The sequence below is a fragment of the Arachis stenosperma genome, chromosome 9 (genome assembly GCF_014773155.1).
Source record: "Arachis stenosperma cultivar V10309 chromosome 9, arast.V10309.gnm1.PFL2, whole genome shotgun sequence".
Taxonomy (NCBI): Eukaryota; Viridiplantae; Streptophyta; class Magnoliopsida; order Fabales; family Fabaceae; genus Arachis; species Arachis stenosperma.
In genome coordinates this window covers 131,117,300-131,189,341 of record NC_080385.1, presented here as the reverse complement: position 1 = coordinate 131,189,341, position 72,042 = coordinate 131,117,300, and the positions used below count along the sequence as shown (strand labels likewise).

At 38.9% G+C, this 72,042-nt stretch overlaps 2 non-coding genes across 2 annotated transcripts; both read left to right on the top strand.

Moving 5' to 3' along the window:
• The first annotated feature begins 20,229 nt into the window (after nt 1–20,229).
• Nucleotides 20,230–20,333, top strand: LOC130952864 (small nucleolar RNA R71). Its single transcript, XR_009075040.1, has one exon. It is a non-coding gene; the product is annotated as a small nucleolar RNA R71 (small nucleolar RNA).
• An 8,546-nt stretch (nt 20,334–28,879) lies between these two features.
• LOC130952824 (small nucleolar RNA R71) lies at nt 28,880–28,983 on the top strand. Its single transcript, XR_009074999.1, has one exon. It is a non-coding gene; the product is annotated as a small nucleolar RNA R71 (small nucleolar RNA).
• Nucleotides 28,984–72,042: the final 43,059 nt, after the last annotated feature.

Here is a 72,042-nt window from a genome sequence, read left to right as displayed (position 1 = left end):
TGAGTTTGAGCCACTTGGGTGAAATGGGTTAAAATGATGGATAGTGATTTTGATAAATTGTGGTAAGTGTCAATGTGTGAGTTGAGGAGGCTTGATGTTGAAATTGATATATTTGATTGATTTCAAAAAAGGGATGAAAATGGCATGTTTTGATTGATTTTGAAAAGAGTGAATATGGCTTGTTTTGAAAATGGCATGTTGTGGTTTTGTATGAAAAATATGGTTTTGGGCATACTTTGATGGGACATAACTTGGACTACAAATCTCTGTTTTGTGCCAATCTATTTAGAAATGAATTGGATCCGGGATGTCCCTGCCGTTCGAAGAACGGGTGAAAAACGATTTAAAGAGAGGAAGTTATGTCCGTCAGAAGATTGGGGTTGAAACTGTGAATTCTGCAGCTTTTAACTTAGAAAATTTTTTAGCAGAATGACCCCCCCGCGCGTAGGCGCACTTGGCGCGTACGCGCCGTTCTTCTCGAAAGCGCCATCCACACGCGTACGCGTGATGTGCGCAGGCGCGCCGATGTTGCTGCACCCAATGCCCAACCATTTTCCAGAGAGTTATGCCAGAACTGTGCCAGTTTTGTGCCTGGGCACGAGGCACCACGCGTACGCGTGGCTGACGCGTGCGCGTCGCTTGGCTATTTTTCAATCCACGCGTTAGCGTGCATGACGCTTACGCGATGAGTTTTCGAGCCATCCACGCGTGCGCGTGGAGTGCGCGTACGCATAGACCTGTTTTCATCACAAAGTTGATTTTTTGAGTTTTAAAGGCCAAATTTTATACTTCTAAGACTCCGATCTCACCACTTATGTCTTAAATCATTATGATGTCTAGCTATGAAGAAGGGCTAGTGAATGTGGCAACTTGCGAGTGAAGCAAGGGAAAAATGGATGATCAATGAGGATCAAGCATGAATATGTGAGATGCGGAGGATGGTGGTGGAAGTGCTTGTTATGCCATGGGCCGAAAGGCTGTGATTGATAATGAAACGGCTGGTTATGGATTTAACCATGAGCCGGGTGGCTGGTTATGGATTTAACTGTGAGCCGGATGGCTGGATTATTGCCGTGTTATGGCGGGGCCATGATTATGGCTATGTATAACGCATATATATGCTGTTGAATGAATTGTGAATGTTGCACTTCCATTATCGGAGATGAGAGTTTCCCTGGGAGAAAGCAGTGGCTAGCCACCACGTGCTCTAGGTTGAGACTTGAAGCTCTTTTGACCCTATGTCGTCAGGGTGGCCGGGCACTGTGAAATTCCCAGACGAGCTCACCCCCAAAAATATTCACCAGTGATGGTGATATAAATATTCACCAGTGATGGTGATGGATAAATATTCACCCAGTGAGGGTGATGGATATGGATCATGATTATGATCAAGTTATAATGAGCATGACTCAAGTTAGGGAGACACGACAGTGGGACAGTCCAATGGTTAACTGCCAGGACTTGTCGGGTTGGCTCTATAACCGACAGATGATCATCAGCCCTAGGGATAGGCATTCATCATATGCATACTATATGAATTATTTGAGATTGCCTATTTGACTGCATATTACTTGCTAATTGTCTAAATGCCTTAACTGTTCCTATTTGTATATTCCTTGTTTGATAACTGTGTTTGCTACATTATACTCCTGCTGGTGGTTGGGAGGTGAGAAGGAATTGGAAAGAGAAGTATTAGTTAGACTGAAGAATCTTTAGTCAGTCGCCACATATGGTTTAGCTTGTTTATAAGCTTTGATATTATCTGGAGGAAATTCTAGGATTGCCTTTGGCTTTCCTCTATTATTATGTATTATATATGTGGAAGTTGTTACCATGCTTGGGACCTCTGGTTCTCACCCATGCGGATTTTGTGGTTTTCAGATGCAGGGCGTGAGGTTTCCCGCTGAGGCATGCTGGAGACTTCTAGATTTGCGAAGATCCTTTGTTCTCGGGACTATGTTTTGGTTTATATGTTTTGCTTAGATACTTTTATCTCCATTAAATATGCAAACTGTGATGACTCCTCTTATGAGATTTTGGAGAATAGGTTTTATGTATTTGTGTCCCTTTGGGTTTCCTTTGGGGTTTTCCTTATTTTATCATATGTATATATTGCTATGCTCGGACCGGTTATCTTCGCAGCCGGATTTTGAGTCTTGATATTCCTGTTTTGACACTCCTCTGTTTATATATAATCTCGCGTTGGTTGTCTTTGTTCGTTACGTTATCGATCGGAGTGTAGCGCTTTTGAGTTGCGATTTTTTTTTATTACCCATTTTTTTACAAAGGCTCCTATATAATCATTCATTCATACTACTATACGTACTAAATTTTTATTTTAGAGGTCGTAATACCTTGCCATCTCTGAATTATGACTTAAGCATAAGACTCTGTATGGTAGGGTGTTACAGCCAACTCCTTGCTTGTTTCTGGCGTTGAACGCCAGGACTGAGCATGGTTTGGGCGTTCAACGCCAGCTTTCCACCCATTTTCCAGCATTTGAGCACCAGAATTATTCCTCTCTGGGCTCTACTATCCTCAGATGGATTTTGGGTAGTTTGCTCATTCCTTGGCTTCCTGCTACCTTGAAGTGAGGTATTTAATGTTTTTCCACTTCTTAATTGAACTGCTTGGCATTCTTCTTGTTATTGTTTTGATAACTGCTGTTCTGTTTGCTTCAATTGCACTTCCATATTCATATTAGCCATTCTTGTTTCTTGTAATATCTCTTTGAATTCGGCTAACTGTTTTGTTAGAAAATCCAATTGCTGATTGAATTCTGTAACTTGTTCTGCAGGACTCATTTCAGCAGTTACTGTTTTAGCCTCTTCTTTCATGGAAGGTTCACTGCATAGATACAGATGCTGATTTCTGGCAACTGTATCAATGAGCTCTTGAGCTTCTTCTATTGTCTTTCTCATGTGTATATCTACCAGCTGAGTGGTCTAGAGAAATCTGAGCTCTTTTTGTAAGCCCATAGTAGAAGATGTCTAACTGCACCCACTCTGAAAACATTTCAGAGGGGCATTTTCTTAGCATCTCTCTGTATCTCTCCCAGGCATCATAGAGAGATTCATTATCTTCTTGGTTGAAGCCTTGGATGCTCAGCCTTAGCTGTGTCATCCGTTTCGGGGGAAAATAGTGATTCAGGAATTTTTCTAACAGCTGTTTCCATGTCTTTATGCTGTCCTTAGGTTGGTTATTTAACCACCTCTTAGCTTGGTCTTTTACAGCAAATGGGAACAGTAATAGCCTGTAGACATCCTGATCTACCTCCTTATCATGTACTGTGTCAGGAATTTGTAAAAACTGTGCCAGAAACTCTGTAGGTTCTTCTTGTGGAAAACCGAAATACTGGCAACTTTGCTGCACCATGATAATGAGCTGAGGATTCAACTCAAAACTACTAACTCCAATGGAGGGTATACATATACTACTCCCATATGAAGCAGTAGTGGGGTTAGCATATGACCCCAGAGTCCTTCTGGACTGTTCATTTCCACTTATGTCCATGTTGGAGTAAAGGGGATAATGTGGATTTAAATTTTTATTTTATAAATAAATAAAAAAATGATTTTTGAAATAAAATAAAATAAAATAAAAACCAAAATAAAAATAAGATAAAATAAGAAAATTAAAATTAAAAAATTAATAAGAATTTGAAAATATTTTATGAAGATTTTCAAAAAAGTGAGGAGAGAAAATGGTTAGGATATTTTCGAAAAAGATATAATATTTTTTTTAAAAGGATAAGATTTGAAAAATTTTGAAATTGAAATCTGAATTTTTATAAAAAATTTCGAAAATATAGCTTGAAAATAGTTAGAAAAGATAAATTTTTTTTTGAATTTTAAATTTTATGATGAAAGAGAAAAACACACAAAAGACACAAGACTTAAAATTTTTAGATCTAATGCTCCTTGTTTTCAAAAATTTTGGAGGGAAAACACCAAGGAACACCAAACTTAAAAATTTTAAGATCAAAACACAAGAAAGACTCAAGAACACTTGAAGATTCACAAGAACAACAAGAACAAAAGAAAGAACACCAAACTTAAAATTTTTAGAAAACTTCAATAAAATTTTCGAAAATTATAAAAAGATTAACAAGAAAACACCAAACTTAAAGTTTAGCACAAGATTCAATCAAAGAAAAATTATTTTTGAAAAAGATTTTAAAAAGGAGATACCCAATTACCAAGAACATAGATCAACGCTCTAGCCAATTGGGCAGTAAAGGTAACACTTGTTTAGAAGAGGTATATTCCTTTTAGAAGACTAATGCTTTGGAATAGCACAAGAAAAACAAGAAAAGACACAGAGCAAGAAAAAACTAAAGATCAAACAAGAAAATAAACAAGAACAACTTGAAGATCAAAGAACACAACTTCGAAAATTTAAAAGAAAAATAGAATATGCAATTGACACCAAACTTAGAACAAGACACTAAACTCACGAAAAAAAATTAAAAATTGATGAAGAAAAATAGTATTTTTGAAAAATTTTTGAAAAGGAAATAAAGGACTCAAAATTTAATGACTCTATAGCAACAAAAATAAATTATTCCTAATCTAAGCAACAAAATAAACCTTTAGTTGTTCAAACTCGAACATTCCCCGGCAACGGCGCCAAAAAAACTTGGTGCACGAAATTGCAATCACACTTTTGCAATCCGCAAAACTAACCAGCAAGTGCACTGGGTCGTCCAAGTAATACCTTACGTGAGTAAGGGTCGAATCCCACAGAAATTGTTGGTTTGAAGCAAGCCATGTTTATTTTATTATTCTTAGTCAGGAGATCAATTATAATTATCAGTTTGAATTACTAAAAAAAATAAAAGAGCGTGAAATAATTACTTGTTGTGCAATAATGGAGAATATGTTGGAGTTTGGAGATGCTTTGTCTTTTGAATTCCTGTAACATAATATTCCTCTCATGCAAAAGTGAAAAGTTCCTTCCATGGCAAGCTCTATGTAGGGTGTCACCAGTGTCAATGGCTACTTCCCATCCTCTCAGTGAAAATGGTCCAAATGCTCTGTCACAGCACGGCTAATCAGCTGTTGGTTCTCGATCATGTCGGAATAGAATCCATTGATTCTTTTGCGTTTGTCATCATGCCCAACACTCGCGAGTTTGAAGCTCATCAGTCATCCAATTCCAGAATCCTACTTGAAATACCACAGACAAGGTTTAGACTTTCCGGATTCTCATGAATGCCGCCATCAATTCTAGCTTATACCACGAAGATTCTAATTAAGGAATCTAAGAGATACTCATTCAATCTGATGTAGAACGGAGGTGATTGTCAGACACACGTTCATGGATTGAGGAAGGTGATGAGTGTCACGGATCACCACCTTCTCCCTAGTTAAGCGCGAATGAACATCTTAGATAGGAACACGCATGTTTGAATCGAGAAACAGAAATAATTGCATTAATTCATCGAGACGCTGCAGAGCTCCTCACCCCCAACAATGGAGTTTAGAAACTCATGCCGTCAAAGAGTATAAAATTCAGATCTAAAAATGTCATGAGATACAAAATAAGTCTCTAAAAGTTGTTTAAATACTAAACTAGTAACCTAGGTTTACAGAAAATGAGTAAACTAAGATGGATAGTGCAGAAATCCACTTCTGGGGCCCACTTGGTGTGTGCTGGGGCTGAGACTTAAGCTTCTCACGTGCCTGGGTCATTTTTGGAGTTGAACGCCAAGTTGTAACATGTTTTTGGCATTCAACTCTGGTTCGTGACGTGTTTCTGGCGCTAAACGCCAGACTGCAACGTGGAACTGGCGTTGAACGCCAGTTTACATCATCTATCTTCGCTCAAAGTATGGAACATTATGTATTGCTGGAAAGCCCTAGATGTCTACTTTCCATCCCAATTGAGAGCGCGCCAAATGGACTCTTGTAGCTCCAAAAAATCCATTCCGAGTGCAGGGAGGTCAGAATCCAACAGCATCAGCAGTCCTTTTTCAGCCTAAATCAGATTTTTGCTCAGCTCCCTCAATTTCAGCCAAAAAATACCTGAAATCACAGAAAAACACACAAACTCATAGTAAAGTCTAGAAATATGAATTTTTCCTAAAAACTAATTAAAATCTATTAAAAACTAACTAAAACATACTAAAATCTACATAAAATTACCCCCAAAAGGCATATAAAATATCCGCTCATTAGCCACGGGAATTGCGTCGAAAGAGAATTTCTCAACGAAGTTGTGTTGCAAGTATAGCTCTACCAACAACAATCCTCGAGGATCAAATTTAGAAAGGAATTGGTTGTCACAAGTTCAACCCCAATAAAGTAATCGAAGTTCAAATCTCGGGTCGTCTCACAAGGAATGGGCAAACATGTGCTTCAACATTGGTTAGAAATCCGGGGTTGTAAGTCATGAGAAAGAAAGTAAACTAGGAATCTTAGCAAACAAGTAATCTAAAGTGCAAGGAACTAATTCAAATAACTAAGCAAGATGTGAGCAATTTCAAACTAAGAAGACAACATTCAATTTAATTCTACTCTCCACTAAACAATAACTATAACTAAGGTAAGGCAACAAAGATTTTTGGTTTTCCAAATAAGAATGATAAAATAACTCTTGGCTAGACATGGGAATTGGGGTCACTATCCTTGTCTAATAACCATATCTTGATAATTATGAGGAGTCAAACTCATTAAATCTACTTCTATACTTGAAGTTAAATGGTTTGGTCAACATCTACCCATAAGGTCTAACCTCACTACTAATTAACCTAGTAGTAGGCTAGTGTCAATGGCTATCAAATTGACCACTAAGGGTTCCTAAATCATCAAATCCATTAGACCCAATGACTCAAGTTTACCCAATTCCCTTGGCCTAAGCGAAGAGTAAAAAGAACTACTCCATAATCAAGGTAAACAATTCATCAAACACAAGGTAAGCAATAACAAAGGACATGTTCAAATTGCAATTGGATTGAAATTAACAAATACCCACTAACAAATATCAACTTACAATCACTCAAACAACACAATTAATCATAGGAATCATCAATGTAACATCAACAAGTCAAGATTCACAACATTCATGCAATGGGTATAAAGTGACAATTGACAAGAATCCATAAACTAACACAAGATCTGAGCAAAATTATACTAAGAGATTCAAATTAAACAATCAAAACTAATAATTAACAAGATCCAATTTAGAGTTTAACAAGGGAAGATCAAATTAAAGCTAGATCTAGAGAAGAACAAGGATTTCTCTCTCTAAAAGAACAAAGAACCAAAAAACTAGAAAATGTGTCTTAGTGTCAAAATGATTGATCCCCCCTTCTCCCTAGCATCCTTGGGTCTTTTTCCATGCAAAAACAACTTGAAATTGGGCCTAATGAGCCTCAGAAATTGCCAGGCACGATTTCCTTTAATTAGGTCACGTGCAGCTTCCCGCGTATGCGCGCCATGCGTGCGTGCGCGCCGATTGCTTTTATGATCCACGCGTGCGCACCAAGGGCGCATGCGCGTCGGTTGGAATTCTTTGGCCTGCGCGGATGCGTCCATCCTTGCACGCCGCTTCCAGCTATCCTCATCTACGCGGCGCGTGATGTGCGCGTGCGCGTCGGTGCTGCAGTTCCCAAAATCCAAATCTTCGTGTTCCTTCCTCTTGTGCATGCTTTCTTTCTCTCTTCTAGGCCATTCTTACCCTATTAATTCTGAAATCACTCAACAAATACGTCACGGCATCGAATGACAATAAAGAGGATCAAAATATAGCAATTCTAAGGCAAAATAAGCACGTTTTCTATCATGGAGCAATATTAGAAAGTGAACATAAAACCATGCAATTCTTCTGAATAAGTGCAAGAAATATTAACAAAAACCCCCTAAATTAACCACAAGATAAACCACAAAATTGGGGTTTATCAAAAAGCAAGTTGCTCGATACCTAGGAGCTCTCATGAAGCTGAATGCCAAACTATTTGGTCCAAAGCCTTTGGTGGAAGAACCTCCATTGCTTTCCAAAGAACTCAATGCTTTGGTTCAGCAGGAGCTACCTCAGAAGCTTCCAAATCCTGGACGCTTCCTGATTCCTTGTACCATAGGTACCATGACCTTTGAGCAGGTTCTGTGTGACCTAGGGTCAAGCATAAACCTCATGCCACGCTCTGTAATGGAGAAGCTAAGAATCTTTGAGGTACAAGATGAAAACATCTCACTAGAGATGGCAGACAAGACAATGAAGAAGCCATATGGCTTAGTAGAGGATGTCTTGGTAAAGGTTGAAGACTACTACATCCCTGCAAACTTCATAGTCTTGGATATTGGAGAGGATGAGGATGACTATGTCATTCTTAGAAGACCTTTCCTAGCCACTGCCAATGCTATCATTAATGTGGCTAAGGGAAAACTGACTCTACAATTAGGGGAGGATTACATCTTGTTCAAGATGCCTCATCCCAATTCTCCTTCTGCAAATAGAGAGATAACTGTGCAACACCTAGTGTTCCAACCCTCTCTTTCTGTGCAGAGCTTTACAGAGCCCCCAAACACCAATTCTAAGTTTGGTGTTGGGCAGCCATTAACAAGCTCTAAGCACAAAGGGACTAGGAAGAAAGTACCTAAAGGCTGGAGGGACAACAAAGTCCCAACTGAAGGCCTCTCACCTGGCATGAGAGTTGTCTTCACTAAGAAACCAGTCATAGCACATACATTGAGTCGTATCCTTTCTCCAGAGCATGAAGAGCTCATTCATGAGAAGCCAGGAAGAAAGTTCACTATAAGAGGCAAAATTCTGAGCACATTCTCACCTCCGCAAGGAGCTAACTGTTAAGCTAGTGACATTAAAGAAGCGCTTGTTGGGAGGCAATCTAACCTTAATTAATTATTTATTATTTCTATTTCTTAATTTTTTTAAAGTTATTTTCTTAGTTTCATGATCATGTGCATTAGTCAGACTAGAGACAGAAATATTCTGTAGTGAAAATAGAACACTCTGGATGGAGTGTTGTTAAAGTTGATCGCCAGCCAGGGAGCAGACCCTAGGCGTTCAACGCCCCAAATGGGCAGCATTGCTGGCGTTGAACGCCAGCCAGATAATGATTAGATTTTTGACGGTTTAGAATTTCACTAATGAAATCTCGTTGTAAAGTATAGTCTCTAAACCAACAATAATCCTTTCATACAAAAATTTGTTTGTCACAAGTACAAACCCCTAAAATCTATAAACCGAAGTATTTAAACCTCGGGTCATCTCTCAAAGGGCTTGCAGGGTAGTGTTCTTGTTATTGGTTATGAACTTGTTTATTTTGGGGTTTTAGATGAGAAACATGAATAGTAAATGGTAATGAAATTTTATTAACAAAATGGTCTTCACAAGGTTTGATGATCAAGGACCTATATCATTATCACTAATAACAATTATGATAGTTGCAAGGATCAATCTCACTAAGTCATCCTCTAACTAGTAGAAAAGGAAAGTCAAGTGAGTTATATCAATCCAAATCCATAAATCCTAACTTTCCACTAATTGAATTAATGAAGGCTAGAGTCAATGGCTATCAACTATCAATCACTTGGATATTAGTAACTGATGAGCGGATATTTTATACGCTTTTTGGGGGTAATTTCATGTAGATTTTAGTATGTTTTAATTAGTTTTTAGTTAAATTTTATTAGTTTTTAGGCAAAAATCATATTTTTGGACTTTACTATGAGTTTGTGTGTTTTTCTGTGATTTCAGGTATTTTCTGGCTGAAATTGAGGGAGCTGAGCAAAAATCTGAGTTAGGCTGAAAAAGGACTGCTGATGCTGTTGGATCCTGACCTCCCTGCACACGAAATGGATTTTCTGGAGCTACAGGAGTCCAATTGGCGCGCTCTTAACGGCGTTGGAAAGTAGACATCCAGGGATTTCCAGCAATATATAATAGTCCATACTTTTTGCGAAGAAAGACGACGTAACATGGCGTTGAACGCCAAGTACATGCTGCTGTCTGGAGTTAAACGCCAGAAACATGTCATGATCCGGAGTTGAACGCCCAAAACACGTCATAACTTGGAGTTCAACTCCAAGAAAAGCCTCAGCTCGTGGATAGCTTTAGTCTCAGCCCCAACACACACCAAGTGGGCCCCAGAAGTGGATTTATGCACCAATTATCTTAGTTTACTCATTTTCTGTAAACCTAGGTTACTAGTTTTCTATTTAAACAACTTTTAGAGACTTATTTTGTACCTCATGACATTTTCAGATCTGAATTTTATACACTTTGACGGCATGAGTCTCTAAACTCCATTGTTGGGGGTGAGGAGCTCTGCAGCGTCTCGATGAATTAATACAATTCCTTTATTTTCCATTCAAACACGCTTGTTCTTATCTAAGATGTTCATTCGCGCTTAATTATGAAGAAGGTGATGATCCGTGACACTCATCACCTTCCTCAATCCATGAACGTGTGTCTGACAACCACCTCCGTTCTACATCAGATTGAATGTGTATCTCTTAGATTCCCTAATCAGAATCTTCGTGGTATAAGCCGGATTGATGGCGGCATTCATGAGAATCTGGAAAGTCTAAACCTTGTCTGTGGTATTCCGAGTAGGATTCTGGGATTGAATGACTGTGACGAGCTTCAAACTCCTGAAGGTTGGGCGTTAGTGACAGACGCAAAAGAATCAATAGATTCTATTCCAACCTGATTGAGAACCGACAGATGATTAGCCGTGCTGTGACAGAGCATAGGAACGTTTTCACTGAGAGGATGGGAGGTAGCCATTGACAACGGTGACATCCTACATAGAGCTTGCCATGGAAGGGACCCTGCGTGTGGGAAGAGGACTTCAAGGAAAAGTAGAAATTCAAAGGACAAAGCATCTCCAAAACTCCAACATATTTCTCATTACTGCACACCAAGTAATGATTTGATTCTCTTTTATTTTTCTAATAATTTTAAACACTTTGACTTCTTACAATTAAATCCAAATAATCTTATTGGCCTCCTGACTAAGATTAATAAAATAAATATAGCTTGCTTCAAACCAATAATCTCCGTGGGATCGACCCTTACTCACGTAAGGTATTACTTGGACGACCCAGTGCACTTGCTGGTTAGTTGTGCGGATCACAAATTCGTGCACCAAGTTTTTGGCGCCGTTGCCGGGGATTATTCGAGTTTGAACAACTAAAGGTTTATTTTATTTCTTAGATTAGGAATAATTTATTTTTATTGTTATAGAGTCATCAAATCCTGGTAGGATAGTTTCTTTTCAAACATTTCTTTTCAAAAATATTATTTTTCTTAATTAATTGTTAATTTTTCGTGAGTCTAGTGTCTTGTTCTAAGTTTGGTGTCAATTGCATCTTTTATATTTTTCTCTAGAATTTTCGTATTAGTGTTCTTTGTTCTTCCTTGATCTTCAAGTTGTTCTTGTTTATTTTCCTTGTTTGATCTTTACTTTTTCTTGTTTTGTGTCTTTTCTTGTTTTTCTTATGCTTTTTCAAACCATTAACTTTCAAAAATTATACTTTTATCCATAAAAATAATACATCTTTAAAACACGTTACATTTTTAGCTCAGTTGGTTATAGCGTGGGTTTATGTTCTTAGCAATTGGGCACCTTCTTTTGAAAATCTTTTTCAAAAACAATTTTTCTTGATTTAATCTTGTGCCAAACTTTAAGTTTGGTGTTTTCTTGTTAATCTTTTCATAATTTTCGAAAATTTTATTAAAGTTTTCTAAAAAATTTAAGTTTGGTGTTCTTTCTTTTGTTCTTGGTGTTCTTGTGAATCTTCAAGGTGTTCTTGAGTTTTTCTTGTGTCTTGATCTTAAAATTTTTAAGTTTGGTGTTCCTTGGTGTTTTCCCTCCAAAATTTTCGAAAATAAGGAGCATTAGATCTAAAAATTTTAAGTCTTGTGTCTTTTGTGTGTTTTTCTCTTTCATCATAAAATTCAAAATTCAAAAAAAAATATATCATTTCTAACTAATTTTGAACTATTTTTTCGAAATTTTTTTATAAAAATTCAGATTTCAATTTTAAAATTTTTCAAATTCTTATTACTTTTTTTTATTTTAATTTTCTTATTTATCTTATTTTATTTTGGTTTTTATTTTATTTCGAATTTTTTTAATTATAAACTAAAAATTTAAATCCACATTACCCCTTTACTCCAACATGGACATAAGCGGAAATGAACAGTCCAGGAGGACTCTGGGGTCATATGCTAGCCCCACTACTGCTTCATATGGGAGTAGTATCTGTATACCCTCTATTGGAGTTAGCAGCTTTGAGTTGAATCCTCAGCTCATTATCATGGTGCAGCAAAGCTGCCAGTATTCTGGTCTTCCACATGAAGAACCTACAGAGTTTCTGGCACAATTTTTACAAATTGCTGACACAGTACATGATAAGGAAGTAGATCAGGATGTCTACAGATTATTACTGTTTCCATTTGCTGTAAAAGATCAAGCTAAGAGGTGGTTAAATAACCAACCTAAGAACAGCATAAAAACATGGAAACAGCTGTTAAAAAAATTCCTGAATCACTATTTCCCTCCAAAACGGATGACACAGCTAAGGCTAAGCATCCAAGGCTTCAAACAAGGAGATAATGAATCCCTTTATGATGCCTGGGAGAGATACAGAGAGATGCTAAGAAAATGCCCCTCTGAAATGTTTTCAGAATGGGTGCAATTAGACATCTTCTACTATGGGCTTACAGAAAAAGCTCAGATTTCTCTAGACCACTCAGCTGGTGGATCTATACATATGAGAAAAACAATTGAAGAAGCTCAAGAGCTTATTGATACAGTTGCCAGAAATCAGCATCTGTACCTAAGCAGTGAATCTTCCATGAAAGAAGAAGCTAAAACAGTAACTGCTGAACTCAGTCCGATGGATCAGGCTAATGAATTCAATCAGCAATTAGACTTTCTAACTCAGCAGCTAGCCGAATTCAAGGAAATATTACAGGAAACAAGAATGGCTAACAGGAATATGGAAGTACAATTAAAGCAGACAGAAAAGCAACTGTCAAAATAAATAGCAGAAGAATGCCAAGCAGTTCAATTAAGAAGTGGGAAAACATTAAATACCTCACTTCAAAGCAGCAGGAAACCAAGAAATGAACAAATGGCTACTCAAAATCCCTCTGAGGACAGTCAGAGCCCAGAAAGGAATAAAGCTGGCGCTGAACGCCCAGACCATGCTCATTCCTGGCGTTCAACGCCAGAAACAAGCATGAATCCGGCGTTGAACGCCCAAAGGGAGCATGGTTCTGGCGTTCAAACGCCAGTAACAAATAAGGAGGTGGCGTCTAACGCCACTCCAGCTTCCACCCCTGGCATTCAAATGCCAGTGGGGATCAGTCACATACAAGTGCTGATGACAACCCTTCTAAAAGGCTTCCCAACCCACTTCCGTAGGTAATAAACCTGCAGCAACTAAGGTTGAGGAATACAAAGCCAAAATGCCTTATCCTCAAAAACTCCGCCAAGCGGAACAGGATAGGCAATTTGCCCGCTTTGCAGACTATCTCAGGACTCTTGAAATAAAGATTCCGTTTGCAGAAGCACTTGAGCAAATACCATCCTATGCTAAGTTCATGAAAGAGATCTTAAGTCATAAGAAGGATTGGAGGGAAACTGAAAAAGTTTACCTCACTGAAGAATGCAGTGCAGTCATTCTGAAAAGCTTACCTGAGAAGCTTAAAGATCCTGGGAGCTTTATGATACCTTGCACATTAGAGGGTACTTGTACCAAGAAAGCTTTATGTGATCTTGGGGCAAGTATCAACCTAATACCTGCATCTACTATCAGAAAGCTTGGTTTAACTGAAGAAATCAAACCAACCAGGATATGTCTTCAACTTGCTGATGGCTCCATTAAGTACCCATCAGGCGTGATTGAAGACATGATTGTCAAGGTTGGGCCATTCGCCTTTCCTACTGACTTTGTGGTGCTGGAAATGGAGGAGTGGTGCGCGAAATTGTGAACAATACTTTTTCACAACTCAAATAATCCCCGGTAATGGCTCCAAGAACTTGGTGCGCCTAATACCATGGCATTACACAACTTCGCACAACTAACCAGCAAGTGTACTGGGTCGTCCAAGTAATAAAACCTTACGTGAGTAAGGGTCGATCCCACGGAGATTGTTAGTATTGAAGCAAGCTATGGTCATCTTGTAAATCTTAGTCAGGCAGACTCAAATGTATATGATGATGATGAACGAAAATAACAGAAAAGGTAAAGATAGAGATACTTATGTATATCATTGGTGTATGAGCTTCAGACAAGTGTATGAAGATGCCTTCCCTTCCGTCTCTCTGCTTTCCTACAGTCTTCATCCAATCCTTCTTACTCCTTTCCATGGCAAACTTGTGTAGGGTCTCACTGTTGTCAGCAGCTACCTCCCATCCGCGCAGTGAAAGCTAATGCAGAGCACTCTGTCACAGTGCCGCCAATCACCGGTTTGGTTCCCTCCCCTACCGGAATAGAATCACTCTTTTGCGTCTGTCACTAACGCCCAGTAGGTTACAGGTTTGAAGCACATCACAGTCATTCAATCATTGAATCCTACTCAGAACACCACAGACAAGGTTAGACCTTCCGGATTCTCTTGAATGCCGCCATCAGTTCTTGCCTATACCACGAAGACTCTGATCTCATGGAATGGCTGGCTCGTTTGTCAGACGAGCACTCGGTTGTCAGGCGATCAACCATGCGTCATGCAATCAGAAATCCAAGAGATATTCACTAAAGCCTTGAATGCTTGTAGAACAAGAATGGTTGTCAGTCATCTTGTTCATAGGTTGAAGAACAAGTGATATCTTAGATAAAGAACAAGCGGAGTTGAATGGAAGAACAATAGTAATTGCATTAATACTCGAGGTACAGCAGAGCTCCACACCCTTAATCTATGGTGTGTAGAAACTCCACCGTTGAAAATACATAAGAACAAAGGTTAGGCATGGCCGAATGGCCAGCCTCCCAAAGGTCTAAGATAGCATAAAACAAAGATAGCTACTCAGATGTCGTCTCCAGACTCTCTGACTCTATAGTAAAAGGTCCTACTTATAGAAAACTATTACATAGATGAGTAAATGACATAAAAATCCACTTCCGGGCCCACTTGGTGTGTGCTTGGGCTGAGCAATCAAGGAAATTCGTGTAGAGACGTTTTCTGGAGTTAAACGCCAGCTCCCATGCCAGTTTGGGCGTTTAACTCCAACTTTTAATCCTGTTCCGGCGTTTAACGCTGGAATTTCTGAGGCCGGATTGCTTCGCGGGTTTGGGCCATCAAATCTTGGATAAAGTATGGACTATTATATATTGCTGGAAAGCCCTGGATGTCTACTTTCCAACGCCGTTGAGAGCGCGCCAATTGGGCTTCTGTAGCTCCAGAAAATCCACTTCGAGTGCAGGGAGGTCAGAATCCAACAGCATCTGCAGTCCTTTTGGTCTCTGAATCAGATTTTTGCTCAAGTCCCTCAATTTCAGCCAGAAAATACCTGAAATTACAGAAAAACACACAAACTCATAGTAAAGTCCAGAAAAGTGAATTTTAAATAAAAACTAATAAAAATATACTAAAATCTAACTAAAAGATATCAAAAACATACTAAAAACAATGCCAAAAAGTATACAAATTACCGCTCATCACAACACCAAACTTAAATTGTTGCTTGTCCTCAAGCAACTGAAAATCAAATAAGATAAAAAGAAGAGAATATGCAATAAATTCCAAAAACATCTGTGAAGATCAGTATTAATTAGATGAGCGGGGCTTTTAACTTTTTGCTTCTGAACAGTTTTGGCATCTCAATCTCTCCTTTGAAATCCAGAATGGTTGGCTTCTTTAGGAACTCAGAGTCCAGATAGTGTTAATGATTCTCCTAGTGAAGTATGATGATTCTTGAACATAGCTATTTATTGAGTCTTGGCTGTGGCCCAAAGCACTCTGTCTTCCAGTATTACCACCGGATACATACATGCCACAGACACATAATTGGGTGAACCTTTTCAGATTGTGACTCAGCTTTGCTAAAGTCCCCAATTAGAGGTGTCCAGGGTTCTTAAGCACACTCTTATTTACCTTGGATCACAACTCTTATTCTTTCTTTTTCTTTCTTTTTCTTTCTTTTTTCGATTTTTTTTTTTTCGATTTTTTTTTTTTTTTGAATAGCTTTTTCTTGCTTCAAGAATCATTTTATTGATTTTTCAGATCCTCAATAACATGTCTCCTTTTTCATCATTCTTTCAAGAGCCAACATTCATGAACCACAAATTCAAGATACATATGCACTGTTTAAGCATACATTCAAAGAACAAAATATTGCCACCACATCATCATAATTAAACTATTATAAAATTCAAAATTCATGCAATTCTTCCTTTTTCAATTAAGCACATTTTTATTCAAGAAAGGTGATGGATTCATAGGACATTCATAACTTTAAGGCATAGACACTAAGACACTAATGATCATAAGACACAAGCATGGATAGCATAAAGCATAGAATTCGAAAAACAGAGAGATAAAGAACAAGGAAATCAAGGAATGGGTCCACCTTAGTGATGGCGGCTCTTCCTTGCTTTTGAAGGTCCTATGGAGTGCTTGAGCTCCTCAATGTCTCTTCCTTGTCTTTGTTGTTCCTCCCTCATAATTCTTTGATCTTCTCTAATCTCATGAAGGATAATGGAGTGTTCTTGATGCTCCACCCTTAGTTGTCCCATGTTGGAACTCAATTCTCCTAGGGAGGTGTTCAGTTGCTCCCAATAGTGGTGTGGAGGAAAGTGCATCCCTTGAGGTGTCTCAGGGATCTCATGATGAGAGGGCTCCCTTGTGTACTCCATCCTTTGTTTAGTGATGGACTTGTCCTCATCAATGGGGGTGTCTCCCTCTATGTCAACTCCAACTGAATAACAGAGGTGACAAATGAGATGAGGAAAGGCTAATCTTGCCAAAGTGGAGGTCTTGTCCGCCACTTTATAGAGTTCTTGAGCTATAACCTCATGAACTTCTATTTCTTCTCTCATCATGATACTATGGATCATGATGGCCCGGTCTATGGTCACTTCGGACCGGTTGCTAGTGGGAATGATTGAGCGTTGTATGAACTCTAACCATCCTCTAGCTACGGGCTTGAGGTCATGCCTTCTTAATTGAACCGGCTTTCCTCTTGAGTCTTGCCTCCATTGTGCGCCCTCTTCACATATGACTGTGAGGACTTGGTCCAACCTTTGATCAAAGTTGACCCTTCTAGTGTAAGGATGCTCATCTCCTTGCATCATGGGCAAGTTGAACGCCATCCTCACACTCTCCGGACTGAAATCCAAGTATTTCCCCCGAACCATAGTAAGATAATTCTTTGGATTCGGGTTCACACTTTGGTCATGGTTCTTGGTGATCCATGCATTGGCATAGAACTCTTGAACCATCAAGATTCCGACTTGTTGAATGGGGTTGGTAAGTACTTCCCAACCTCTTCTTCGGATCTCATGGCGGATCTCCGGATATTCACCCTTTTTGAGTGAAAAAGGGACTTCGGGGATCACCTTTTTCAAGGCCACAACTTCATAGAAGTGGTCTTGATGCACCTTTGAGAGGAATCTATCCATCTCCCATGACTCGGAGGTGGAAGCCTTTGCCTTCCCTTTCCTCTTTTTAGAGGTTTCTCCGGCCTTTGGTGCCATAATGGTTATGGAAAAACGAAAAAGCAACGCTTTTACCACACCAAACTTAAAATGTTTGCTCGTCCTCGAGCAAAGAAGAAAGAAGGGAGTAGAAGAAGAAGAAATGAGGAAGAGGGAGATGGAGGTGTATTCGGCCAAAGGGGAAAAAGTGGTGTTTAGGTTGTGTGGAAATGAAGGGTGTAAAGAGGGGTTTATAGGAGAGAGGGGGATGAAAGTTCGGTCATTTGAGGGTGGGTTTGGGAGGGAAAGTGGTTTGAATTTGAAGTGTGAGGTTGGTGGGGTTTTATGAAGGATGGATGTGAGTGGTGAAGAGAAAGATGGGATTTGATAGGTGTTGAGGTGATTGGTGAATGGGGGAAGAAGAGAGAGTGATGGTAGGGTCCTGTGGGGTCCACAGATCCTGTAGTAGGGTCCTGTGGGGTCCACAGATCCTGTAGTGTCAAGGAAAAGGCATCCCTGCACCAATTGGCACCAAAATCCACGTTTTGGGCCAATTCTGGCGTTAAACGCCGGGCTGGTGCCCATTCCTGGCGTTTAACGCCAGGTTTTATACCTTTACTGGCGTTTAACGCCAGTTTGGTGCCCCTTTCTGGCGTTAAACGCCCAGAAAGGTGCCAGACTGGGCGTTAAACGCCCATCTGCTAGGCTGACTGGCGTTTGAACGCCAGCAGCATCTTCCTCCAGGGTGTGCTGTTTTTCTTCCTGTTTTTCATTCTGTTTTTGCTTTTTCATTATTTTATGACTTCTTATGATCATCAACCTACAAAAAAGATAAAAACAAAAGAAAATAATTAATTATAAAACATTGGGTTGCCTCCCAACAAGCGCTTCTTTACTGTCACTAGCTTGACAGAGGTCTCTCATGGAGCCTCAGAAATGCTCAGAACCTTGTTGAAACCTCCCAACACCAAACTTAGAGTTTGAATGTGGGGTTTCAACACCAAACTTAGAGTTTGATTGTGGCCTCCCAACACCAAACTTAGAGTTTGACTGTGGGGGCTCTGTTTGGCTCTGTTTTGAGAGAAGCTCTTCATGCTTCTTCTCTATGATGATAGAGGGATATCCTTGGGCCTTAAATACCATGGATTCTTCATTCACTTGAATGATCAACTCTCCTCCATCAACATCAATCACAGCCTTTGCTGTGGCTAGGAATGGTCTGCCAAGGATGATGGATTCATCCATGCACTTCCCAGTCTCTAGGATTATGAAATCAGTAGGGATGTAATGGTCTTCAACCTTAACCAGAACATCCTCTACAAGTCCATAGGCTTGTTTTCTTGAGTTGTCTGCCATCTCTAGTGAGATTTTTGCAGCTTGCACCTCAAAGATCCCTAATTTCTCCATTACAGAGAGGGGCATGAGGTTTACACTTGACCCTAAGTCACACAAGGCCTTCTTGAAGGTCATGGTGCCTATGGTACAAGGTATAGAAAACTTCCCAGGATCCTGCCTCTTTTGAGGCAGTTTCTGCCTAGACAAGTTATCCAGTTCTTTGGTGAGCAAGGGAGGTTCATCTTCCCAAGTCTCATTTCCAAATAACTTGTCATTTAGCTCCATGATTGCTCCAAGGTATTTAGCAACTTGCTCTTCAGTGACATACTCATCCTCTTCAGAGGAAGAATACTCATCAGAGCTCATGAAAGGCAGTAGTAAGTCCAAGGGAATCTCTATGGTCTCAGTTTGAGCCTCAGATTCCCAAGGTTCCTCATTGGGGAACTCACTGGAGGCCAGTGCACGCCCATTGAGGTCTTCCTTAGTGGCGTTCACTGCCTCTTCTTCCTCCCAGAATTCGGCCATATTGATGGCTTTGCACTCTCCTTTTGGATTTTCTTCAGTGTTACTTGGGAGAGTGCTTGGAGGAAGTTCAGTAATTTTCTTGCTCCGCTGACCCACTTGTCCTTCCAAGTTTCTAATGGAGGATCTTGTTTCATTCATGAAACTTTGAGTGGTCTTTATTAGATCAGAGACCATGGTTGCTAAGTCAGAATTATTCTGCTTAGAACTCTCTGTCTGTTGCTGAGAAGATGATGGAAAAGGCTTGCTATTGCTAAGCCTGTTTCTTCCACCATTATTATTGAAACCTTGTTGAGGTCTCTCTTGATTCTTCCATGAGAGGTTTGGGTGATTTCTCCATGAAGAATTATAGGTATTACCATAGGGTTCTCCTAGGTAATTCACCTCTTCCATGGAAGGGTTCTCAGGATCATAGGCTTCTTCCTCAGATGAAGCATCCTTAGTACTGTTTGGTGCATTTTGCATTCCAGACAGACTTTGAGAAATCAAATTGACTTGTTGAGTCAATATTTTGTTCTGAGCCAATATGGCATTCAGAGCATCAATCTCAAGAACTCCTTTCTTCTGACCAGTCCCATTGTTCACAGGATTCCTTTCAGAAGTGTACATGAATTGGTTATTTGCAACCATTTCAATCAGTTCTTGAGCTTCTGCAGGCGTCTTCTTCAAATGAAGAGATCCTCCTGCAGAGCTATCCAAAGACATCTTGGATAGTTCAGAGAGACCATCATAGAAAATACCTATGATGCTCCATTCAGAAAGCATGTCAGATGGACATCTTCTGATTAATTGTTTGTATCTTTCCCAAGCTTCATAGAGGGATTCTCCATCCTTCTGTCTGAAGGTTTGGACTTCCACTCTAAGCTTACTCCATCTTTGTGGAGGAAAGAACTTTGCCAAGAAGGCATTGACTAGCTTTTCCCAAGAGTCCAGGCTTTCTTTAGGTTGAGAGTCCAACCATATTCTAGCTCTGTCTCTCACAGCAAAAGGGAATAGCATCAGTCTGTAGACCTCAGGGTTAACCCCATTAGTCTTGACTGTGTCACAGATTTGCAAGAACTCAGCTAAAAACTGATGAGGATCTTCCATTGGAAGTCCATGAAACTTGCAATTCTGTTGCATTAGAGAAACTAATTGAGGCTTAAGCTCAAAGTTGTTTGCTCCAATGGCAGGGATTGAGATGCTTCTCCCATAGAAATCAGGAGTAGGTGCAGTAAAGTCACCAAGCACCTTCCTTGCATTGTTGGCATTGTTGTTGTTTTCGGCTGCCATGTCTTCTCCCTTGAAGAATTCGGTCAAGCCCTCTAAAGAGAGTTGTGCTTTGGCTTCTCTTAGCTTTCTCTTCAAGGTCCTTTCAGGTTCAGGATCAGCTTCAACAAGAATGCCTTTGTCTCTGCTTCTGCTCATAAGAAATAGAAAAGGAAGAAGAGAATGTGGAATCCTCTATGTCACAGTATAGAGATTCCTTGAAATGTCAGAGGAAAAGAGAAATAGTAAGAAGAAGGAGAAGGAGAATTCGAATTTTAATAGATAAAATTCGAATTGTGCATTTAGAAGGAGTAGTACTCCATAAATAGAAGGATGTGGGAAGGAGGGAAGAGAATTTTCGAAAATTCAATTAAAAAAATTTGAAAACATTTTGAAAAATGTTAATTGATTTTCGAAAATCAAAGTGGAAAAGAGATAAAGTGATTTTTGAAAAAGATTTTGAAATTAGAAATTAAAAAGATTTGATTGAGAATTATTTTGAAAAAGATGTGGTTAAAAAGATTTAATTAAAAAGTTATGGGTTTAAAAAGATGTGATTGAGAAGATATGATTTGAAAACATTTTTAAAAGATATGATTTGAAAACAATTTGAAAAGATATGATTTTGAAAATTAATGACTTGCCTAACAAGAAAAGATATGATTGAAACATTTAAACCTCTCTCAACAGAAAAGGCAACAATCTTGTGATGTTCAATCAAATCATTAATTGTTGGTAAGTATCTTTTTAAAAGGAAAGAAATTGAATTTGAAAACATTTGATTGAAAAGATTTGATTTGAAAAAGATTTGATTTGAAAAACTAAGAAAAATTGATTTTGAAAACAAAATCTTCCCCCTGGCACCATCCTGGCGTTAAACGCCCAGAATGGTATACATTCTGGCGTTTAACGCCCAAAATGCACCCCTTTTGGGCGTTAAACGCCCAACCAGGTGCCCTGGCTGGCGTTTAAACGCCAGTCTGCCTTCTTCACTGGGCATTTTGAATGCTCAGCTTTTTCTGTATAATTCCTCTGCAGTTGGTTCTGAATCTTCAATTCCTTGTATCATTGACTTGAAAAGACTCAAATTAAAAATATTTTTTGGATTTTTCTATTAATCAAAATGCAACAAGAATCAAATAACAATGCATGCAAGACACCAAACTTAGCAGTTTGTGCACTACTGACACTAACAATATGAGAATGCATATGAGACACACAAAATACTTCAAGTCAATAGAATTCAAAGATCAAAACAAGAAATATATGCATGAATTCGAAAATTATAACAAAAACATGCATTTGACACTAAACTTAAGATGAGACTCTAGACTCAAACAAGAAACATAAAATCTTTTTGGTCTTTTTATGGTTTTATAAAATTTTTTTTTGTGTTTTTCGAAAATTAAGTGGAAAAAAGGCATCAAAATTCTTAATGAGAATTCCAGGAATCAGTGCAATGCTAGTCTAAGACTCCGGTCCAGGAATTAGACATGGCTTCACAGCCAGCCAAGCTTCCAAGGAAAGCTTCGGTCCAAAACACTAGACATGACCAAAGGTCAGCCAAATCTTAGCAAATCACTGCTCCAAGAGCAAGATTGATACGAAATCAACAAGCTCTTGTGGTGATAAATTGAAACCTCGGTCCAATCAGATTAGACATGGCTTCTCAGCCAGCCAGATTTCAACAAATCATCATGAAACTCTAGAATTCACCTTCAAGAATTTCGAAAAAAAATACCTAATCTAAGTAACAAGATGAACCGTCAGTTGTCCAGCCTAAACAATCCCGGGCAATAACACCAAGAACTTGATGTTGTTGCCGGATCTTGGCATCTGATGTTACCACAAGCTTGCTCAAACATGAACAATCCCCGGCAACGGCGCCAAAAACTTGGTGCGCGAAATTGTGAACAATACTTTTTCACAACTCAAATAATCCCCGGTAATGGCTCCAAGAACTTGGTGCGCCTAATACCATGGCATTACACAACTTCGCACAACTAACCAGCAAGTGTACTGGGTCGTCCAAGTAATAAAACCTTACGTGAGTAAGGGTCGATCCCACGGAGATTGTTAGTATTGAAGCAAGCTATGGTCATCTTGTAAATCTTAGTCAGGCAGACTCAAATGTATATGATGATGATGAACGAAAATAACAGAAAAGGTAAAGATAGAGATACTTATGTATATCATTGGTGTATGAGCTTCAGACAAGTGTATGAAGATGCCTTCCCTTCCGTCTCTCTGCTTTCCTACAGTCTTCATCCAATCCTTCTTACTCCTTTCCATGGCAAACTTGTGTAGGGTCTCACTGTTGTCAGCAGCTACCTCCCATCCGCGCAGTGAAAGCTAATGCAGAGCACTCTGTCACAGTGCCGCCAATCACCGGTTTGGTTCCCTCCCCTACCGGAATAGAATCACTCTTTTGCGTCTGTCACTAACGCCCAGTAGGTTACAGGTTTGAAGCACATCACAGTCATTCAATCATTGAATCCTACTCAGAACACCACAGACAAGGTTAGACCTTCCGGATTCTCTTGAATGCCGCCATCAGTTCTTGCCTATACCACGAAGACTCTGATCTCATGGAATGGCTGGCTCGTTTGTCAGACGAGCACTCGGTTGTCAGGCGATCAACCATGCGTCATGCAATCAGAAATCCAAGAGATATTCACTAAAGCCTTGAATGCTTGTAGAACAAGAATGGTTGTCAGTCATCTTGTTCATAGGTTGAAGAACAAGTGATATCTTAGATAAAGAACAAGCGGAGTTGAATGGAAGAACAATAGTAATTGCATTAATACTCGAGGTACAGCAGAGCTCCACACCCTTAATCTATGGTGTGTAGAAACTCCACCGTTGAAAATACATAAGAACAAAGGTTAGGCATGGCCGAATGGCCAGCCTCCCAAAGGTCTAAGATAGCATAAAACAAAGATAGCTACTCAGATGTCGTCTCCAGACTCTCTGACTCTATAGTAAAAGGTCCTACTTATAGAAAACTATTACATAGATGAGTAAATGACATAAAAATCCACTTCCGGGCCCACTTGGTGTGTGCTTGGGCTGAGCAATCAAGGAAATTCGTGTAGAGACGTTTTCTGGAGTTAAACGCCAGCTCCCATGCCAGTTTGGGCGTTTAACTCCAACTTTTAATCCTGTTCCGGCGTTTAACGCTGGAATTTCTGAGGCCGGATTGCTTCGCGGGTTTGGGCCATCAAATCTTGGATAAAGTATGGACTATTATATATTGCTGGAAAGCCCTGGATGTCTACTTTCCAACGCCGTTGAGAGCGCGCCAATTGGGCTTCTGTAGCTCCAGAAAATCCACTTCGAGTGCAGGGAGGTCAGAATCCAACAGCATCTGCAGTCCTTTTTGGTCTCTGAATCAGATTTTTGCTCAAGTCCCTCAATTTCAGCCAGAAAATACCTGAAATTACAGAAAAACACACAAACTCATAGTAAAGTCCAGAAAAGTGAATTTTAAATAAAACTAATAAAAATATACTAAAATCTAACTAAAAGATATCAAAAACATACTAAAAACAATGCCAAAAAGTATACAAATTATCCTCATCACAACACCAAACTTAAATTGTTGCTTGTCCTCAAGCAACTGAAAATCAAATAAGATAAAAAGAAGAGAATATGCAATAAATTCCAAAAACATCTGTGAAGATCAGTATTAATTAGATGAGCGGGGCTTTTAACTTTTTGCTTCTGAACAGTTTTTGGCATCTCAATCTCTCCTTTGAAATCCAGAATGGTTGGCTTCTTTAGGAACTCAGAGTCCAGATAGTGTTAATGATTCTCCTAGTGAAGTATGATGATTCTTGAACATAGCTATTTATTGAGTCTTGGCTGTGGCCCAAAGCACTCTGTCTTCCAGTATTACCACCGGATACATACATGCCACAGACACATAATTGGGTGAACCTTTTCAGATTGTGACTCAGCTTTGCTAAAGTCCCCAATTAGAGGTGTCCAGGGTTCTTAAGCACACTCTATTTACCTTGGATCACAACTCTTATTCTTTCTTTTTCTTTCTTTTTCTTTCTTTTTTCGATTTTTTTTTTTTTTTCGATTTTTTTTTTTTTTTTGAATAGCTTTTTCTTGCTTCAAGAATCATTTTATTGATTTTTCAGATCCTCAATAACATGTCTCCTTTTTCATCATTCTTTCAAGAGCCAACATTCATGAACCACAAATTCAGATACATATGCACTGTTTAAGCATACATTCAAAGAACAAAAATTGCCACCACATCATCATAATTAAACTATTATAAAATTCAAAATTCATGCAATTCTTCCTTTTTCAATTAAGCACATTTTTATTCAAGAAAGGTGATGGATTCATAGGACATTCATAACTTTAAGGCATAGACACTAAGACACTAATGATCATAAGACACAAGCATGGATAGCATAAAGCATAGAATTCGAAAAACAGAGAGATAAAGAACAAGGAAATCAAGGAATGGGTCCACCTTAGTGATGGCGGCTCTTCCTTGCTTTTGAAGGTCCTATGGAGTGCTTGAGCTCCTCAATGTCTCTTCCTTGTCTTTGTTGTTCCTCCCTCATGATTCTTTGATCTTCTCTAATCTCATGAAGGATAATGGAGTGTTCTTGATGCTCCACCCTTAGTTGTCCCATGTTGGAACTCAATTCTCCTAGGGAGGTGTTCAGTTGCTCCCAATAGTGGTGTGGAGGAAAGTGCATCCCTTGAGGTGTCTCAGGGATCTCATGATGAGAGGGCTCCCTTGTGTACTCCATCCTTTGTTTAGTGATGGACTTGTCCTCATCAATGGGGGTGTCTCCCTCTATGTCAACTCCAACTGAATAACAGAGGTGACAAATGAGATGAGGAAAGGCTATCTTGCCAAAGTGGAGGTCTTGTCCGCCACTTTAGAGAGTTCTTGAGCTATAACCTCATGAACTTCTATTTCTTCTCTCATCATGATACTATGGATCATGATGGCCCGGTCTATGGTCACTTCGGACCGGTTGCTAGTGGGAATGATTGAGCGTTGTATGAACTCTAACCATCCTCTAGCTACGGGCTTGAGGTCATGCCTTCTTAATTGAACCGCTTTCCTCTTGAGTCTTGCCTCCATTGTGCGCCCTCTTCACATATGACTGTGAGGACTTGGTCCAACCTTTGATCAAAGTTGACCCTTCTAGTGTAAGGATGCTCATCTCCTTGCATCATGGGCAAGTTGAACGCCATCCTCACACTCTCCGGACTGAAATCCAAGTATTTCCCCCGAACCATAGTAAGATAATTCTTTGGATTCGGGTTCACACTTTGGTCATGGTTCTTGGTGATCCATGCATTGGCATAGAACTCTTGAACCATCAAGATTCCGACTTGTTGAATGGGGTTGGTAAGTACTTCCCAACCTCTTCTTCGGATCTCATGGCGGATCTCCGGATATTCACCCTTTTTGAGTGAAAAAGGGACTTCGGGATCACCTTTTTCAAGGCCACAACTTCATAGAAGTGGTCTTGATGCACCTTTGAGAGGAATCTATCCATCTCCCATGACTCGGAGGTGGAAGCCTTTGCCTTCCCTTTCCTCTTTTTAGAGGTTTCTCCGGCCTTTGGTGCCATAATGGTTATGGAAAAACGAAAAAGCAACGCTTTTACCACACCAAACTTAAAATGTTTGCTCGTCCTCGAGCAAAAGAAGAAAGAAGGGAGTAGAAGAAGAAGAAATGAGGAAGAGGGAGATGGAGGTGTATTCGGCCAAAGGGGGAAAAAGTGGTGTTTAGGTTGTGTGGAAATGAAGGGTGTAAAGAGGGGTTTATAGGAGAGAGGGGGATGAAAGTTCGGTCATTTGAGGGTGGGTTTGGGAGGGAAAGTGGTTTGAATTTGAAGTGTGAGGTTGGTGGGGTTTTATGAAGGATGGATGTGAGTGGTGAAGAGAAAGATGGGATTTGATAGGTGTTGAGGTGATTGGTGAATGGGGGAAGAAGAGAGAGAGTGATGGTAGGGTCCTGTGGGGTCCACAGATCCTGTAGTAGGGTCCTGTGGGGTCCACAGATCCTGTAGTGTCAAGGAAAAGGCATCCCTGCACCAATTGGCACCAAAATCCACGTTTTGGGCCAATTCTGGCGTTAAACGCCGGGCTGGTGCCCATTCCTGGCATTTAACGCCAGGTTTTATACCTTTACTGGCGTTTAACGCCAGTTTGGTGCCCCTTTCTGGCGTTAAACGCCCAGAAAGGTGCCAGACTGGGCGTTAAACGCCCATCTGCTAGGCTGACTGGCGTTTGAACGCCAGCAGCATCTTCCTCCAGGGTGTGCTGTTTTTCTTCCTGTTTTTCATTCTGTTTTTGCTTTTTTTATTATTTTTATGACTTCTTATGATCATCAACCTACAAAAAGATAAATAACAAAAGAAAATAATTAATTATAAACATTGGTTGCCTCCCAACAAGCGCTTCTTTACTGTCACTAGCTTGACAGAGGTCTCTCATGGAGCCTCAGAAATGCTCAGAACCTTGTTGAAACCTCCCAACACCAACTTAGAGTTTGAATGTGGGGTTTCAACACCAAACTTAGAGTTTGATTGTGGCCTCCCAACACCAAACTTAGAGTTTGACTGTGGGGGCTCTGTTTGGCTCTGTTTTGAGAGAAGCTCTTCATGCTTCTTCTCTATGATGATAGAGGATATCCTTGGGCCTTAAATACCATGGATTCTTCATTCACTTGAATGATCAACTCTCCTCCATCAACATCAATCACAGCCTTTGCTGTGGCTAGGAATGGTCTGCCAAGGATGATGGATTCATCCATGCACTTCCCAGTCTCTAGGATTATGAAATCAGTAGGGATGTAATGGTCTTCAACCTTAACCAGAACATCCTCTACAAGTCCATAGGCTGTTTTCTTGAGTTGTCTGCCATCTCTAGTGAGATTTTTGCAGCTTGCACCTCAAAGATCCTAATTTCTCCATTACAGAGGGGCATGAGGTTTACACTTGACCCTAAGTCACACAAGGCCTTCTTGAAGGTCATGGTGCCTATGGTACAGGTATAGAAACTTCCCAGGATCCTGCCTCTTTTGAGGCAGTTTCTGCCTAGACAAGTTATCCAGTTCTTTGGTGAGCAAGGGAGGTTCATCTTCCCAAGTCTCATTTCCAAATAACTTGTCATTTAGCTCCATGATTGCTCCAAGGTATTTAGCAACTTGCTCTTCAGTGACATACTCATCCTCTTCAGAGGAAGAATACTCATCAGAGCTCATGAAAGGCAGTAGTAAGTCCAAGGGAATCTCTATGGTCTCAGTTTGAGCCTCAGATTCCCAAGGTTCCTCATTGGGGAACTCACTGGAGGCCAGTGCACGCCCATTGAGGTCTTCCTTAGTGGCGTTCACTGCCTCTTCTTCCTCCCAGAATTCGGCCATATTGATGGCTTTGCACTCTCCTTTTGGATTTTCTTCAGTGTACTTGGGAGAGTGCTTGGAGGAAGTCAGTAATTTTCTTGCTCCGCTGACCCACTTGTCCTTCCAAGTTTCTAATGGAGGATCTTGTTTCATTCATGAAACTTTGAGTGGTCTTTATTAGATCAGAGACCATGGTTGCTAAGTCAGAATTATTCTGCTTAGAACTCTCTGTCTGTTGCTGAGAAGATGATGGAAAAGGCTTGCTATTGCTAAGCCTGTTTCTTCCACCATTATTATTGAAACCTGTTGAGGTCTCTCTTGATTCTTCCATGAGAGGTTTGGGTGATTTCTCCATGAAGAATTATAGGTATTACCATAGGGTTCTCCTAGGTAATTCACCTCTTCCATGGAAGGGTTCTCAGGATCATAGGCTTCTTCCTCAGATGAAGCATCCTTAGTACTGTTTGGTGCATTTTGCATTCCAGACAGACTTTGAGAATCAAATTGACTTGTTGAGTCAATATTTTGTTCTGAGCCAATATGGCATTCAGAGCATCAATCTCAAGAACTCCTTTCTTCTGACCAGTCCCATTGTTCACAGGATTCCTTTCAGAAGTGTACATGAATTGGTTATTTGCAACCATTTCAATCAGTTCTTGAGCTTCTGCAGGCGTCTTCTTCAAATGAAGAGATCCTCCTGCAGAGCTATCCAAAGACATCTTGGATAGTTCAGAGAGACCATCATAGAAATACCTATGATGCTCCATTCAGAAGCATGTCAGATGGACATCTTCTGATTAATTGTTTGTATCTTTCCCAAGCTTCATAGAGGGATTCTCCATCCTTCTGTCTGAAGGTTTGGACTTCCACTCTAAGCTTACTCCATCTTTGTGGAGGAAAGAACTTTGCCAAGAAGGCATTGACTAGCTTTTCCCAAGAGTCCAGGCTTTCTTTAGGTTGAGAGTCCAACCATATTCTAGCTCTGTCTCTCACAGCAAAAGGGAATAGCATCAGTCTGTAGACCTCAGGGTTAACCCCATTAGTCTTGACTGTGTCACAGATTTGCAAGAACTCAGCTAAAAACTGATGAGGATCTTCCATTGGAAGTCCATGAAACTTGCAATTCTGTTGCATTAGAGAAACTAATTGAGGCTTAAGCTCAAAGTTGTTTGCTCCAATGGCAGGGATTGAGATGCTTCTCCCATAGAAATCAGGAGTAGGTGCAGTAAAGTCACCAAGCACCTTCCTTGCATTGTTGGCATTGTTGTTGTTTTCGGCTGCCATGTCTTCTCCCTTGAAGAATTCGGTCAAGCCCTCTAAAGAGAGTTGTGCTTTGGCTTCTCTTAGCTTTCTCTTCAAGGTCCTTTCAGGTTCAGGATCAGCTTCAACAAGAATGCCTTTGTCTCTGCTTCTGCTCATAAGAAATAGAAAAGGAAGAAGAGAATGTGGAATCCTCTATGTCACAGTATAGAGATTCCTTGAAATGTCAGAGGAAAAGAGAAATAGTAAGAAGAAGGAGAAGGAGAATTCGAATTTTAATAGATAAAATTCGAATTGTGCATTTAGAAGGAGTAGTACTCCATAAATAGAAGGATGTGGGAAGGAGGGAAGAGAATTTTCGAAAATTCAATTAAAAAAATTTGAAAACATTTTGAAAAATGTTAATTGATTTTCGAAAATCAAAGTGGAAAAGAGATAAAGTGATTTTTGAAAAAGATTTTGAAATTAGAAATTAAAAAGATTTGATTGAGAATTATTTTGAAAAAGATGTGGTTAAAAAGATTTAATTAAAAAGTTATGGGTTTAAAAAGATGTGATTGAGAAGACCACCTGTCCCGAATAGAACCAGTAGAAGGGGCGTCCCTCCCTCTTACTGAAATCTCTGAAAACTTTCCAGATGAGCAACTTTTTGCCATCCAGGAAGTGCCATGGTTTGTAGACATTGCAAACTACAAGGCAGTGAGATTCATACTCAAAGAATACAGTAGGCATCAATCAAAGAAATTGATCACGGATGCAAAGTATTATCTTTGGGATGAACCATATCTCTTCAAGAGATGTGCAGACGGAGTAATCCGTAGATGTGTGCCTAAGGAAGAAGCGCAGAAGATCCTATGGCACTGCCATGGATCACAGTATGGAGGACATTTTGGAGGTGAGCGAACAGCCACAAGAGTCCTCCAAAGTGGCTTCTACTGGCCTACTCTCTATAAAGATTCCCGAGCATTTGTACTTAATTGTGACAGTTGCCAAAGATCTGGCAATCTGCCTCACAGTTATGCCATGCCTCAACAAGGGATCTTGGAGATTGAGTTGTTTGATGTATGGGGTATCGACTTCATGGGACCCTTCCCACCGTCATACTCAAACACTTATATTCTGGTGGCAGTGGATTATGTATCCAAATGGGTGGAGGCTATTGCAACACCCACCAATGACACTAAAACAGTGTTAAAATTCCTCCAGAAACATATCTTCAGCAGATTTGGTACCCCTAGAGTATTAATCAGTGATGGGGGCAGTCATTTCTGCAATAAACAGCTTTACTCTGCTTTGGTTTGTTATGGAGTTAGCCACAGGGTAGCTACTCCATATCTCCCACAGACTAATGGGCAAGCTGAAGTCTCAAATAGAGAACTCAAAAGAATCCTGGAACGGACTGTAATTAACCGTATAAGGGATTGGGCAAGGAGCTTGGATGATGCTCTGTGGGCATACAGAACAGCATTCAAGACCCCTATAGGGACCTCTCCATACCAACTTGTGTATGAAAAGGCATGTCACTTGCCAGCGGAACTGGAACATAAGGCCTACTGGGCAACCAGATTCCTAAACCTTGATGCCAAATTAGCTGGAGAAAAACGATTGCTTCAGTTAAATGAGCTAGAGGAATTTAGACTCAATGCTTTCGAGAATGCAAAAATTTACAAAGAGAAAGCAAAAAGATGGCATGATAAGAAATTGTCATCCAGAGTCTTTGAGCCGGGGCAGAAAGTTCTGCTATTTAATTCCAGGCTCAAATTATTTCCCGGGAAATTAAAATCCCGGTGGAGAGGTCCATACGTGATTACAAGCGTATCACCATATGGATACGTAGAGCTTTAGGATAATGAATCCAACAAAAATTTCATTGTTAATGGACAGAGAATTAAACATTATCTTGAAAGTAACTTCGAGCAAGAATGCTCGAAAATGAGACTTGATTAGAGCTCACTGTCCAGCTAAGGACAATAAAGAAGCGCTTGCTGGGAGGCAACCCAGCCAATCACAAAATTTAATTTTATTCGTTTAGATTAATTAATTGATTTTTACAGGTATATGTCAAAGTATCTTCAAGGTAAAATAGCAATTGATTGGATTCACAGAGTTACAAGGGAATTTGGAAGCTCACTGGCGTGAAAAAGCCAGTAAGAAACATTTTGGGCGTTGAACGCCCAAAAGAAGCACCCACTGGGCGATCAACGCCAGTAAGGGTAGCCATCTGGGTGTTAAACGCCAGAAAGGAGCATCTTCTGGGCGTTAAACGCCAGAAAGAAGCACCTTCTGGGCGTTTAACGCCAGATTGACAGCATCCTGGCCGTTCAGAAAAACGCCCAGTGACAAAGGACTTCCTGGCGTTCAACGCCAGAAAGATGCATCAGCTGGGCGTTGAACGCCCAGGAGAAGCAACATTTGGGCGTTAAACGCCCAAAACATGCAGCGTTTGGGCGTTTAACGCCAGGATGGTGGGGAGGAGGTAAAATTCGTTTCTCTTTACAAATTTTCTAATTTTTTATGTTTCAATTCATGATTTCTTGCATAAACATGTTTCAAATTATCATCCCTCAAATCAAATTAGTTTTCTAAAAATCCTAATTTCTAAAATCCCTTTTTCAAAAATATCAAATGTATCTTAATTCATAAACACAAATTTTTTTTTTAATCCAAATCTTTTTCAAATCTCTTTCAACTCATCATATCTTTTGGATTTCGAAATTGCCTCTCCCTCTATTCCTCTCCTTTCCTTTCTTTTGCTTGAGGATAAGCAAACCTCTAAGTTTGGTGTGATTGTCCATGATCACTGAGCTAAAACTCATCAAGATCATGGCACCTAAGGGAACAGGAAGAGCAAGGATGTGAACTGAAGGAACTAAAGTGTCAGAAGCTATTCCTTGAAAGACCAAGCACCCCACAGACTAGAGGAACATCCACTTCCCAAAATACAGGTTGTTAAGTTCTAATTCTAGCTTTAACTCTGTGATAGTATTATTATAGGATTTTACCTTAGAAGTTATATAAGAGTAGTAGTAATTAGCATATCTATTTTTGATTTTATTTTCAATTAAGTTATAATTTATTTTTCACATCATCATCAAACATGAATAAAATAGTAGATTTTTTAGAATAAAGAGGCAATTTAATTTTTTCGAGTTCTTAATAAGAAAAATTCTAATTATTTATATGTGGTGGCAATACTTTTTGTCTTCTGAATGAATGCTTGAACAGTGCATGTTTTTGATATTGAATTTTATGAATGTTAAAATTGTTGGCTCCTGAAAGAATGATGAACAAGAGAAATGTTATTGATGATCTGAAAAATCATGAAATTGATTCTTGAAGCAAGAAAAAGCAGTGAAAAAAAAATTTGCGAAAAAAAAAATGCCAAAAAGAGAGAAAGAAAAAGCAAGCAGAAAAAGTCAATAGCCCTTAAAACCAAAAGGCAAGGGTAAAAAGGATCCAAGGCTTTGAGCATTAATGGATAGGAGGGCCCAAGGAAATAAATCCAGGCCTAAGCGGCTAAATCAAGCTGTCCCTAACCATGTGCTTGTGGCATGCAGGTCCAAGTGAAAAGCTTGAGACTGAGTGGTTAAAGTCGTGATCCAAAGCAAAAGAGTGTGCTTAAGAACTCTGGACACCTCTAGTTGGGGACTTTAGCAAAAGCTGAGTCACAATCTGAAAAGGTTCACCCAGTTATGTGTCTGTGGCATTTATGTATCCGGTGGTAATACTGGAAAACAAAGTGCTTAGGGCCATGGCCAAGACTCATAAAGTAGCTGTGTTCAAGAATCAACATACTAAACTAGGAGAATCAATAATACTATCTAAATTCTGAGTTCCTATGGATGCCAACCATTCTGAATTTCAAAGGATAAAGTGAGATGCCAAAACTGTTCAGAAGCAAAAAGCTACTAGTCCCGCTCATCTAATTAGAATCTGAGCTTCACTTGAAACTCTGAGATATTATTGTTTCTTAATTTCTTTTCATCCTATTTTATTTATCTAGTTGCTTGAGGACAAGCAACAATTTAAGTTTGGTGTTGTGATGAGCGGATATTTTATACGCTTTTTGGGGGTAATTTCATGTAGATTTTAGTATGTTTTAATTAGTTTTTAGTTAAATTTTATTAGTTTTTAGGCAAAAATCATATTTCTGGACTTTACTATGAGTTTGTGTATTTTTCTGTGATTTCAGGTATTTTCTGGCTGAAATTGAGGGAGCTGAGCAAAAATCTGAGTTAGGCTGAAAAAGGACTGCTGATGCTGTTGGATCCTGACCTCCCTACACTCGAAATGTATTTTCTGGAGCTACAGGAGTCCAATTGGCGCGCTCTCAACGGCGTTGGAAAGTAGACATCCAGGGCTTTCCAGCAATATATAATAGTCCATACTTTGCATGAAGACAGACGACGTAACTTGGCGTTGAACGCCAAGTACATGCTGCTGTCTGGAGTTAAACGCCAGAAACATGTCATGATCCGGAGTTGAACGCCCAAAATACGTCATAACTTGGAGTTCAACTCCAAGAAAAGCCTCAGCTCGTGGATAGCTTTAGTCTCAGCCCCAGCACACACCAAGTGGGCCCCAGAAGTGGATTTATGCACCAATTATCTTAGTTTACTCATTTTCTGTAAACCTAGGTTACTAGTTTTCTATTTAAACAACTTTTAGAGACTTATTTTGTACCTCATGACATTTTCAGATCTGAATTTTATACACTTTGACGACATGAGTCTCTAAACTCCATTGTTGGGGGTGAGGAGCTCTGCAGCGTCTCGATGAATTAATACAATTCCTTTATTTTCCATTCAAACACGCTTGTTCTTATCTAAGATGTTCATTCGCGCTTAATTATGAAGAAGGTGATGATTCGTGACACTCATCACCTTCCTCAATCCATGAACGTGTGTCTGACAACCACCTCCGTTGTACATCAGATTGAATGAGTATCTCTTAGATTCCCTAATCAGAATCTTCGTGGTATAAGCCGGATTGATGGCAGCATTCATGAGAATCCGGAAAGTCTAAACCTTGTCTGTGGTATTCCAAGTAGGATTCTGGGATTGAATGACTGTGATGAGCTTCAAACTCCCGAAGGTTGGGCGTTAGTGACAGACGCAAAAGAATCAATAGATTCTATTCCAACCTGATTGAGAACCGACAGATGATTAGCCGTGCTGTGACAGAGCATAGGAACGTTTTCACTGAGAGGATGGGAGGTAGCCATTGACAACGGTGACACCCTACATAGAGCTTGCCATGGAAGGGACCCTGCGTGTGGGAAGAGGACTTCAAGGAAAAGTAGAAATTCAAAGGACAAAGCATCTCCAAAACTCCAACATATTTCTCATTACTGCACACCAAGTAACGATTTGATTCTCTTTTATTTTTCTAATAATTTTAAACACTTTGACTTCTTACAATTAAATCCAAATAATCTTATTGGCCTCCTGACTAAGATTAATAAAATAAATATAGCTTGCTTCAAACCAATAATCTCCGTGGGATCGACCCTTACTCACGTAAGGTATTACTTGGACGACCCAGTGCACTTGCTGGTTAGTTGTGCGGATCACAAATTTGTGCACCAGTAACTCAAGAGTTCCTAAGTTATCTTCCCAAGCCAAGAACATAAAATTCTATTCTAACATCCTCCCAAGCATTTCATCAAACACTTGGAAGGTACAAAAGAAAAATATAGTAAATCACAACAAAGAATTAACAACAACAATCAAGGAAATCACAATTATCATGAATTACCTCAAATTTCATTATTGAAAGAAAACAAAAGAACAAAAAAATATATCCACAACAAAGTGAAGAATTACAAGAATTGAAATACAAAACTAGAGAGAAGGAGAGTAAAGAAGTAAGAATTGATAGAGGAAAAGTAAATCGAAGAATGAATTAAACCTAGATCTAAGAGGAGAGATTAACCTAAACCTAATCCTAATTCTACAGAGAAGTGAGAGCTTCTCTCTCTAGAAACTACTTCTAAACTAATCCTAATGTGTATGAATTAACTATTGATTCCCTTCTCTCCTCCCCCTTCAATCCTTCGTCCTTTAAATAGCTTTGGCGCCAAAATTGGTTGTAACTGGGCCCCACAACTTCCCAGAAATCGCTGGGCACGTTTTCTGTTTAAAACTCACGTGCGGCCATTGGTGTGGACGCGCACGGTACATGTACGCATCCCTGGCCAATATCGCAATGTGCACGCGAGCACCTTGTGCGCGTGCGCGTCCTTGGCTAAGATTACTTCTTTGGCTTTTTATGCTTCTCTCCACTTGCATGCTTCCTTCCTTGCTCCTTTGATCCATGCCTAGCCTATTTTAACATGAGATTACTAGCAAACGTATCAAGGCATCTTATGGAATCAAGGATGAATTAAAATTATCAAATTAAAGGCTTGAAAAGCATGTTTTTTACATTCAAGAACAAATACGGGAGAGATTACAAAACTATGCTAATTCATTGGCTAAATGTGAGAAAAGGTTATCAAAATACTCTAAATTCAACACAAGATAAACCCTAAAAATGGGGTTTATCAACCTCCCCACACTTAAACCTTAGCATGTCCTCATGCTAAAATAAGAATGAACTAAGGGGTATGGCATTTATTGAATGCAACTAAACTATATGAACCTATCTAAATGTAACTACCTAAAGTGAATGCACTTGCTTGGTCAAAATAAATCAATTCTCAAGAAAACATATGGAAGCACAAGAGCTAGAGCAATGGGAACCAAGTCCAAACCACAATTGCATTGGATTATCAAAAGAATTATAAACTTTCATGAATATAAATGATAATGGTGAAAACATGTAATTGAGCTTTTGAACCCTCACCGAATGTGTATCCGCTCTATTCACTCAAGTGTTTAAGGGTTAATTCACTCAATTCTCTACTAATCATGTTCTTCTAAAATTTGATCTTCTTCTAACAATCAACACTTAATCCATGCATGCATACATTCATCATGAGGTCTTTCATAGGTTATAATGGGGCTAGGGTCAAGGTAGGATCATATATGGATAAGTGGACTAGAATTTGGACCTTTGATGAGCTTGAACTTTCCCACCTAACCTATATAATGACCTATATAATTGAATTCTAACCTAACTACCCATCTTTCACTTTTCCATATACTCATGCATTTTCTTTTCATTTCACAACACTTATGCATTGATCTTTTATTGAGCTTTGCTTTGGGGCATTTTGTCCCCTTTTTATTTCTTTTCTTTTTTTCTTTCTTTTTCTACATATATATTTTTTTCTTTTTTTTCTCTTTTTGTTTTTCTTTTGTTTTCTTTTTTTTTCTTTTTCTTTTGTTTTTTATCATTTTTTTCTTTCAAGAATATCAATGCATAAGGTCTTACACTTAATAAATACATGAGCATACACCCAATTCCCAAATATAAGAATACAAAACATCCCTTTTTATCCCAACCAATGTTCCCAATCCTCACTAAACTTGAAAATAAGCACTCTCACTAGCCTAAGCCAATCAAAGATCCAAATAAGGGATTTTTATTGTTTTTTGTTTTAGGGCTTGTAATGTGCTAAAATGAAGAATAATTGGGTTAAGCATAGGCTCAAAATTGGTTACAATGGATGGTAAAAGGTAGGCTATTTGGTTAAGTGAGCTAATGAAATAATGGCCTCAATCATACAAATGCATGACTACAAGAAATAATTGGACATATAGAATCAAGCAAACCAAGGATCACAATCATCGAAAGAGAATAATTGCACACAAGAAGGGAATAAGTGGTTATAAAATGTAACCACATCAATAGGCTCAAATCTCACTTGCTTGTGTTCTTAGCTCAAAACATACTTCACAAAATATAGAATTCAAGCAAGTTCCAAAAATTTTTCAATCAATTGGGGTGTGCTCTATAGTTAAATTCCTTGGAAAATCTCAATATTTGACTAAGCATTGTTGTGATTGAGAAATTCTAAAAATTCCTTAGTTTACCCTTTTCTTTTTCAATCAAAAACAAATTCCTTGTGCAAAAAGGGTTAACTAGGTCTTGACAATTCCAAAACAATTTCTAATCACAACCACAAACTAAAAAAAATAACTATATAAAGAAAATTCCAACTAAAAGTATGAACTCTAGCATCCAAAATATCTAAAATCCAAAATATGCAACAACTAAGGCAAAAGTATCCAAAATATCTAAAAGGACACATATATACAAAAGTGCACAAAATAAGATAGCTAGGTAATATAACTAGGAAATATGCCAAAATGTTCACCGGTCCTCTAATGGTGCCACCGCCAACCTTCCCACACTTAAGATCAAGCATCGTCCTCGATGCTAATCCTGAGGATCAGGGATAGGTACACCGGTAGGCTCTGGCTCTGGCTAAGTCGGTGGTACTGGCTGCTGGGTCTCTGTGGTCTCTGTAGTGACATGTGTCTCTGGTGGTGCATCCTGCTGAGCTGGCTCCTCAACATCCTCCTCCTCCTAATCCTGTTCATCGGAGGCTGAAGAATCTGGGAGCGGAGATAGCTCAATACCCTGTGAGATAAACACCTGATCAATCCGATCCAGGCGACGCATGAGCTAGCGCTTACTTTGCTCCATAAACCGAAACAGGCGCTGAACCAGTAGGTATGTCAGCTCAGGTGCTGATGGTGGTGGCACATGGGCTGTGGCTGCTAAAGAAGGAGATGTAGAAGAGGATGGAGCTGCTGCTGTGGCGGGTGAAGGTCTAGTTGCCCTAGCCCGAGAACGGCGTCTAGCTGGGGGCTTCTCGTGCATCCAGCCATCCCAAGAAATAGTAACCTCCTTGTCATCGTCATCTGGGGGTAGTGGTGTCACATCATCATCCAGCCAAGGAACCTCGGCTAATGTAGCCATGCTGGTGACCATTGTAGGAAATGGGAGTAGGCCACGAATGTGTGCTCGCCACATGCTCTGCCGGATCAATCGGGGAAAATATACCTCCTTGCCCTCCATGACACAACCAATCAGAAGTAACATCTCCATTGGGATCTCAGAAAAGTGAGTGGTGGGCAAGACATAGTGGGCAAATATCATCTGCCAAGTCTTGGCCTCTCTAGTCAAATAAGCAAAAAGCATCCCTTTGGGCTTTGTGTTGCCAGAATCCATGACCCAAGGAGCATCGGGTATGGCAATCACTCGCTTAAGTGCCTCATAGTCAAAAGTCATGTAATTGATAGCTGTCTCTGACTGCTGATGGGCGCAGGTGCCATCAGTAAGGTGTCGGCACTGCAATGCCTCCTCAATAGCAACCTCAGTAATCATGATCTCTCTACCCCTTAGCTATACTGAATCCAGAGTAGGACGAAAGAAGTTGCAATAGAACTCTTTGACCCATGAGACGTTGATGTTTCCCAGATCCCTATCAACAAATTTCAAACCCAACTCTAGAATACGGGTGTTGATGGCGCGTCTCACATCATTGGGGAGGACTAGTTTCTTTTCAATGTTCAAGTTCTTCTTCCGAAACCTGGGAAGGCGAAGCTCACAGTAAAGGTTGGGAAATTTTTCTGGATCAGTGGAAGGTAGCAACTGATTTTCCTTATCCGTTTCATTCAACGGATTCTTAGCATAATTGGTATAAGGAGAATGGGTAGAAGTCTTAGAGTGCTTTTTTTTCTTGGAAGTAGTGGCTATGGCCTTTCCTTTGTCTGACATCCTAAAAATTAGAATAGAATAGAATATAAGCAATTAAGCAAGTAACATTAAACAAGTAAGGCATGTTCAGGATGTAAGATGAAAGACAAATAGGCATATGGTGAACTAAAACAGAAAACTTGGATAGCAAGTAAGCATAGAAAACATAGCCATAAACCAAGAATTCAACATTTCAATCAATGTACATAATGCTCATGTATTAGGCACATTCATCATCATAACTCAAAAGAATGGTTAAAGAATCAAGTAAAAAGAGAAATGGAGTTAGTAGGTTGAACAAGTTAGTGAGTTAAAAAGTGAGATTGACGGTTAGTGTTATGATGGAAACTTGCCTAATTAAAAGAGGATTGCAAAATGTGTAATTGATGTTGCAAGTTTGAAATGCATGTTGTGTAACACAAATCATGATAGGAGTGGATTTGAGTAAAAATGAGTTACACAAGTAGAATTCACCAATTGTTGAAAGAATGCACATTGTAAAAGGAGATTGCAATTTGTGGATCAAAGAAACGTGTAAGCGCTTCCTGAAGTTCCTATAGTCACTACTAATCAGGGGAACCAAAATGAAAATAGAAGAAAACTGACCCAAGTGTCCCGGGGGTTGAACTTGGTGTGAGTTCGGCAAAAATCAATTTGAAAGTGCCAAGTTCAAACCGAAGTGGGAATGTGGAGTTAAAAATAGTTTTGGGAAAATCGGACAACATTCCGGCATAATGTTGGACGTTCCCAGATAGGCAGAAAATAACGGGAGAGTCATATGAATCCACAGAGCAATAACCAAGTAATAATCACATAACCAAGCAGCAGTAACACAATTTCAAAGTGAGAAATGCAGCAGGCATCACAAACAAGGATAGAAACAAACATTGAGCATACCACTCAGCAAACATAGCAAACATTTATGAATATCACTCAGCAATCAATCAACATAAGCTTAGATAGGTAAACAAACACGACGCAATTATTAGGCCTAGAATTCTCTATCCAGAACCTAGCTACCTAACAGCAGTTATTTCTATCTAACCTAACAAACAGAATCAAAATCTAACTAAGTAACAAATCTAACAGTAACTAAGAATAAAAATGAAAAACAAGAAAACAGAGTAGATGTGGCAGGTAACCTGGAGGCAGAGCAGAGGTGGGGATTGGAGTTGGGTGGGCAAGGGAGTGAGGCAAAAGTAGTGGAGAGTTGCTGCCCCAGATGGTGGTGGCAGAAATCCATGGCGGCGGAGGTGCGCCGGTTGTGGCCGTGAGAGAGAGAGAGGGTGAGAGGGTGAGAGAGTGTATGTGTGAACGAGAGAGCGAGGAAGAGAGGGAGAGGGATGAGGTGGCATGGCGGTCGTCGGCGATGCAGGCGCGCCGGCGTGGTGGTCGGAACTGTGACTTGGGGGAAAAAGAGAGGAGATGGGTGCTGTGAAGAAGAAAGGTTTTGAGGGGTTTGCGCGAGTGTGCATCGTGCCTTAGGGTTATCCCTCTTTTCAAATCGGCGCGGGCGCACACATTATGCGTCCGTGTGCATTGACGTATTTGGGAACCGACGCGTGCGCGCCTTGTGCGCTTACGCGTGGATGGTGAGAGTTGGTAAGTGTGCGTGCGCGCACGCGTGCTTGGGGTTGGGATGGAGGCTTAAGGTTGGCCCAGAGTTAGTACAACTCTCGGGTCATTGGCATGGAAGTCCCATCATTGGATCGGCGTGCACGTGGCATGTGCGTGAGCGCGCGCATTCTCTCACGAACTCATGTGCGCGCAGGCGCGCAGTGCACGTCCGCGTGATGGAAGTTGTGCCAAAAGCTTAGGGTTGGCTCAAGGGAGGACCAACACTCTGGAAAATATATGGGCTGGTGCCATCAGCTTAGGGACGCATACATGGCAAGTGCGCGTCTGCGTGCTTTCCCCTAAGGGTGTATGGGCACGCATACACGTTGTGCGCGTTCGCGTGGAACGAGTTGGGCTAAGAGCACAATGTTCGCATAAGAGAGGCCTAACTCTCTGGAAATTATGTGGGCTGCATCCATTCATGGGCACGTGCGCATACAACGTGTGCACACGTCCTTCCCCCTTTTTTATCTGCTAAAAAGCAGAGAAAAAATTACCCAAGAGCTCCCTAGAATGCCTACAACTCTTTATTCACTCAAAAATCATACAATTCACAAAAATGCAATTTGATTTATTCATCTACTACTAAGCACAACATACATGTGACTATGCTAACAATCAATTTATTAAGGCAACTAAAATGAAATAAGGAACTACCTACAATGGTAACTTAAATCACTTATTAATGAAATCTACAAGAGAGTGGAAAGAGTATACCATGGTAGGGTGTCTCCCGCCTAGCACTTTTAGTTTAAGTCCTTAAGTTGGACATTTGGGAAGCACATTGTCATGGCGGCTTATGCTTGTACTCATCCTTGAATCTCCAAGGATCTTTGCTTCTCAATTGGTTGATAGAATTTCCAACCATCTTTACCAAGCTTGGATATAGTTCTACCCAAGATATGAGCTCCCGTAGTTGGTCTTCACTCTTCGATCCGGGATCCCATATCTTATTTTCGTACCCATCTTCAATTTGATCTTCATACTTTTTCTTTTCGGGTGGTTGGCACATAGAATTCTCTTTAGCACACCAAGCTTTCCTTCTAGACCCATACAAAGTGGCATTCTTCCAATCATGGTTCCTATACCTTGAAGCTTTGACCTTAATGAGCCCAATTCCTAACTTGCAACCACTACACAACTCGTTCTTACTTTTAATTCCACAAAGAGCTCTAAGTTGTCCATCCGTTTCGATCAAACCATATTCAAGTGAGAAAGTAAAGCTTAGGAATGAGAATTCTACCCACTTGAATGTTGTGGAGGACGGTGACTTGGGAAGGAGAGCTTCCCCACACTTAGACAAGGCAAGATCTATTTCTTTAGGCTCTTCTTTTGTTGCTTCTACCTCTTGACAAATTTCTTCAATTTTAACATTTTCCCTTTTATCACTCGACTTGGTGTTGTCCTCAATAATTTCGCTTTCTTGCTCATTGGGAGGTGATTCAATTTTGGATAGGAATTCATTGATGAATGAATTCACCTCTTGATCAACCTCTTCATATTCTTCAATTTCGATATACACCATGCAAACTTTTTCTCCTTGGTAGCTTTCTTTCGATTCATTCTCTTCTTCATTGTTTACCAAGGGTATAGGAGGTTGTGCACACTCTTCTATCATTTCGACTCCATGTCCAATGGGAGAGGATTCAATTTTAGATAGAAACTCATCCATGATTGAATCTATCTCTTGATCAACATCCTCATATTCTTCAATCTTGATAAGCTCCATAGGTTGTTGAGATTCACATGGAGGTTCCACATCCCTTAAATCTTTGACCATTTCCTCTTTTGTTTCAATAACCGTAGGCTTCTTCAATTTCTCCACTACTACTACCGATTCTTCCTTTTTCACCAAATTTTCTGATATTTTCTCTATGCTTTGCTCTTCCTTTGGTTCTTTTCATGGGGTTATGGAGACAACTTGAGTATTCAAATATTGGTGGGCTAAAGCGTGCACCACCTTGGTCAAGTTGATCACAAACTCAAGTGTATCTCGCTTCATGCCTTCTTGTCCTTGAAGTAACAAGGTGAGAGAATTGTCTATTGGGGGTTGGGGTGAATAGGAAGGTTCATTATTTTGGAGAGAGGGTTCATGATAGGAAGGTGCCTCTTGGTAAAATTAGGGAGAAGATGTGCATTGAGGTGGTTCTTGGTAGTAATCTTGATTGGGTTGTGGTGGTTCTAAGGGTTCTTGCTCATAATGATCACAAGGATATGGTATGGGTGATTGGTCATATGATGGATAAGGGTCACATAAAGGTACTTGGTGGAAAGGGGCTTGTGAGTATGGTTGAGCATTATGTTGAGGATAGGAGTCATAGGCATATGGTGGTGGTGATTGATTGTCATAAAAGGAGTCACCATAGCCGTTGAATTGGCATGCATTAGGATGAGAATTATACCTATAAGCATCCGGAGGTTGTTGCCAATAGGAGTGATCAATTCCTTGAGGCTCCTCCCATCTTTGATGGTTCCATCCTTGGTACATGTTATCATTGAAGTTCGCATTTCCTACAACACCATTAGAGCCAAACTCATAGCCAAAGTGAGAATTCATAGTGGAAAAACAAAATAAAACTAACTAAGCTAGTAATCAAACAAAAGACAAGCTATTTACAATATTCACATATGTACAATAACCAATAACATAACACCATTGCGAGTCCCCGGCAACGGCGCCATTTTGATGATTAGATTTTTGACGGTTTAGAATTTCACTAATGAAATATCATTGTAAAGTATAGTCTCTAAACCAACAATAATCCTTTCATACAAAAATTTGTTTGTCACAAGCACAAACCCCTAAAATCTATAAACCGAAGTATTTAAACCTCGGGTCGTCTCTCAAAGGACTTACAGGGTAGTGTTCTTGTTATTGGTTATGAACTTGTTTATTTTGGGGTTTTAGATGAGAAACATGAATAGTAAATGGTAATGAAATTTTATTAACAAAATGGTCTTCGCATGGTTTGATGATCAAGGACCAATAGCATTATCACTAATCACAATTATGATAGTTGCAAGGATCAATCTCACTAAGTCATCCTCTAACTAATAGCAAAGGAAAGCCAAGTGAGTTATATCAATCCAAATCCATAAATCCTAACTTTCCACTAATTGAATTAATGAAGGCTAGAGTCAATGGATATCAACTATCAATCACTTGGATATTAGTAACTCAAGAGTTCCTAAGTTATCTTCCCAAGCCAAGAACATAAAATTCTATTCTAACATCCTCCCAAGCATTTCATCAAACACTTGGAAGGTACAAAAGAAAAATATAGTAAATCACAACAAAGAATTAACAACAACAATCAAGGAAATCACAATTATCATGAATTACCTCAAATTGCATTATTGAAAGAAAACAAAAGAACAAAAAAATATATCCACAATAAAGTAAAAAATTACAAGAATTGAAATACAAAACTAGAGAGAAGGAGAGTAGAGAAGTAAGAATTGATAGAGGAAAAGTAAATCAAAGCATGAATTAAACCTAGATCTAAGAGGAGAGATTAACCTAAACCTAATCCTAATTCTAGAGAGAAGTGAGAGCTTCTCTCTCTAGAAACTACTTCTAAACTAATCCTAATGTGTATGAATTAACTATTTATTCCCTTCTCTCCTCCCCCTTCAATCCTTCGTCCTTTAAATAGCTTTGGCACCAAAATTGGTTGTAACTAGGCCCCACAACTTCCCAGAAATTGCTGGGCACATTTTCTGTTTAAAACTCACGTGCGGCCATCGGCGCGGACGCGCACGGTACACGTACGCATCCCTGGCCAATATCGCAATATGCGCGCGAGCGCCTTGTGCTCGTGCGCGTCCTTGGCTGAGATTACTTCTTTGACTTTTTATGCTTCTCTCCACTTGCATGCTTCCTTCCTTGCTCCTTTGATCCATGCCTAGCCTATTTTAACCTGAGATTACTAGCAAACGTATCAAGGCATCTTATGGAATCAAGGATGAATTAAAATTACCAAATTAAAGGCTTGAAAAGCATGTTTTTACATTCAAGCACAAATACGGAGAGATTACAAAACTATGCTAATTTATTGGCTAAATGTCAGAAAAAGTTATCAAAATACTCTAAATTCAACACAAGATAAACCCTAAAAACGGGATTTATCACCAGAGAGCATACCTTGGGCATTCAAACGCCAGTGTAGAGGGCAGGGATTCTTAAATTCATACCCTCTCAGGACCAGTGGGTCCCATAGCATCTTCACCTACCCCACTTACTTTCACACTACCCCACACACTCTTCCCTATAAACCCTAACCCAATCACATCCATATCACTTACCCAAAACCATCATAACTGCCACCTACCCCCACCCACTTCAAAAACAAATTTCCCTCCCAATTACCCACCCATGTTCGAACTCAACCCTACCCCCTCCTGTAAATACCCCTCCTTCTAACCCTCCATACATACACCTCTCATACACTCATATACCCCACTTGGCCGAGAACACTCTCTCCCTCCATCTCCTTTTATTTTCTTCTTCTTCTACTCCATTCTTCTATTTTTCTTTATTTTTTCTCGAGGACGATTAAAGTTTTAAGTTTGGTGTTGGAAAAGCCTAGCTTTTTTTTCTTTCCATTATTAATTATGGCACCCAAGGTTGGAGAATCCTCTAAAAAGAGGAAAGGAAAGGCAGTAGTCGCCACCTCTGAATCTTAGGAGATGGAGAGATTCATCACCAAAACCCACCAAGACCACTTCTACGAAGTAGTGGCAGAGAAGAAAGTGATCCCTGAGGTCCCTTTCAAACTCAAGAAGAATGAGTATCCGGAAATCCGAAGAGAGATTTGGAGAAGAGGTTGGGAAGTCCTAACCAATCTCATTCAAGATGTTGGGATTTTAATGGTGTAAGAGTTCTATGCTAATGCATGGGTTACTAAAAACCATGATACTAGTGTGAACCCGAATCCAAAGAATTGGAGCACCATGGTCCGAGGGAGAATCTTAGATTTAAGCCCAGAAAGTGTGAGGTTGGCATTCAACTTGCCTATAATGCAAGGAGATCCTCATCCTTACACTAGAAGAGTCAACTTTGATCAAAGATTGGATCAAGTGCTCTCAAATATCTGTGTGGAAGGAGCACAGTGGAAAAGGAATTCCCAAGGTAAGCCCATTCAACTAAGAAGGCTTAACCTTAAGCCCATAGCTAGAGGATGGTTGGAATTCATCTAACGCTCTATCATCCCTATTAGCAATCGGTCAGAAGTGACTATTGGCAGAGCCATCATGATCCATTGCATCATGATTGGAAGTGAGGTGGAAGTACATGAGGTGATTCCTAAAGAATTATACAAGATAACTGAGAAGCCTTCCACCAATGCAAGGTTGGCATTCCCACACCTCATCTGTCATCTATGCAATTCAGTTGGAATTGTCATAGAGGGAGATATCTCCATTGGGGAGGACAAGCCCATCACTAAGAAAAGGATGGAGCAAACTAGAGAGCATGCACAAGAGCCTGTGCAACCGCCTCATCATGGGATCCCTGAGATACCTCAAGGGATGTATTTTCCTCCTCAAAGCTATTGGGATCAATGACAAACTTCTCTTGGAGAACTAAGCACTAACATGGAGCAATTGAGGATGGAGCATCAAGATCATTCCACCACCCTCAATGAAATAAGAGAATATCAAAGAGCCATAAGAGAATATCAAAGGGCTATGAGGGACGAACAACAGAGACAAAGGAGTGACATTGAAGAGATCAAGCACCACATTGGATTCTCAAGGAGGAGCACTAGCCGCCACCATTAAAGGTGGACTCATTCTATTTATCTCCTTTTCTTTTGTATTTTTTTATTTTCTGTTATGTTGTGTTGTCTGTTCTCTGTTCTTGTTGCATGATCATTTGCATTGATGTCTTAAAGTTGTAAAATGTTCCATATATCTCTCACCTTGCTCAAAAGAAAATTTTGTTTGAAAAAGAATTGAGAGATACATGAATTTCAAGTTTATAATAAGAGTAGTTCAATTATGCTGATGTGGTGGCATTGCTTTTATTTTCTGGATGTATGAATAAACAGTGCATATTTGAAGTTGGAATTTTAGAATGTTGGCTCTTCAAAGAATGATGATAAAAGTGAAGAATTATTGATAATCTGAAAAATCCAAAAAATTGATTCTTAAAGCAATAAAAAGCAGCAAAAAGAAAAAGAAAAAGCATGTTGCAAAAGAAAAAAATAATATATGTATGCGAAAGAAAAAAGAGAGAGAGAGAAAGAGAGAAAAGCAGAAAAAGCCAATAACCCTTTAAACCAAAAGGCAAGGGTAAAAGGATCCAAGGCTTTGAGCATCAGTGGATAGGAGGGCCTAAAGGAAATAAAATCCTGGCCTAAGCGGCTCAACCAAGCTGTCCCTAACCATGTGCTTGTGGCGTGAAGGTGTCAAGTGAAAAGCTTGAGACTGAGCGGTTAAAGTCATAATCCAAAGCAAAAAGAGTGTGCTTAAGAACTCTGGACATCTCTATCTGGGGATTCTAGCAATGCTGAATCTCAATCCGAAAGGGTTCACCCAGTTAAAGTGCTTGTGGCATTTATGTATCCGGTGGTAATACTGGAAAACAAAGTGCTTAGGGTCACGGCCAAGACTCTAAAAGCTGTGTTCAAGAATAAAAAAGAACTAAATTAGGAGAGTCAATAATATCATCTGGATTCTAAGTTCCTAAAGAGACCAACACTTCTGAGTTTCAATGGATAATGAGATGCCAAAACTATTCAGAAACAAAAAGCTACTAAGTCCCGCTCATCTAATTGAAACTGAGCTTCATTGGAAACTCTGAAATTTATTGTATCTTAATCTTCTTTTTTTTTTATCCTACTGTGTTTTTAGTTGCTTGGGGACAAGCAACAGTTTAATTTTGGTTTTGTGATTAGCGTATATTTTATACGCTTTTTGGCATTGTTTTCATATAGTTTTTAGTAGGTTTTGTTTAGTTTTTATTAAGTTTTCATAGGTTTTAGTGTTAAATTCATATTTATGGATTCTACTATGTGTTTGTGTGTTTCTATGCAATTTCAGGTATTTTCTGGCTGAAATTGAAGAGCTGGAGCAAAAGTCTGATTCAGAGACAGAGAAAGCACTGCAGATGTTATCCGGATCTGACCTTCTTGCACTCGAAAGAACTTTTCTGGAGCTACATAAGTTCAAATGGAGCGTTCTTAATGGCTATTGATGAGCGGATATTTTATACGCTTTTTGGGGGTAATTTCATGTAAATTTTAGTATGTTTTTATTAGTTTTTAATAGAATTTTATTAGTTTTTAAGCAAAAATCATATTTCTGGACTTTACTATGAGTGTGTGTATTTTTCTGTGATTTCAGGTATTTTCTGGCTGAAATTGAGGAAGCTGAGCAGAAATCTGACTTAGGCTGAAAAAGGACTGCTGATGCTGTTGGATCCTGACCTCCCTGCACTCGAAATGGATTTTCTGGAGCTACAGAAGTCCAATTGGCGCGCTCTCAATGGCGTTGGAAAGTAGACATCCAGGGCTTTCCAGCAATATATAATAGTCCATACTTTGCGCGAAGATAGACGACGTAACTTGGCGTTGAACGCCAAGTACATGCTGCTGTCTGGAGTTAAACGCCAGAAAAACGTCATGATCCGGAGTTGAACGCCCAAAACACGTCATAACTTGGAGTTCAACTCCAAGAAAAGCCTCTACTCGTGGATAGCTTTAGTCCCAGCCCCAGCACACACCAAGTGGGCCCCAAAAGTGGATTTCTGCACCAATTATCTTAGTTTACTCACATTCTGTAAACCTAGGTTACTAGTTTACTATTTAAACAACTTTTAGAGAATTATTCTGTACCTCATGACATTTTCAGATCTGAATTAGATACTTTTTGACGGCATGAGTCTCTAAACTCCATTGTTGGGGGTGAGGAGCTCTGCAGCGTCTCGATGAATTAATACAATTCCTTTATTTTCCATTCAAACACGCTTGTTCTTATCTAAGATGTTCATTCGCGCTTAATTATGGAGAAGGTGATGATCCGTGACACTCATCCCCTTCCCCAAACCATGAACGTGTGCCTGACAACCACCTCCGTTCTACATCAGACTGAATGAGTATCTCTTAGATTCATTACGCAGAATCTTCGTGGTATAAGCCGGATTGATGGCGGCATTCATGAGAATCCGGAAAGTCTAAACCTTGTCTGTGGTATTCCGAGTAGGATTCTGGGATTGAATGACTGTGACGAGCTTCAAACTCCTGAAGGCTGGGCGTTAGTGACAGACGCAAAAGAATCAATGGATTCTATTCCAACCCGATTGAGAACCGACAGATGATTAGCCGTGCTGTGACAGAGCATAGGAACGTTTTCACTGAGAGGATGGGAGGTAGCCATTGACAACGGTGACACCCTACATAGAGCTTGCCATGGAAGGGACTTTTCGTGTGTTGAAGGAATTCAAGGAAGAGTTGAAGTTCAAAGGACAAAGCATCTCCAAAACTCCAACATATTTCTCATTACTGCACAACAAGTAACACTGTTATTCTCTTTTATTTTTATAATCAAATCTAGTAATTTCACTTTTAATTCTATTTGCCTCCTGACTAAGAATAATAAAATAAATATAGCTTGCTTCAAACCAATAGTCTCCGTGGGATCGACCCTTACTCACGTAAGGTATTACTTGGACGACCCAGTGCACTTGCTGGTTAGTTGTGCGGATTACAAATTCGTGCACCAAGTTTTTGGCGCCGTTGCCGGAGATTATTTGAGTTTGAACAACTAAAGGTTTATTTTATTTCTTAGATTAGGAATAATTTATTTTTATTATTTTTATTGCTATAGAGTCATCAAATTCTGATAGGATAGTTTCTTTTCAAAAATTTCTTTTCAAAAATATTATTTTTCTTTATTAATTGTTAAATTTTCGTGAGTTTAGTGTCTTGTTCTAAGTTTGGTGTTAATTGCATATTTTATATTTTCTCTAAAAAAAAAATTTCGTGTTAGTGTTCTAGGTTCTTCCTTGATCTTCAAGTTGTTCTTGTTCACTTTTCTTGGTTGATTTTTAATTTTTCTTGTTCTGTGTCTTTTCTTGTTTTTCTTATACTAATCCAAAGCATTAGTCTTCCAAAAGGAATATACCTATTTAGAACAATTGTTACCTTTTCTGCCCAATTGGCTAAAGCATTGGTTTATATTCTTGATGAGGGAGCACCAGTACTTTTGAAAATCTTTTTCAAAAATAATTTTTCTTGATTTAATCTCGTGCCAAACTCTAAGTTTGGTGTTTTCTTGTTAATTTTAATATAATTTTCGAAAAATTATCTTGGTTTTCTAAAAATTTTAAGTTTGGTGTTCTTTCTTTTTGTTCTTGGTGTTCTTGTGAATCTTCAAGGTGTTCTTGAGTTTTTCCTGTGTCTTGATCTTAAAATTTTTAAGTTTGGTGTTCCTTGGTGTTTTCCCTCCAAAATTTTCGAAAATAAGGAGCATTAGATCTAAAAATTTTAAGTCTTGTGTCTTTTGTGTGTTTTTCTCTTTCATCATAAAATTCAAAATTCAAAAAAAAAATTTATTTTCTAACTAATTTTGAACTACATTTTTCGAAAATTTTATATAAATATTCAATTTTCAATTTCAAAATATTTCCACTTTCTTTTATTTATTTCGTTCTTATTTTATTTTATAAAAATTAATTTTTATAAAATAAATAATATCAACATATATACCATCTCTTTTATTCCAACATCGAACTAAGTGGGAATGAACAGTCCAAGAGGACTCTGGGGTCATATGCTAACCCCACTACTACTTCATATGGGAGTAGTATCTGTATACCCTCCATTGGAGTTAGTAGCTTTGAGTTGAATCCTCAGCTCATTATCATGGTGCAGCAAAACTGTCAGTATTCCAGTCTTCTACATGAAGAACCTACAGAATTTCTGGCACAATTTTTGCAAATTGCTGACACAGTACATGATAAGGAAGTGGATCAGGATGTCTATAGATTATTACTGTTTCCATTTGCTGTAAAAGATCAAGCTAAGAGGTGGTTAAATAACCAGCCTAAGAACAGCATAAAAACATGGAAGCAGCTGTCAGAAAAATTCATGAATCACTATTTCCCTCCAAAACGGATGACACAGCTAAGGCTAAGCATCCAAGGCTTCAAACAAGGGGATAATGAATCTCTTTATGATGCCTGGGAGAGATACAGAGAGATGCTAAGAAAATGCCCCTCTGAAATGTTTTCAGAATGGGTGCAATTAGACATCTTCTACTATGGGCTTACAGAAAAGGCTCAGATTTCTCTAGACCACTCAGCTGGTGGATCTATACATATGAGAAAAACAATTGAAGAGGCTCAAGAGCTTATTGATACAGTTGCCAGAAATCAACATCTATACCTAAGCAGTGAATCTTCCATGAAAGAAGAAGCTAAAACAATAACTGCAGAACTCAGTCCAGTGGATCAGGCTAATGAATTCAATCAGCAATTAGATTTTCTAACTCAGCAGCTAGCCGAATTCAAGGAAATATTACAGGAAACAAGAATGGCTAACAGGAATATGGAAATACAATTAAAGCAGACAGAAAAGCAACTGTCAAAACAAATAACAGAAGAATGCCAAGCAGTTCAATTAAGAAGTGGGAAAACATTAAATACCTCACTTCAAAGCAGCAGGAAACCAAGAAATGAACAAGTGGATGCTCAAAATCCCTCTGAGGACAGTCAGAGCCCAGAGAGGAATAAAGCTGGCGCTGAACGCCCAAACCATGCTCATTCCTGGCGTTCAACGCCAGAAACAAGCATGAATCCGGCGTTGAACGCCCAAAGGGAGCATGGTTCTGGCGTTCAAACGCCAGTAACAAACAAGGAAGTGGCGTCTAACGCCACTCCAGCTCCCACCACTGGCATTCAAATGCCAGTGGGGAATCAGTCACATACAAGTGCTGATAACAACCCTTCTAAAAAGGCTTCCCAACCCACTTTTGTAGGTAATAAACCTGCAGCAACTAAGGTTGAGGAATACAAAGCCAAAATGCCTTATCCTCAAAAACTCCGCCAAGCGGAACAGGATAAGTAATTTGCCCGCTTTGCAGACTATCTCAGAACTCTTGAAATAAAGATTCCGTTTGCAGAAGCACTTGAGCAAATACCCTCTTATGCTAAGTTCCTGAAAGAGATCTTAAGTCATAAGAAGGATTGGAGGGAAACTGAAAAAGTTTACCTCACTGAAGAATGCAGTGCAGTCATCCTGAAAAGCTTACCTGAGAAGCTTAAAGATCCTGGGAGCTTTATGATACCATGCACATTAGAGGGCACTTGCACCAAGCAAGCTTTATGTGATCTTGGGGCAAGTATCAATCTAATACCTGCATCTACTATCAGAAAGCTTGGTTTAACTGAAGAAATCAAACCAACCAGGATATGTCTTCAACTTGCTGATGGCTCCATTAAATACCCATCAGGCGTGATTGAGGACATGATTGTCAAGGTTGGGCCATTTGCCTTTCCTACTGACTTTGTGGTGCTGGAAATGGAGGAGCACAAGAGTGCAACTCTCATTCTAGGAAGACCTTTCCTAGCAACTGGCCGAACCCTCATTGACGTCCAAAAAGGGGAAGTAACCTTGAGAGTCAATGAGGAGGAGTTCAAATTGAATGTTGTCAAAGCCATGCAACATCCAGACACCCCAAATGACTGCATGAGTGTTGATATTATTGACTCTCTGGTAAGAGAGGTCAATATGGCTGAGAGTCCCGAATCAGAGCTAGAAGACATCTTTAAAGACGTCCAGCCTGATCTGGAGGAGTCAGAGAAAATAGTAGAACCTCTGAAAATCCCTCAGGAAGAGGAGAAACCTCCTAAACCCGAGCTCAAACCATTACCACCTTCCCTAAAATATGCATTCTTGGGAGAAGGTGATACCTTTCCTGTAATCATAAGCTCTACCTTAGAGCCACAGGAAGAGGAAGCACTAATTCAAGTGCTAAGGACACACAAGACAGCTCTTGGGTGGTCCATCAGTGATCTTAAGGGCATTAGCCCAGCTAGATGCATGCACAAGATCTTACTGGAGGGTGACGCCAAGCCAGTGGTTCAACCACAAAGGCGGCTGAACCCAGCCATGAAGGAAGTAGTGCAGAAAGAGGTCACTAAATTACTAGAGGCTGGGATTATTTATCCTATTTCTGACAGCCCCTGGGTGAGCCCTGTCCAAGTCGTCCCTAAGAAAGGTGGCATGACAGTGGTTCATAATGAAAAAAATGAACTGGTTCCTACAAGAACAGTTACTGGGTGGCGCATGTGTATTGACTACAGAAGGCTCAATACAGCTACCAGAAAGGATCATTTTCCTTTACCATTCATAGACCAGATACTAGAAAGACTAGCAGGTCATGAATACTACTGCTTCCTGGATGGATATTCAGGTTATAATCAAATTGCAGTAGATCCCCACGATCAAGAGAAAACGGCATTCACATGCCCATCTGGAGTATTTGCATACAGAAGGATGCCATTTGGGCTATGCAATGCACCTGCAACCTTTCAGAGGTGCATGCTCTCAATTTTCTCTGATATGGTGGAAAAATTTCTGGAAGTCTTTATGGATGACTTTTCAGTGTTTGGAGACTCATTCAACTCCTGCCTTAACCATTTAGCACTTGTTCTAAAGAGATGCCAAGAGACCAACCTGGTTTTAAACTGGGAAAAGTGTCACTTTATGGTGACTGAAGGAATTGTCCTTGGGCACAAAATCTCGAACAAGGGAATAGAGGTGGATCAAGCTAAAGTTGAAGTAATTGAAAAATTACCACCACCCACCAATGTTAAGGCAATCAGAAGCTTTCTGGGGCATGCAGGATTCTACAGGAGGTTTATAAAGGATTTTTCAAAAATTGCCAAACCTCTGAGCAACCTGCTAGCTGCTGACACGCCATTTATCTTTGATAAAGAGTGTCTGCAAGCATTTGAGACTCTGAAAGCTAAATTGGTTACAGCACCAATCATCTCTGCACCAGACTGGACGTTACCATTTGAATTAATGTGTGATGCCAGTGACCATGCTATTGGTGCAGTGTTGGGACAAAGGCATGACAAGCTTCTGCACGTCATTTACTATGCCAGCCGTGTTTTAAATGACGCACAGAAGAATTACACAACCACAGAAAAAGAGCTACTTGCAGTGGTTTACGCCATTGATAAATTCAGATCCTATTTAGTAGGATCAAAAGTGATTGTATATACAGATCATGCGGCTCTTAAATATCTACTCACAAAGCAGGATTCAAAACCCAGACTTATAAGATGGGTGCTGCTTCTGCAGGAGTTTGATATAGAAATAAGAGACAGAAAAGGAACAGAGAATCAAGTAGCAGATCACCTGTCCCGAATAGAACCAGTGGAAGGGGCGTCCCTCCCTCTCATTGAGATCTCTGAAACCTTTCCGGATGAGCAACTCTTTGCCATCCAGGAAATGCCATGGTTTGCAGACATTGCAAACTACAAGGCAGTGAGATTTATACCCAAAGAGTACAGTAGACAGCAAATAAAGAAGCTGATCACGGATGCAAAGTATTATCTTTGGGATGAGCCGTATCTCTTTAAGAGATGTGCAGACGGAGTAATCCGTAGATGTGTGCCTAAGGAAGAAGCACAGAAGATCCTATGGCACTGCCATGGATCACAGTATGGAGGACATTTTGGAAGTGAGCGAACAGCCACAAGAGTCCTCCAAAGTGGCTTCTACTGGCCTACTCTCTATAAAGACTCCCGAGTGTATGTACTTAATTGTGACAGTTGCCAAAGATCTGGCAATCTACCTCACAGTTACGCCATACCTCAGCAAGGGATCTTGGAGATTGAGTTGTTTGATGTATGGGGCATTGACTTCATGGGACCCTTCCCACCATCATACTCAAACACTTATATTCTGGTGGCGGTGGATTATGTATCCAAATGGGTGGAGGCTATTGCAACACCCACCAATGACACTAAAACAGTATTAAAATTCCTCCAGAAACACATCTTCAGCAGATTTGGTATCCCTAGAGTGTTAATCAGTGATGGGGGCACTCATTTCTGCAATAAACAGCTTTACTCTGCTCTGGTGTGTTATGGAGTTAGCCACAGGGTAGCTACTCCATATCACCCACAAACTAATGGGCAAGCTGAAGTCTCAAATAGAGAACTCAAAAGAATCCTGGAACGGACTGTAATTAACCGTAGAAGGGATTGGGCAAGAAGCTTGGATGATGCCCTGTGGGCATACAGAATAGCATTCAAGACCCCTATAGGGACCTCTCCATACCAGCTTGTGTATGGAAAGGCATGTCACTTGCCAGTGGAACTGGAACACAAGGCCTATTGGGCAACCAGATTCCTAAACCTTGATGCCAAACTAGCTGGAGAAAAACGATTGCTTCAGTTAAATGAGCTAGAGGAATTTAGACTCAATGCTTTTGAGAATGCAAAAATTTACAAAGAGAAAGCAAAAAGATGGCATGATAAGAAATTGTCATCCAGAGTCTTTGAGCCAGGGCAGAAAGTTCTGCTATTTAATTCCAGGCTCAAAATATTCCCCGGGAAATTAAAATCCCGGTGGAGAGGTCCATATGTGATTACAAGCGTATCACCATATGGATACGTAGAGCTTCAGGATAATGAATCCAACAAAAAGTTCATTGTTAATGGACAGAGAATTAAACATTATCTTGAAAGTAACTTCGAGCAAGAATGCTCGAAACTGAGACATGATTAGAACTCAGTGGTAGTCCAGCTAAAGACAATAAAGAAGCGCTTGCTGGGAGGCAACCCAGCCATTTACAAAGTTTATTTACTAATTAAATAAATTTTCTTTTTTTACAGGTATGTGTCCAAGTATCTTCAAAGGGTAAAAATAGCAATTGATTGAATTTACAGAGTTACAGGGAAATTTGGAAGCTCACTGGCGTGAAAAAGCCAGTAAGAAAGATTTTGGGCGTTGAACGCCCAAAAGAAGCACCCACTGGGCGTTCAACGCCAGTAAGGGTAGCCATCTGGGCGTTAAACGCCAGAAAGGAGCATCTTCTGGGCGTTGAACGCCAGAAAGAAGCACCTTCTGGGCGTTTAACGCCAGAGTGTTAGCATCCTGGGCGTTCAGAAAAACGCCCAGTGACAAAGGACTTCCTGGTGTTCAACGCCAGAAAGAAGCATCAGCTGGGCGTTGAACGCCCAGGAGAAGCAGCATTTGGGCGTTAAACGCCCAAAACATGCATCGTTTGGGCGTTTAACGCCAGGATGGTGGGGAGGAGGTAAAATTCGTTTTTCTTTACAATTTTTCTAAATTTTTATGTTTCAATTCATGATTTCTTGCATAAACATGTTTCAAAATGTCATTCTTCAAAATCAAATTAGTTTTCTAAGAACCCTAATTTCTAAAATCCCTTTTTCAAAAATATCAAATGTATCTTAATTCATAAACACAAATCTTTTTCCAATCCAATTCTTTTTCAAATATTTTTAATTTCTTCTCATATCTTTTTCAACTCATCTTATCTTTTTTCGAAACTGCCTCTCCTTCTACTCCTCTCCTTTCTTTCTTTTGCTTGAGGACAAGCAAACCTCTAAGTTTGGTGTGATTTGCCATGATCACTGAGTTAAAACTCATTAAGATCATGGCACCTAAGAGAACAGGAAGAGCAAGGATGTGAACTTAAGGGAGCTGAAGCGTCAGAAATTAATTCTTGAAGGCACCCCACAGACTAGAGGAACATCCACTTCCCAAAATACAGGTTGTTAAGTTCTAATTCTAGCTTTAACTCTGTGATAGTATTATTATAGGATTTTACCTTAGAAGTTATATAGGAGTAGTAGTAATTAGCATATCTATTTTGGCTTTATTTCCAATTAAGTTATAACTTATTTTTCTCATCATCATCAAACATGAATAAAATAGTAGATTTGTAGAATAAAGAGGCAATTTAATTTTTTCGAGTTCTTAATAAGGAAAATTCTAATTATTTATATGTGGTGGCAATACTTTTTGTCTTCTGAATGAATGCTTGAACAGTGCATATTTTTTATATTGAATTTTATGAATGTTAAAATTGTTGGCTCCTGAAAGAATGATGAACAAGAGAAATGTTATTGATGATCTGAAAAATCATGAAATTGATTCTTGAAGCAAGAACAAGCAGTGAAAAAAAAATTTCTTGCGAAAAAAAAAATATTTGGATCAAAAGGAATAAAAGCCAAACAGCCCTTAAAACCAAAAGGCAAGGGTGAAAAGGATCCAAGGCTTTGAGCATTAATGGATAGGAGGGCCCAAGGAAATAAATCCAGGCCTAAGCGGCTAAATCAAGCTGTCCCTAACCATGTGCTTGTGGCATGCAGGTCCAAGTGAAGAGCTTGAGACTGAGTGGTTAAAGTCGTGATCCAAAGCAAAAGAGTATGCTTAAGAACTCTGGACACCTCTAATTGGGGACTCTAGCAAAGCTGAGTCACAATCTGAAAAGGTTCACCCAATTATGTGTCTGTGGCATTTTTGTATCTGGTGGTAATACTGGAAAACAAAGTGCTTAGGGCCACGGCCAAGACTCATAAAATAACTGTGTTCAAGAATCAACATACTACACTAGGAGAATCAATAATACTATCTGAATTCTGAGTTCTTATGGATGCCAACCATTCTGAAATTCAAGGGATAAAGGGAGATGCCAAAACTATTCAGAAACAAAAAGCTACAAGTCCCGCTCATCCAATAAGAATCTGAGCTTCATTTAAAACTCTAAAATATTATTACTTCTTAATTTCTGTTAAAACCTATTTTATTTATCTAGTTGCTTGAGGACAAGTAACAGTTTAAGTTTGGTGTTGTGATGAGCGGATATTTTATACGCTTTTTGGGGGTAATTTCATGTAAATTTTAGTATGTTTTTATTAGTTTTTAATAGAATTTTATTAGTTTTTAAGCAAAAATCATATTTCTGGACTTTACTATGAGTGTGTGTATTTTTCTGTGATTTCAGGTATTTTCTGGCTGAAATTGAGGAAGCTGAGCAGAAATCTGACTTAGGCTGAAAAAGGACTGCTGATGCTGTTGGATCCTGACCTCCCTGCACTCGAAATGGATTTTCTGGAGCTACAGAAGTCCAATTGGCGCGCTCTCAATGGCGTTGGAAAGTAGACATCCAGGGCTTTCCAGCAATATATAATAGTCCATACTTTGCGCGAAGATAGACGACGTAACTTGGCGTTGAACGCCAAGTACATGCTGCTGTCTGGAGTTAAACGCCAGAAAAACGTCATGATCCGGAGTTGAACGCCCAAAACACGTCATAACTTGGAGTTCAACTCCAAGAAAAGCCTCTACTCGTGGATAGCTTTAGTCTCAGCCCCAGCACACACCAAGTGGGCCCCAGAAGTGGATTTCTGCACCAATTATCTTAGTTTACTCACATTCTGTAAACCTAGGTTACTAGTTTACTATTTAAACAACTTTTAGAGAATTATTCTGTACCTCATGACATTTTCAGATCTGAATTATATACTTTTTGACGGCATGAGTCTCTAAACTCCATTGTTGGGGTGAGGAGCTCTGCAGCGTCTCGATGAATTAATACAATTCCTTTATTTTCCATTCAAACACGCTTGTTCTTATCTAAGATGTTCATTCGCGCTTAATTATGGAGAAGGTGATGATCCGTGACACTCATCCCCTTCCCCAAACCATGAACGTGTGCCTGACAACCACCTCCGTTCTACATCAGACTGAATGAGTATCTCTTAGATTCATTACGCAGAATCTTCGTGGTATAAGCCGGATTGATGGCGGCATTCATGAGAATCCGGAAAGTCTAAACCTTGTCTGTGGTATTCCGAGTAGGATTCTGGGATTGAATGACTGTGACGAGCTTCAAACTCCTGAAGGCTGGGCGTTAGTGACAGACGCAAAAGAATCAATGGATTCTATTCCAACCCGATTGAGAACCGACAGATGATTAGCCGTGCTGTGACAGAGCATAGGAACGTTTTCACTGAGAGGATGGGAGGTAGCCATTGACAACGGTGACACCCTACATAGAGCTTGCCATGGAAGGGACTTTTCGTGTGTTGAAGGAATTCAAGGAAGAGTTGAAGTTCAAAGGACAAAGCATCTCCAAAACTCCAACATATTTCTCATTACTGCACAACAAGTAACACTGTTATTCTCTTTTATTTTTATAATCAAATCTAGTAATTTCACTTTTAATTCTATTTGCCTCCTGACTAAGAATTATAAAATAAATATAGCTTGCTTCAAACCAATAGTCTCCGTGGGATCGACCCTTACTCACGTAAGGTATTACTTGGACGACCCAGTGCACTTGCTGGTTAGTTGTGCGGATTACAAATTCGTGCACCAGCTATAAAAAGATGACTTTCAGAGCTTTCCAGCAATGTATAATAGTTCATACTTTGCTTAAGATTAGAAAACCCAAAACTGGCGTACAACGCCAAATTCCTGCCCCTTTCCAGGCGTCCAGCGCCTAAGGAGAAGAGACCAGCGTCCAAACACCCAAAGAGGACTGATGCGTGAGCATCTTCCCTATCTTTTCCTAGTGAATTTTCACCTGAATTGCTAAGTTTAATTAAGATTTAATATATTTTAGCCACTATGAATGCTACTTTGAGTTGTGTACAATTCTGTTTATTTCAGGTAGTATTTTGGATGAATTTCACGGAGTTTAAGCCAAGGCTAGAGAATGGAGAGAGTGAAGAATGGATGCTGTCCACTCCATGCTGAACTTGAAATTATTCAAGTTTAGCGCCAGCATAAACACCTCCAAGGAAATCCAATTCGGCCTCATCCACGCTGAACTTGGAAATTTTCAAGTTCAGCGTGGAGTCCAACGCACAAAGGATGAATCACACATAACTCCATGCTGAAATTGAGAATTCCCAAGTTCAGCGTGGACTTAAGGAAAGCACCAAAGGAGATATACTGCCTCATCCACGCTGAACTTGAGAATTTTCAAGTTCAGCGTGGACCTTAATAAGCCCAATGGTTCCCATGCACTCATACAAAGCTGCGCATGAAGTTTAATTAATTTTGATTTAATTTTAATTTTATTTTAAAATAGGAAAAGTTATTCTTTAGTTTTAGAAATTATAATTTACATTAATTAGGATTAGATATAAAAGGGAAAATAATCAGCCCTTCGGGCCTCTCTCTTCTCTTTGACCTCATTCTGCAATTTACAATTTTTACGAATCCTAATTTTCTCTCTGAACCATGAGTAACTAAACCTCCACTGTTAAGGTTAGGAGCTATGTCTATTGTATGGATTGATACTATTACTTTTCTATTTTAATTCATGTACTGGTTTATAATTCAAGAATTGTTTTCGTTCTTTATTTTATGAATCCGAGTGGAACGGAAGTATGACCTTGGTTCTAACTGAGTTCTTGTATAACTTGGAAAAGCTCTTTACTTGAACAACAGCTTGAAAATATATTCTCTTAAATTTCTAATTATTTGGACTTAATGGGATACGTGACATGTAATCCTCTTATATTTGGGTAATTAAGATATCTGTGGCATACAAACTAAAATTGAACTTCACCCTCTAATTGGAATTAAGTGACCAAGGAATTGGCAGTTGATGAATTTTAGAAGAGACTAAAAAGGTCTAAGGAATTAGGGTTTAGTCACATAGGTAGCGTTTGGTAGAGAGATGGAGACTGAAAGACTAATACTGAGAGACGGAGACTTAGAGACAGAAACTGAAATAAATTTCAGTATTCTGTTTGGTGCAAAGTGGGAGACAGAAATTGAAACAAGAATGAAGCTCTAATTTAATTTGTACAAAGGGTAAAATTTGAATTAATTAATTGAAATGAGGGTATTTTAGGTATAAAATGTTATTAAAGTTTCAGTATCCGTCTCTAAAAATTGTAGTCCCCTGTGTCCCTACTTTTTGGAGGTACTGAAATACTGAAATTTTGGGGACAGAGACAGAAATTTTAGTATCAGTCTCTGAGCCAACAAATATGATACTGAGTCTCAATCTCTCAGTCTCTGTCCCAGTACTTCAAAACAAATGCTACCATATAGTTTGCCCTGAATTAAATCTTACATGATTAAAATAGTTAGTAAGAAAAGTCAATCCAGAAAATAGATAACTTTGAAGCCTTAACTGTTTCTCCATATACTATTCACAACTTGTTTACTGTTTGCTTTCTGATATTCTGAAATTACTGATTAATTTTTTTGAACTCTCAAACACCATTTTCTACTTGTCTAACTAAGTAAATTAATCAACCATTGTTGTTTAGTCCATCAATCCTCGTGGGATCGACCCTCACCCACATGAAGTATTACTTGGTACGACCCGGTGCACTTGCCGGTTAGTTTATTCCATTTTTTTATTCTCCTTTTTTATTTTTATTTTCTTTTACCCTCATTCTATTTCTTTCCCTTAATTTTCATCTTTCTATATTTTATTAGTTTTATTTTATTTCTGTCTTTAATTTCCAAAAAATAAAAAATAAAAAATATATAATTTGCATCATATGTTTATTTATCCTTAATTTCTGAAATTAAGTTTGGTATTTCCTAGTAATTTTTATTTTAAGTTTTCTTATTTATTTAGCTCCATAATTTCGAAAATTTTTGTCCTAATTTTACTAGTAATTTCGAATTTTATTTGTTTTAATTAGTATTTTTATTTTATTATTTTACACAGGTTACCTCACTGGGATATTTTGCATTCTGACGTAGAGAGTTCTCTCTTTTCTTGTATTGAGTCTATTTATTAGCAGGAATAGGAACAAGGAACCTCTTTTAGACTTTGATCCTGAACCTGAAAGGACTTTCAGGCGGCGTTTGCAACAAGCAAGACTTTACAAGGCTACAGAGTCCACTATGGATCATAATAATGCTGTTAATGCAAATATGGCAAATCCAATTGGGAATGAACAATCTAGAAGAGTGCTTGACTCATACACTGCTCCTACTGCAGATCTTTATAGAAAAAGCATTGTGGTACCTTCTATAGCTACAAACAACTTTGAACTGAAGCTACAGCTAGTCACTTTGGTGCAACAAAACTGTCAATATCATGGACTCCCTCAGGAAGATCCCAATCAGTTTATCTCTAATTTTCTGCAGATTTGTGATACTGTGAAGACTAATGGGGTGAATCTTGAGGTGTACAAACTCATGCTCTTTTCATTTGCCTTGAAGGACAGAGCAAAGTTGTGGCTAGATTCTCAACCAAGGAGAGTTTAGATACTTGGGATAAGGTTGTTACTGGGTTTCTCACTAAATTTTTCCCCCCAAAGAAGCTAACTAAGCTTAGGGTGGAGGTTCAGACCTTTAGACAGAAGGATGAGAAGACTCTTTTTGAAGCTTCGGAGAGATACAAGCTACTGACTATGCAATGCCCTCCAGACATGTTCTCTAAATGGACTCAGTTGGATATCTTTTATGAAGGCTTGAGTGAAATGTCCAAGATGTGTTTGGATAATTCTACAGGTAGTTCATTGCACATGAAGAAGACACTTGAGGAGACTATTGAGCTTATTGAGTTGGTTGCTAGCAACTAATATTTATACTCATCTAAAAGGAATCCTGTGAACTATGCTCCTCAGAAGAGAGGAGTTTTGGAAGTAAAAGCTGTTGATGCTCTTCTTGCTCAGAACAAGCTTTTATCTCAGAAAATAAATCTAATTACTCAACAGTTGAGTGGAATGCAAGCTTCAGCTATCAAGACCCAAAATTCACCTCAAGAGGTTCCCTATAATATGACAGGTAATTTTATGCAAAATGAGAATTATGATTATGCTCAATCCTCTTCTGAACAGGTCAATTACATGGGGAGTGGTCCTAGAAACCCCAATAATGATCCATACTCTAAGACCTACAATCAGGGGTGGAGAAATCACCCAAATTTTGGGTGGAGAGACCAACCTCAGAGATCTCAAAATTTCAACAATAATTATCAGGGCGGTTTCTAACAGAATAATTTTAATGACCACCAATTTTAGTCATCTCAGCAAGCAACTTCTCAGCCCCAAAAAAACACTAACTTGGAAGCAATATTGGCAAGTTTTAGACAGGAAACCAGAGCATCAATCAAAAACTTGGAGATTCAGATGGGTTAATTAGCCACAAAAGTTAATGAAATAGATCAGAGGACCACTAATAGCCTTCCTGGTAACACAATTCCAAATCCAAGAGAGGAATGCAAGGCTATCACCTTGATAAGTGGACAAGTGGCAAATATGAAAGCACAAGTTAATAAGGAGCCAGTTGAAAAAGAAGCTCCAGAGGAGAAGAAGGAAGAAGTAGAGCACGTCCCTCCAAAGCATGCGGACAACCCATTCCCAAACTCTCTTGACACGTATCCTACATTGCCAAAGGCTCTTGAGTACAAGCCTAAAATGCCATATCCTCAGAGACTTCAAAAGGCAAGCAAGGACAAGCAGTTTTCAAAGTTCTTGCAAATCAATATTCCTTTTGCTGAGGTTTTGGAGCAAATGCTTCTCTATTTCAAATTCATAAAGAAGTTGTTGTCAAAGAAGAAGCCTTTAAAGGGAGACGAGACAGTGGTCCTAACTAAGGAATGTAGTGCCATCATTCAGAATAAGTTACCAAGGAAAATGCCAGATCCAGGGAGCTTTCAAATTTCATGCACCATTAGGAGCACAACCTTTGAGAATGCGTTATGTGATCTGAGAGCAAGCATCAATTTAATGCCCTTGTCTATGATGATGAAGGTGCAAATTCAAGAGGCACAACCCACAAGAATAGCATTACAGATGGCAGACAAATCTATAAAGCTTGCATACGGGTTAGTGGAGAATATCTTGGTCAAAGTAGGTAAGTTCTTCCTCCTGCAGATTTTGTGATTCTTGACACAAGAAATGATGAGAATGCCTCTATAATTCTAGGAAGACCATTTCTAGCCACTGAGAGAGCTCTAATTGATGTGGAGGTGGGTGAATTACTGCTTAAAGTGCATAATGAGCAACTGGTCTTTCATGTCTTCAAAGATATACATTCAGCAGGTGAAGAAAAGTGGTGCATGCAGACTGAGCTTATTACTCCAAACCTTTAAGAACCCCCTGATGATGCACAACAGAATCTACAACTCAAACCCCCTTTGGTGACAATCAATAAAATTCCTCCTGACATCAAATTTAAGTTTTGTGTTGGGAATGCATCATCCACCAAGGAGGAGGTTATCAAAAGGAAGAAAGTACCCAGGGGATGGAGAAACAAAAAGATTCCCACTGAAGACTTCTCCCCAAGAATGAAGGTGGTGTTGACTAGCAATCCAGTGTTCACTTATACAGTACACAGAATCCTCTTTCTAGAACATATTGAGCTACTTTATGGAGACATAGGGAGAAGATTCACAGTGAGGGGTGAAGAGTTGAGCCCCTATGATCCTCCTCCCTAGAGGAGCTGACCGTCAAGTTAGTGACGGTAAAGAAGCGCTTGTCGGGAGGCAACCCAATAATTTCGTATCCTTAGTCTATTTTCCGTAATAGTAGTTTTATTATTTGTTTGATTGTTATTGAGTTTTTACTGTTTTTCCTTTGTTTTACGTGTGTTTTGATCATGTAAAAATTTTAGAATAGGAACCGGACACTTAATAAAATTTATGCCCACTCTGGAGAAGGTTGATTCTACCAGGTCCACGTTGAACTTGGGATTCTCCAAGTTCAACGTAGAATGTGCGTGCAAAAGTGATGATTGCCTCTGCCAAGTCCACACTAAACTTGGAAAATCCCAAGTTCAGCATGGTAAACAACGTAAACAGCGTGCAATATGGCCAAGAGTCCACGCTGAACTTGGCCTATCCCAAGTTCAACGTGGATACATGCGTACAAAGAGGAAGTTTGCTTCGGGAAGGCCCATGTTGAACTTGGAAAATTCCAAATTCAGCATGGTAAATGACGTAAAAAGTAAGCCAATAGACCAAGCATCCACGCTGAACTTGCTCTCCATCCAAATTCAGCGTAAAAAATTCGTTCTAAAAAAGATCTTGGGTCCACGCCGAACTTAGTGCTTGGTTTACACCAAATTCAGCGTGGAGAGGGATTACTCATTACGGAATCTGCGACGCCGAACTTCCCACTATTCAAGTTCGGCGCCAGCTTAATTATCTTGATCTATAATAAAGGACAATCTCATGCATTCATACCCAAATCCCTGTAATTAATTCCCACCCCCTTTGACCAAATCCCCAACCCTTTTCCTATATAGAATCCCCTTCCTCCCATATCCACCCCTCCCCCCCCCCCCCTTTATATATATATAGACACACGTTCCCCCCCCCCCCCTCCCCCTTATATATATAAATAAATGAATCAATAAATAAATACCTATATATATATAATATAATATAAAAAAATAACACACTATATAAAAAAACTATATATATATATCTACATATATTTTAAGTATCTTAATATCTCTTATCTTTTTAACATTCTATTCTTCTTTTACAATAATATTTATTTGTACTCTTTCGTACGTCTTTTTATGTCCCTTCTTGTTTTCAGTTCTTCTTTGCTTGAGGACAAACAAACTTTAAAGTTTGGTGTTGTCGCTTCGCTTATGGCTTTTCTGTTTATTTTTATGGCACCAAAGGGAGGCGAATCATCTTCACGGAAGAGCACAGCCTGAAGAATGAAACGACCACTAGGATAACTGAGGTGGTTGAGTTCCTTTCATTCTATATTTCTTCCCGTTCTTACTATGTTATACTCTTGTTTTCAACTTATTTTTTTATTGCATGATCAGTTGTTATTTCAATTCCTAGGTTCTAGTTTAATTTACTATTTATTTTGTTATTTGATTTTTATTCTGAAAGGGTGTCTCATGTATTGCTCACTAAGCTTAATCAAAAGAAAAAAAAAGGTATAATGCATGAGAGATTGAGTTTATACTTAAGATTAGTCTTGTTTACTTAAATGTGGTGGTATTAATTGTGATTCTAAATGAATGACATGAACAGTGCATATTCGAATTTGAATCAATGGATGTTGATGTATAAGGAACAAGAATTTAGAGAACTATTATGACTTCTCTGAAATTAGTAAAAGTTTAATCGTTGAAGCAAAAGAAATAGCAAAAGAAAAATAAAAGCAAGGTCCAAGGCTCTGAGCATCAATGACTAAGGAGGCCATACATGATTAAAAGCTCAAAGAATTGTTTCCCTAATCATATGCTTGTGGTGTTCTTGTGTCAAGTAATCCTTGAGACAGAACATTTAGAGTCGAGATCAAATGCATTTAGCAGAGTATGCCAAAGGCTTTGAGCACCACTGTTTGAGAGTAATTGAAAGAAAAATCAAAACTTAAAGAGAGTTCCCCAGTCAAGTGCTTGTGGTGTTTTTTGTCAAGTGAAGCTTGAGACAAAACATTTAAAGTCACGGCTAGACTCAAGGTACAAAGCACCAATGAAAAAAGAATTAAAAGAAAATTGTTGTGTTCAAGGATTAAAAGGAAGAATAAAGATCAGAGAATTCATAATATAATCCAGATTCTAATTCCGAATGACAGTGACAGTTCTTTGAGTCAAAGGAGAGTGAGATGCCAAAACTGTTTAGAATTACAACAGATAAACCCCACTTTAAGAAGAGACATGAGCATAACTGAACTCTAGCTTTTCATGCAAATTCACATCTTGATCATGTACTAATTTTGGTCGCTTGAGGACAAGCAACAATTCAAGTTTGGTGTTGTGATGCGTGAGTATCTTCTCTATCTTTTCCTAGTGAATTTGCACCTGAATTGCTAAGTTTAATCAAGATTTAATTTATTTTAACCACTATGAATGCTACTTTGAGTTGTGTGTAATTCTATTTATTTCATGTAGTATTTTCGATGAATTTCACGGGATTTAAGCCAAGGCTAGAGAATGAAGAGAGTGAAGAATGGATGTTGTCCACTCCACATTGAACTTGAAATTATTCAAGTTCAGCGCCAACATAAACACCTCCAAGGAAATCCATTTCGGCCTCCTCCACGCTGAACTTGGGAATTTTCAAGTTCAGCGTGGAGTCCAACGCACAAAGGAAGAATCACACATCACTCCACGCTGAACTTGAGAATTCCCAAGTTCAGCGTGGACTCAAGGAACGCACCAAAGGAGATATACTGCCTCATCCACGCTAAACTTGAGAATTTTCAAGTTCAGCGTGGACCTTAATAAGCCCAATGGTCCCCATGCACTCATACAAAGATGCGCATGAAGTTTAATTAATTTTGATTTAATTTTAATTTTATTTTAAAATAGGAAAAGATATTATTTAGTTTTAGAAATTATAATTTACATTAATTAGGATTAGATATAAAAGGAAAAAGAATCAGCCCTTCGGGCCTCTCTCTACTCTTCGACCTCATGCCGCAATTTACAGTTTTTACGAATCCTAGTTTTCTCTCTGAATCATGAGCAACTAAACCTCCACTGTTAAGGTTAGGAGCTCTGTCTATTGTATAGATTGATAATATTACTTTTCTATTTTAATTCATGTACTGATTTATAATTCAAGAATTATTTTTGTTCTTTATTTTATGAATCCGGGTGGAACAGAAGTATGACCTTGGTTCTAATTGAGTTCTTGTATAACTTGGAAAATCTCTTTACTGGAACAATAGCTTGAAAACATATTCTGCTAAATTTTTAATTATCTGGACTTAACGGGATACGTGACATATAATCCTCTTATATTTGGGTAATTAGGATTTTTGTGGCGTATAAACTAGAATTGAACTTCACCCTCTAATTGGAATTAAGTGACCAAGGAATTGGCGGTTGATGAATTTTAGAGTAGACTAAAAAGGTCTAAGGAATTAAGGTTTAGTCACATATACTTTGCCATGAATTAAATCTTGCATGATTAAAATAGTTAGTAAGAAAAGTCAATGCGAATAATAGATAACTCTGAAGCCTTAACTGTTTCTCCGTATATTATTCACAAGTTGTTTAATGTTTGCTTTCTGATATTCTGAAATTACTGATTTATGTTTTTAAACTCTCAAACACTATTTTCTGCTTGTCTAACTAAGTAAATTAATCAACCATTGTTGCTTAGTCCATCAATCCTCGTGGGATCGACCCTCACTCACCTGAGGTATTACTTGGTACGACCCGGTGCACTTGCCGGTTAGTTTGTGGGTTATAAATTCTGCATCAAGGACCCCCTAGCCAACGTTCAACGCCCTAGAGGCCTCCTAGCACGTGGATCTCAATCAAGCTCAGCCAAAACACCCACCAAGTGGGCCCCAAAAGTGGATTTTAGCACTAAAAGACTATTTTACCCTTTCTTATGTAATCCTTAGTTATTAGTTTTGTATTTAAAGAACTTTTACATTCTCCATCAAGGGGGACACACCCCATATTCGTTTACCATTGTATTTTTTATCAGTATGAGTTTCTAAACCTCCTAGGTTGAAGGGAGGATCCCTGCTGAGTCCCATGAATTAATAAAAGTATTACTGTTTTCCTTCAGTCCGTGTTTGATTTATTTCTAAGATGTATACTCGTTCTTCAACATGGTGAATGGGATGATCTGTGACAATCAGTTCCGTTCATCATACTAAGACCGCGTGCCTGACAACCACCCGTGTCTATTTCGGTTCGTGTGAATACATGACTGGAAAGCATCGAACCGCTAGCTTGATTATACATCTCTCAGACGGCTAATCCATGACTTCGTTGGGGACTTCTCGAGACACCAGTTCAGCTAATTTATGGGGAGATTAGGGTCTTTGTGGTAGAGGCTAGAACCCAAAGGAGCAGCATCCTCTGACCGGAAGATTCGATCTTATCTGTGGCATTTTGAGTAGGATCACCAAAGAGAATGAACTGCTAGAGCTTCACCCTCATTCAGATTGAATGACCGCGGTCATACAGTGTTTGATTTGAAGCAGAGGAGATTAATGACTCTGTTCATACAGCGTTGATCACATACAGCCTGCCATAGTAGAAATTATTCACAAGCAAAGGAGATGATAATATCAGAGTTAATTCAGAAAGACAAAGTAACTCCAATCCTTAACCATCTTCCTATTACTGATTCCATTTAAATTCACAAAGTACTTTATACCCTTTTCTTTATTCCTTTTATTCTATCAAACAGTCAAACCAATAATGTCTTGATTCGCCTGACTAAAATCTGCAAGGTAACCATAGCTTGCTTCAAGCCACAATCCTCGTAGGATCGACCCTGACTCGCTCATGTATTACTTGGACGACCCAATGTACTTGCTGGTACAATTTTACGAAGTGTGGGGATTCGTGCACAAATACCATATATTATCAACCAATTCACATCATTCAAACCTATCCTAAGGCAACTAACCTAAGGTTCACACAACATTATATATTAACTAAAAGAAACTAAAACCATACCTTAACCGATTTCTTCCAAAACTCAAAACATCAACCTTTAAGCTTCCAAGACTCCCAAAAAACTCTAATAAGTTTCTTAGCCACCAAAGCTATGTTCCAGGTACTCCAATCCACCAATTTAACTCCAAATTCTCATGTATTCCATTTAATTTCATATAATTGCATCATAGTTAATACTAGATTTTCACTAATCCAACAATTCACAATGGTTAGAATTTTCTTACCTTATCCACTGATAATTGGGATAAAATTCAACAATTATCCCATGTTAGATTGCACTTAAACCACCAGAATCATCAAAATCCCTCAATATCCAAACCAAAAATGTGAAAAAGAGAGAGAGAAATGGGCCCAAAAATTAAAGATCCTTACCATTTTGATGGTTAGAATTGAAGAGCTTAATGAGAAGAACGCGTAATCGCAAACGGTACAACGATCGAAACTCCGAATTAAAAGTTATGGGTGAAAGAAGATTGGAGTGAATAGTATTCAAGGTCCTTCTCCCCCAAATTCAGGGTGTAACACACAAGGGAGGGGTTTGAGTGGCTGAAAAAGGCTTATGGGTGATTATATAGGTGGGCCTTGGGTCCAATATGAGTCGATCTAACTGATTTAATTTATTAGTCCAATTTTAGGCTAAAATCTTTAAATTAGTGTTTTAATCCTTATTATAAATATTTTTACTCTTCCAAATTAAAAATTTTAATTTTCTAATATCTTTAATTCATAATTAATTTATTAATTATTTATTTATTAATTTATAAAATTTTACAATATTAACATATAACATCTAATTTGTTTAATTATTGGTTAGATGGGATTGAGTATATATAAATATATAAGATTTACAGTGTATCTTGCTGCTTTCCTTATTGTTGTTGTGAATTATGTAATATTTTTACCAAATTGGTTTTCTTGAATAGATTTAGTTATGTTATGCCGTTGAACACCTAAAAAGTCTCCTTGGATTATGTTTAATGTTTATCAATGGATGCGTTTTGATAAGTTTTAATTATTTTATTTGATAAGTTTTGATAAGAAATAATTATTTTTAAAGTATGTTATATTAAATCAAATCAAGTTGACTAAGTATGTATTGGAATCTATGATGCACGGACACTGACACGGATATGGGGTACGACACGATACGGGACATGCTGACACGCAAATTTTAAAATCTTATAAGACACGGGAACACGCATACATATAAAATATAAAGCATCTTTTAGATAAATCGTAATTATATTTTGATATTTTACTGATATTAAAATATAAATTAATTTTTTAATTATTTTTAATGTTTTATTTTAATTATATCAAGTATTTAAAATATTTTTTGTTATAATAAATAATAATATATACTATATCTAAATTTATTTTAAGAATAAAACTGGACACGCTGATACGTGATGGTATTTAAGTGTGTCCAAATGTGTCCGGAGAAAAATTTTTTATTTTTTATTAAGACACGATTTGGACACAGCAGATACGCGTGTCGAATGAGTATCAATGAGTACCGTATCCAAAATGTATCCGATACATAGACACAGCAACTTAGCGCGAAGTGTCCGTGCTTCATAGATTGAAAGTAATGAAAAATTCAAGTTGACTAAAAGACTCATATAAAACATGTTTGAGCTTTGATTTGTAGCTCTTATGTTTGCATATAATTTTGTTTGGACTTAATCAAATCTAGTATTTATATGTATACTTAAATGTGTATTAAAAGCTACATATTAGTAATTAGTATTTAGTCACCTCGACTAGACTAAATGTATTAATTCATAGTAATTTTTCTCTCTTTACTAGGACTGGTAATATATATTTTATTCGCGGGTATTCAATCCGGACCAACTCGTTTGGGTAGGATAGACTATCCAATCCGCTGCGAATAGGGTAGAGATCGATCCGGATATGCCTGCGAGTAGGGTAGAGTACGGGTTTAGAGTGTACCCTATCCTACCCTACTCGCATCCCATATGTAACACATATTTTATAAAAATTAGGTATATAGCAAAGGAACTGAGAGTTGAACCCACAACCTCTCTCATAATGACTTGCAATAGGTGAGCAACTATAAAATTAGTTAACTAATTTAATAATTTAAAGCATTAATTTTTTATTTTTTATTTTATTGATATGTATGAAATTTGGAATGATTGAATTGAGATAATACTCAATTTGGTCCCTGAACTTACACGCGAGACTCAATTTAGTCCCTGAAATTTTAATTGCCTCTATTTAGTCCCCAAACTTTGTGAACATAACTCATGTTAGTCCTTGAAACAATTTTCAACGTACAAATGTTAACGGAACACTGTTGTGACAGCCGGATGCCACGCTAAACTTTGTAAAATAATGTCGATTTCGTTTTGGCACTCAAATAACCCAAAAACAACATCCTAAATGGTGTTTATTAAAATTTTACCTAACAAAATAAGTAATACGATGCTGTTTTTGAGCTACTTAAATGTCAAAACCAAAATTGTATCATTTTACAAGTTTTAACGTGACATGTGATAGTCTACAACAGCGCTCTATTAACGTTTTTATACTAAAAATGTTGTCAGGGACTAATATGAGGCACGTTTATAAACTCCGGGGACTAAATAGAGGCAATTGAAACCTCAGGGACTAAATTGAGACTCGCGTGTAAGTTCAGGGACCAAATTGAGTATTATCTCGATTGAATTTCATATTTGTTTTGAAAAAATTTGATATTTTTACGGGTATGATAGGGTTTAAAACTTTAGGATGCGGGTAGGATGCGGATAGAGTAGGGTAGAATTTTAATAAAATTTTCAACTCGTGGACCTACCCTACTCCACCTATTGTCAGTCCTACTCTCTATCACAAATCCTCTGTCGACGCTCACTCTCTCTCGCAAGCCCTCAATCGTCATTGCTTCCTCCATGATTCAGCACCCGTCGTGTTGCCGTCTCCCTCTCTGAAGTCGTCGCACCGCCATGGTTCAGCATATTTCTTTACAATGTTATTTAATTTTGTTCTTATTTCTTTACTTGGTAGGTTG